The 69,279-nt window shown below is 37.1% G+C and overlaps 11 protein-coding genes across 15 annotated transcripts in view; 6 read left to right on the top strand and 5 right to left on the bottom strand.

Moving 5' to 3' along the window:
- The first annotated feature begins 506 nt into the window (after positions 1–506).
- LOC126910827 (uncharacterized) lies at positions 507–8,945 on the top strand. Its single transcript, XM_050694643.1, has 3 exons — positions 507–901; positions 2,241–2,433; positions 7,732–8,945. The coding sequence occupies exons 1-3, from the start codon at positions 602–604 to the stop codon at positions 8,028–8,030; spliced, it is 792 nt and encodes a 263-aa protein (XP_050550600.1). The 5' UTR covers positions 507–601; the 3' UTR covers positions 8,031–8,945.
- A 1,141-nt stretch (positions 8,946–10,086) lies between these two features.
- LOC126910828 (proteasome subunit alpha type-4) lies at positions 10,087–12,358 on the top strand. The gene is made up of 6 exons (XM_050694644.1): positions 10,087–10,241; positions 10,354–10,396; positions 10,471–10,800; positions 11,062–11,192; positions 11,628–11,751; positions 12,155–12,358. Exons 1-6 carry the CDS (start codon positions 10,239–10,241, stop codon positions 12,295–12,297), a joined length of 774 nt encoding a protein of 257 aa, XP_050550601.1. The 5' UTR covers positions 10,087–10,238; the 3' UTR covers positions 12,298–12,358.
- Positions 12,359–13,926: 1,568 nt separating this feature from the next.
- LOC118266336 (vesicle transport protein USE1) lies at positions 13,927–18,227 on the top strand. Its single transcript, XM_050694641.1, has 6 exons — positions 13,927–14,254; positions 14,692–14,788; positions 15,261–15,387; positions 15,980–16,185; positions 17,213–17,354; positions 17,993–18,227. The coding sequence occupies exons 1-6, from the start codon at positions 14,058–14,060 to the stop codon at positions 18,037–18,039; spliced, it is 816 nt and encodes a 271-aa protein (XP_050550598.1). The 5' UTR covers positions 13,927–14,057; the 3' UTR covers positions 18,040–18,227.
- Positions 18,037–21,842, bottom strand: LOC118266334 (peptidyl-alpha-hydroxyglycine alpha-amidating lyase 2-like). Its single transcript, XM_035579741.2, has 5 exons — positions 21,600–21,842; positions 21,330–21,475; positions 20,647–20,845; positions 19,848–20,375; positions 18,037–19,497 (listed from the first exon to the last, which is right to left on the bottom strand). The coding sequence occupies exons 1-5, from the start codon at positions 21,693–21,695 to the stop codon at positions 19,378–19,380; spliced, it is 1,089 nt and encodes a 362-aa protein (XP_035435634.2). The 5' UTR covers positions 21,696–21,842; the 3' UTR covers positions 18,037–19,377.
- Positions 21,843–21,871: 29 nt separating this feature from the next.
- LOC118266337 (uncharacterized) lies at positions 21,872–22,881 on the bottom strand. The gene is made up of 3 exons (XM_035579747.2): positions 22,670–22,881; positions 22,478–22,588; positions 21,872–22,403 (listed from the first exon to the last, which is right to left on the bottom strand). The coding sequence occupies exons 1-3, from the start codon at positions 22,676–22,678 to the stop codon at positions 22,230–22,232; spliced, it is 294 nt and encodes a 97-aa protein (XP_035435640.1). The 5' UTR covers positions 22,679–22,881; the 3' UTR covers positions 21,872–22,229.
- A 245-nt stretch (positions 22,882–23,126) lies between these two features.
- Positions 23,127–33,111, bottom strand: LOC118266335 (uncharacterized). 3 transcript variants are annotated; one of them, XM_035579744.2, is made up of 7 exons: positions 32,369–33,111; positions 27,227–27,494; positions 26,753–26,782; positions 25,531–25,744; positions 24,797–24,943; positions 24,180–24,314; positions 23,127–23,704 (listed from the first exon to the last, which is right to left on the bottom strand). In XM_035579744.2, exons 2-7 carry the CDS (start codon positions 27,489–27,491, stop codon positions 23,623–23,625), a joined length of 873 nt encoding a protein of 290 aa, XP_035435637.2. In that variant the 5' UTR covers positions 27,492–27,494; positions 32,369–33,111; the 3' UTR covers positions 23,127–23,622. The 3 variants fall into 3 exon arrangements, with proteins under 3 accessions (XP_035435637.2, XP_035435636.2, XP_035435638.2); XM_035579743.2 differs by having other exon boundaries at positions 27,227–27,498; positions 32,369–33,090; XM_035579745.2 differs by lacking the exon at positions 26,753–26,782 and having other exon boundaries at positions 27,227–27,498; positions 32,369–33,044.
- On the top strand, positions 27,848–30,990 carry LOC118266333 (uncharacterized). The gene is made up of 2 exons (XM_050694629.1): positions 27,848–28,056; positions 28,320–30,990. Exons 1-2 carry the CDS (start codon positions 27,992–27,994, stop codon positions 29,749–29,751), a joined length of 1,497 nt encoding a protein of 498 aa, XP_050550586.1. The 5' UTR covers positions 27,848–27,991; the 3' UTR covers positions 29,752–30,990.
- Positions 33,112–42,443: 9,332 nt separating the features above from the next.
- LOC118266338 (tripartite motif-containing protein 2) lies at positions 42,444–54,021 on the top strand. The gene is made up of 9 exons (XM_035579748.2): positions 42,444–42,690; positions 43,040–43,164; positions 43,252–43,526; positions 43,604–43,723; positions 44,616–44,831; positions 46,956–47,170; positions 49,526–49,752; positions 51,707–51,873; positions 53,411–54,021. The coding sequence occupies exons 1-9, from the start codon at positions 42,500–42,502 to the stop codon at positions 53,885–53,887; spliced, it is 2,013 nt and encodes a 670-aa protein (XP_035435641.2). The 5' UTR covers positions 42,444–42,499; the 3' UTR covers positions 53,888–54,021.
- Positions 54,022–57,359: 3,338 nt separating this feature from the next.
- On the bottom strand, positions 57,360–63,345 carry LOC118266342 (ras-related protein Rab-43). Its single transcript, XM_035579753.2, has 4 exons — positions 63,018–63,345; positions 62,855–62,939; positions 61,612–61,868; positions 57,360–58,657 (listed from the first exon to the last, which is right to left on the bottom strand). The coding sequence occupies exons 1-4, from the start codon at positions 63,225–63,227 to the stop codon at positions 58,556–58,558; spliced, it is 654 nt and encodes a 217-aa protein (XP_035435646.1). The 5' UTR covers positions 63,228–63,345; the 3' UTR covers positions 57,360–58,555.
- A 98-nt stretch (positions 63,346–63,443) lies between these two features.
- LOC118266341 (putative GPI-anchor transamidase) lies at positions 63,444–66,437 on the top strand. Its single transcript, XM_035579752.2, has 7 exons — positions 63,444–63,620; positions 63,708–63,986; positions 64,393–64,601; positions 64,994–65,111; positions 65,194–65,304; positions 65,668–65,843; positions 66,300–66,437. The coding sequence occupies exons 1-7, from the start codon at positions 63,546–63,548 to the stop codon at positions 66,379–66,381; spliced, it is 1,050 nt and encodes a 349-aa protein (XP_035435645.2). The 5' UTR covers positions 63,444–63,545; the 3' UTR covers positions 66,382–66,437.
- Positions 66,438–66,785: 348 nt separating this feature from the next.
- LOC118266339 (carbohydrate sulfotransferase 11) overlaps positions 66,786–69,279 on the bottom strand; it is a 63,963-nt gene continuing 61,469 nt past the window's right edge. For all 3 annotated transcript variants that reach the window (XM_035579750.2, XM_035579749.2, XM_035579751.2), the window contains one exon: positions 66,786–69,277. In XM_035579750.2, coding sequence (XP_035435643.1) covers positions 69,196–69,277 — 82 coding nt within the window. In that variant the 3' untranslated portion in view covers positions 66,786–69,195. The remainder of the gene's footprint in view (positions 69,278–69,279) is intronic.

Below are 69,279 nucleotides of genomic sequence, written 5' to 3' on the forward strand. Positions count from 1 at the left end.
GGTGTAAAATTATCCAATAGGTGGTAGTCACAGATCTTATTTGCCGGGTTACCTTAAAGCACAGTATAACATTTTTTTTATGATATACATCGGTAAACGAGCAGACGCAGAACCAAAGGCGTTAAGAATTTGAGGGTGGTTGTGGATTTGAGGATTGGGGAGATTGTAGAAGAGGATAATTGTCCCGTTGTATCCATAGTATATTGCATTTTTCCCGATTTCAATAATAGATACGGTAATTTAGTAACGTACAAATAATGGACATGAAACTAGGTCAAGTCATTACACTGTTACCAATATCACCACTCTTAGTAGTAGACTACAAAAATTTCAACATTCCTAAAAGAATGGCCGAGATAAAGCCATAATCTAGGGAATAACTCTCATCTTAACTTATCATTGCGTTACGCAAGATCTCGAAGCTGTCAATTCCTCAACGATAACTGAACTATCAGTCGAATTTTCTCCGGTTATCGCCAAGAGACAAGGCTTATCTTCAAAAGAATACTTTTGCAATTTAGTTCCCAAGTGGACGGGACTCCACGAGACCGCGTCTTTGTGCGGGGCAATTCAAGTTTAAGTTGTTGGTGTTGGTTTCAAGATGGATAGGCCTAGCACTAGTCGGCAGTCTATTGAGAAGGTGGAAATGTTTGAGGTTCGGGAGCATGTGCCGTACCAAGCCGAGCTGACGCGAGCTCCCGCGGCCTACGACGAGGAGAGTGGGGATGTGTATGACTCCTCGTGGACGTCCGCCTTCCGTGCCATGTGTCAGCTCATCAACCTCCTCCATCACATGCAGGTGGCCATAGTAGTGTTCTGTTTGTGGCACTTCGCTCTCACTGCAGAAGCTAATGGAACCATCAGTAACTTGGAACTGCACATCATTTTTGCTGGAACAGGCGTACGTACCTTTTTATTGTATGACAGAAATGTGCTTCTCATGTGTCGTTACTTATGTAAATGAATTAATCTCTAAGTGTGATGTGAATTTTAATTATCAGTGGTAAAAAAGCGATGAAGTAAGCGAACAAGGAGGTTTAAATCCACAATTAATCTTGTTAAGGTTCTAGTATGTAAATATTACCCATACTTAGGTACCTACTCTTGTGAGACAACCAGCATTAGTATTAGGACTTCCTTAATTAACCGTTGAGGAATAAATCTACTAAGTATACCTCTTTTTGATGACGGGGGGAAACCTTCAAAAAGCGCCTAGCTTTTTGGGGAGAAAGACTAGGTAGTGTGGGACTTTTACCTCACTAAAACCACCCGGTGGCCACCTTCAGCACCGATAAGGGGCACCGATACCTCTAACTAGACCGCTTTGGAGCCCCTATATATACCTACCTATGGGAAATCTTAAGACTTTGAACACCTAACTATAAACAAATCGTTGTGGAACTTTCTCGTAGTTGTTGTGATTTGCATGAATATTGACGTTTACGCGTATCAGTAGTAAACTCAATATCTACGTTCCTTGATAAGCTAAGGCGTAAGAGCAATGTAAAAATTAACTATCTCAAGTGGTAAGAAACAGGCTTTACAAATTATTACAGGAATGTACCCTAAGTATCACATATTACAGGAATGTACCCTAAGTATCACCTATTTTGTGGAAATCAATCGGATTATTATGACACCTGAAGAAACACATATAATTGTGTTTAAATCACTATCTCCCCATGCAACCTAAAATACCACATTTTTATGAGGAAATGGCATAAGCACTTTCAAACATAAGTTCAGGTAAATACTAGTTGGAGGTGGAACCTAGGTTTCTAGGCGTAATGTTTTGGAATTTCAATATTGACCAGCTTATGTGGACTTCAAGTTGTTTATGCCTAATATAAAACCACTTAGTTCCTAATATCGTAATAGTGAAGTTTAGATACCTTTTGCCTTTTTTTATGGAAGACGGGTAAACGAACAGACGTATTAATGATGGTAAGCAATCGCCGCCGCCCATGGACACTTGAAACACCAGAAGCGTTACGTTAATTAAGGGTTGTTAAGGAATCGGGGATTGAGAAGGGGGGAATAGGGCCTCCAGTAATCTGCATATGCACTCACACAACGAAACACGACGTAAGAGTTGTTTCACGTCGGTTTTCGGTGAGGCCGTGGTATCACTCCGGTTGAGTCGGCCCATTCGTGCCGAAGCATGGCTCTTCCACGCTCTAGACTTTACCTTTCCACCATCGAGAAAATAACAGTTAGTAACATTATGTTTTCAATTTCAGTACCAATTCTTCCTGGTAGAAGCTATATTGACCCTGCACAGACACAATTCCTGGTCGTTCCAACTGTCGAAGGATGGCAAACGGATCGTGCACGGATGCTTGCAGCTGATCGGATCGCTATTTGTGATCGCTGGCACTTTCCTTGGACTGGCTAGAGTCGATATGGTTATATCGACAGCTCATGGGATTTGTGGTAAGTTTTTTGCCTGTAACAAGCCTTATTATATCGATTAAGTGAGCAACTGTACAGTCAATAGTAGACATATAAGAAATAAAGATTAATTTAGTAACCTTTGGTTGGCTACATAGTCAACGCCAATGGCATAAGTGCAATTTTGTATAACAATCGTTAGGTACTCTCACTGTATTAAAATGAATCTTTATTTACTTCTTGCATATAGTGTTGCCCAAATTCAGTCTTGGTCTTGCAGTCTTGGTCTTGTTCTTGCGTTTTTGCAAGACCAAGACCAAGAACAAGACCGCGTATTTTTATTAAGACCAAGACCAAGACTGACCGTGCAAGACTTGAGCAAGAACAAGACATAGCCTGCAAGACTCTTGCGTCTTGCAGCTAGGACTTCGCGCTATTTCACTGAGTAGTTAGGTGTAACAGTTCGGTGTATAGGTAGGTACGCTTAGGAATTCTATGAGACGCAAAAAACTGTATCAAAGAATATGAAAAACTGGACCTATGCGCATTACGACTAATACTATAAACAGCGAATAAAAAACCCCTTGCGGTGCCCAATGTGGGCCACAGTGACGACGACGACGATATCGTGCCGGAGGTGACCGAGGCAGAAATGAGAGCGGCGGTGCGCCGGATGGGCGCCAAGAACACCGCCCCAGGACCCGATGGCCTACATGGCAAGGCGTGGGTCCTGGCCTCGGAGGCTCTCGGGCCTCGATTATTAGGTCTCTACAGCGCATGCTTGGAGAGGGGCCAGTTCCCGCTTCAGTGGAAGACGGGAAAACTGGTCCTCGTGAAGAAGCCGGGGCGCCCTGCGGACTCTCCGTCCGCGTACCGGCCCATTGTGCTGCTCGACGAGGTGGGAAAATGACGACGAGGGCGCTCCATGGTGGACGCCATCATGCGCGTAAGAGACCTCACGACGGGGACTGCAGTGTCCAGGGGTGGGGTCGTCGTGGCGGTGTCTCTGGACATCGCCAACGCATTCAATTCCCTACCCTGGAGCTGCATACTGGAGGCACTCCGGTACCACCGGGTGCCTACCTATCTCCGTCGTGTCATCGAGGCCTACCTGACGGATAGGTTCGTCAGGTACCCCGGTCACCAAGGTGAGTGGAATCGGCGAGAGATGTCGCGCGGTGTTCCACAGGGTTCGGTTTTAGGGCCGCTCCTGTGGAACATCGGTTACGACTGGGCACCGACCTTCCAAACGGCGTCAGTGTAGTCTGCTACGCCGACGACACGCTGGTGCTAGCGCACGGGAGGTCGCACCAGGCGGCGGCCAATTTAATGGCGAGAGCGGTTGCGACGGTCGTTGCAAGGATCCGGCAATTGGGACTCGAGGTGGCACTCCACAAATCCGAGGCCATGTGCTTTCATGGCCGCGGGAACGCGCCACCTCCGGATGGGTCCCAAATAACGGCAGGAGGGGTTACCATCGGCGTCGAGACGACGATGAAGTACCTAGGACTCGTCCTCGACAGTCGATGGAACTTCGTGGAGCACTTCCGACGTTTGGCTCCTAAGTTGGAACGGACGGGGGCTGCGCTTAAGCGGCTCCTGCCCAACCTCGGGGGGCCAAATGCCTCCTGCCGGAGGTTGTACGCGGGGATCGTGCGGTCCATGGCCCTCTACGGCGCCCCTGTGTGGGCGCCGAACCTGAGCGGCGGCCATCTCGGGCGCTGTTCACGTCCCAGAGGGTCATGGCCATCCGGGTGATCCGCGGATATCGCACGATCTCCGGGGAGGCGGCTAACCTCCTTGCCGGATTACCGCCGTGGGATTTGGAGGCGAAGGTGCTTGCGCACGTCTTCTGTTTGCGCGCCGACGCGCGTCGCCGGGGCGAAACTCCGCTGCCGCGCCAGATTAGTGCTTGGCGGGACGAGCTCCGGCGCGATCTCATGGCGGAATGGCAGCAACGACTGTCGCAACCGAGGGCTGGGCTCGCTGTCATTGCAGCGATAAGTCCCCTCTTTGAGGAGTGGCTTGAGAGACGCCACGGCGTCCTCACCTACCGCCTGACGCAGGTGCTTACCGGACATGGAAGTTTCGGTAGGTTCCTGTTTCTGATTGGGCGGGAGGAAACGCCCGGGTGTCATCACTGCGAGGACCGTCCGGAGGACACAGTGGAACATACGGTGGCGCTGTGCCCTGCATGGGCTGAGCACCGCCGTGTCCTCAGGGATGTAGTCGGCGACGGCGACCTCTCGCGTCCGGCATTGGTACAAGCCATGGTGCGGAGCGAGGGGGACTGGGATGCCGTCTCCTTCTTCTGCGAAGCAGTCATGCTAGCTAAGGAGGAGGCGGGGCGCGTGAGAGAACGAACCTCCTCACGCCCCAGCCGTCGCGAGAGACACTCCGGGCGTCGGGGATCGCGCGACGATCTCCGGCCACCGTAAGTGCGGGCCTGCGGACGGCGAGCAAGGGTAGTTCGCCGCCCGACCAGAACCAGACCCGTGCGTGCGGCGCGTCGCGTTCCGCGCGCGCCTCAAAGAGCCATCAGACCACCACAGATGGGGCCCTAGGGCTGATGCCTGATCCGGAGCTGCGGACTACCTAGCGGGTTTACCGGGGCTCCGGCTCGAAAGGCAGGAAAAGGAACGGGGTGGTTTTTAGTCAGTAAGAGTCTGACACTCCCTCTCGCCTCGCCCAAGGCGAGAAAAGTCATTGGATGATTTTCCCCCCTCAAAAAAAAAAGCGAATAAAAAAAATATCTATTAAAATCAAACTGAGTGCATGCATAGTTATGTTTTAACCATCGGCACTTTGATAATGCGGCATCAAAGGTTTTGTACTTACTTCTCAAAGAAATTTGCCGCTTTTCGGAAGTACATGGTTATGATTCACGCTTCTTTTGAAATCTAGAACAATCGTTGCCGCCACGCCGAAATCATAACATTTGACACTATTTGATTGCCGCCATAGGGCGTAGGTATACTCATGCAAAATAATTTCGAATTTTAAGAGTACCTACAGGTGTTCCAAAGAATAAATAAGTTTCAGAGTGCTTAGAATGAAAAGGAATACATTATACTGATCACGCAAGTAGTATTATGATTAGGATAAAATGGTAAGAGGATAGGTAGTAGATGTCATATTAATTCATTCTAGTAAGTATATATTATAATATTAATTACTTATATGCTTTTTTTACATGTTTTAGCAAATGTAAGCTTATAAATCATAAATGTTTATTAAGAAACAGTTACTTCCAAGGAAAACGACATATAGGTCAGATGATTTTTCGAATTTCTTATCAAATCTTCAGTTATTTATTAATCTGCTTGATCTTTACTATGGCAATGTTAATTCAAGCTCACAATGTTCCAATCCTAATACGTTTTTCTAAGATTTAAAGTGAACTTTAATAAATAGTAATAGACTAATAGATAATTGCAAGACTTGCAAGACTCTTGCTGCAAGACCAAGACCAAAACCAAGACTGGGAGCGCAAGACCAAGACCAAGACCAAGACCAGATGTATTGGCGCAAGACCAAGACCAAGACTGGCTAAGTCTCGTCTTGTTCTTGCATTTGGGCAACACTACTTGCATACCAAAACTTTCGGCTGACTATTCATAGTATCTAAGATTCTGTAGGTATCTAATAGATATTTGTGTATTGCTTGCAACGTTCGGAAACTGAATCCAATTCACGATATTACTATTTGGTAGTTTAGTGTTTGAAATAAATAATATTATTAGTAGCAAGCATAAATATGGTGAGTGATAAAATATTATATGATTGTTAGAGACTGCTCTAGATCCATCACTTTAATACACTAATAAATTATACATTTGTATGTACCTAGAAAACGCTTGATTTTAAATCCTAGTTACCAATCATAAAAACCTTAGGCATACTTCTTCTCATCTTTACTCATTTTCTGTTAGTTGTTTATCAATAACCACACTCGAACCTGCGACATCTGTAGACGTATCTCGAATTATTATCAACTGTTATCATCTACCTATTGGGACAAACCAAATCAAACTATGTTAAGGTTATGTGTAACTGCAAATTCCAATGAAATGAGTAGAATTAGTAGGGAATAGGATTTGACACAAAACCTAGCCTGCCTGTATAATCTACAGGCAGGCTAGCTTTAGCTTTTAGACAGATAGAGACTTTATTACCTACTAGGTAGGTACAATTTCTTTAATTTAGTAGCTAACTCCAGTGAAATGACTAATAGATTATTGAGACGGGTCATTAATCCAAAGATAAGAAATTAATAGGTAGTTCCCTATATTAGTTTATCCAGTACTTGGCTGTTTAACACCACGAATGATTTCAATAACAATAATGCTTAAAAAATAGTTTTTCGCTCGTCATCTTCACAGTGATGATAATAAAATGATATCTTGACAGATCACTTCATAGTTTAACGTCGATAGCCACGCTTACAGTATTTGTGTATAGAGTAGGTACACAAAACACCTAAATGAAAAGACTACAATACCTACTTTAACGTGGCGGTTTAGCTGGATCTCTATTGAAGTAAGACAACGTACCTAAATCTCAGGAACGTTAAAATAAGAAATTATTTAATTACCTAGCTCATGTCTAACTCTCACTCTCTAATTACCTGTAGTTAATAATTAGCCTTTAGTTTGAGTTTCAATAAGTTTACTGCGTTTGACGCCTTTAATATAAATAGAGCAAATGACAACATTGCGTTACAAAAGCTTGCTAAAAACTTTTGATAAGGCGCAGGCAGGCTCAATACTTGTAAGCACTCTTAGGCCGGCTCCACATGTTGGTCCCAACGCTCGTACCAACGTTGGACTGCAAACTCGGTGAGGCGTACACACGTTGGCTAATAAACTAGTTCTATCCCGTCAACGCCAATGTGAAGATGTCCAACAGAAATCGAAACTGCTCTGAGCGCGTTTATAGTAATGATGAGTGCACATTTATATTTGTTTGAGACGATTGGTGACGATTTTGTGGATGAGAAAGCCATTCTCGCTCGACGTATGCACTCGCTGCGTGTTGTAACAGAACTGAGCAAAGCGCCAACGTGTTACAGATCGCGAGCGTTGGCGCAGATTCCTTTGATGAAACCGACACGAGCCGGCCAACTGCGTTAAAATGCCATTTTCTAGATCCACACGTTGGATGAGGCGCAGGCAGGCTTAATACTTGCAAGCACTCTTAATCTAAGCTGATCTAGTGTTTCTATGTCAAGTAACCAGTATTTAATTAGTCCTAACCTATTCCATCGAATTTACAAAAAACACCTACATAATATTTTAGACTGAGATAAATAAGTATGATTTATTATTTTCTCTGTTACAGGTGTCATCGCGTTAGCATTCACACTATTGAGTTTCATCTCGGGCATCATAGCACTATTTTCAGCTAAAGTCCGGATGATGGTTAAAAGTGGACCCGTCAAAATCATCCATTTAGCAGTGGGACTCTTCGCTGTATCCATGGGCCTGATAACTATGATTTTGGGATTCCATATGGACTTCTACGCAGCCTCCCGAGAAGGACTATCATCAGCCCTCATAGTATTTTCCGTGTTAATATTATTGTACATTATGATCCAGCCTATTTACGACTTGATATCAACTACAAAAAAATCTATGTGACTAATGAAAATACAGGGCTCTCCAGATGGTCATAGTAATGCGTAGTGTAAAGATATAAGATAAGCCAAAATGACGAGTCTATAGTGCTGCCATATTATCTCTTTCGGTGGGCAAAATTGGAACTAGGAACTAAAACTTTAACAGTAATTTATTCCACTATAAAAGCGATACTACTTAAAAAACTGATCAGATAAATTGGCAGGGCTATAGGAATTTTATTTTTAAGTTAGTTTTAAGCATTAATTCATAAATCCACAGATCCACGAAACATATAGATATCACAATCATAAACATTTTCATACACTTCATAAATTCAAAAACGTATCCACATTCCATATTCATGTGTATGTGAGGAAAGTGTGAGTTTGAAGAAAACCGGTTTTTATACGTAATTTCAATGTTACGCATAAATAATCCCCGATTAACTTTTTATTAATTTATTACAATGACAATAACTTATTATTAGTTAAGTATCTAATTATTTTTATTTTCTATAAATTAATAAGTACCTCTACCATGAGTTTGAAGCAATAGTATTTGTCGATAGTCGTTAGCGACGACGTAAATTTTTTGTATGGCAAATTTTACAACGCCTCTACCGGTCACCTGTGGAACTAAAATTTGCTATACAAAAAAATTACGTCGTCGCTCGCGATTATCGACAAATAGATACTATTATTGCTTCAAACTCATGGTAGAGACTAGAGATACAGATTATGAATTAATATTTAAGTCCCTACTTACATCGCGTCGGTAGGTCCTGTATTATTATTTTTATATTCTTTTAATTTTAAGAATTATTCTTATTTTCTTTTTAGGTGCTTATATTGTTATTTTCTTATAATAATAGTAAGTTTAACCTAATACATGCATGTATGAGTGTTATTAATTTAATAAACGTTTATAATAATCCAAGTAATAATTCATTTTTTACCTGATAAGAAACTGATTTCTTTTTTGTGTCTAAACACACTATGCCGAGGCAAAGTTCGACATAATAATTAAGCCTGCAATGCTATTTGAATTACTGGCAACACATTACGTTGCGTTATAGCCTACAGTTAAACTTTGGTCGGGCGTAAGTTCAGCGGCAATTCGGGGGCAACGTATTCTGTAGAACACACATTATACGTGACCGAAGTTCGGTTCAATTGCCAACGAAGATCGGAAGCGGGGAGCCGTAGTCACAGAATTACTACAGAATAGGAATTGCAATCTCGCAAAAACGGGATCCAGCATTCCCGCGGGATCCCGCACCACTCTCAGTATATATTGTATAGTCTATGCGCACCACTTATCAATGTACTGGATCCCGCAACTTTAAAACGCGGATCCGCGGATTACGCTAATTACAATGTTTCGCTAAAACTACCTATTTCCGATTAGAATGATTTCCGAATTTGTTTGTCATTACTAAGATTAGTAAAACTACCAGTACCTACGTAGTACTCTACGCTTGTACGCGTACGTACAAAGAGCCATCAGACCACCACAGATGGGGTCCAGTAGGGCAGATGCCTGATGCCTGGAGCTGCGGACTGCCTAACGGGTTTACCGAAATCATTGCAAAAACGGATTCGTAAAACTTATTACTTAATTATACAATTTAATTGTTATTTTTTTCGAAAACTTGCATATTTCAATAAAATTGAATTGAGACTTCAATTCAATTTTATAACATTATATTTAAGATGCGGGATCCCACGGGTTGGAAAATAGACATAACATGAAATAAATACATAGACTAAATAATAATTAAAATTAAGACTGAAATATTTACAACTTAAAAATTAAAATTATAGGCATACATAAGAAACATAAAAAAATGGAAAATAAATAAAAACTAATATTAATCTTGGCAAAATATATTTTCTTGTAATATAAAGCTTTTTTGTAACTGGTATGGTTTACGGACGCTAAAATCAAAACTTTGTTGTCATCGCTGATGTTCCAAGTAAATTAATACCTTTAGCAATCAAAATATTGCTGTTTCATGTTTCCATGTAACGACAGAAAGAGACCAAGAGTGCTACTAAGAAATGCTATGAAGCAGTAAAATAGTGTATCTGTAACGCACAAACTTGTAAACGTCAATGTCATCTTTGAATCGTCCGGCGAAGTTGCATTTTCATGAAACATTAGAAATTATTACAGTAACCAAGTTATTTAAGTGATTTTTACAGAATATAATACTTAAATAGTATAAACATGGTAAGTTATGTTCATATTTCATTACTTCATCAACGAAAAATTGGATTATACATAGGTTAGTAATCTTGCTTGGTCATTCAATCATTTTGATTCAAAACATTATTTTTTACAGGCTCGGCGTTATGATACTCGAACAACCATTTTCTCGCCGGAAGGTAAATATTGGGGCATATTTCGTATTATATGTACTTAATACTCGTATGCGAACTAAAATTAACTTTTTTTATAGGTCGGCTTTACCAAGTTGAGTACGCTATGGAAGCCATCAGTCATGCGGGAACCTGTCTAGGTATTTTGGCTACGGATGGTATCTTGTTAGCTGCAGAACGCAGGAATACAAACAAACTTCTTGATGAAGTATTCTTTTCTGAGAAGATCTACAAACTGAATGATGATATGGTGTGCTCAGTGGCTGGTATCACGTCAGACGCCAATGTTCTGACCAACGAACTCAGACTGATTGCCCAGAGATACCTTCTGCAGTATGGAGAATCTATTCCTTGTGAACAACTCGTTTCTTGGCTGTGTGATGTCAAGCAAGCCTACACACAGTATGGAGGTAATTTGAATGAGTTATTTGTCATTCCACAAATTTCTTAGACTAGATATTTCTTTCTAACACTTTATATGGCTCCTATACTTCTTAACTTCCTCTTACAATGAAGAGACAAAATCAGTGTAGACCACAAGCACTAATACAACCAGGTCTTCTCTTTAACAAACAGACCAATAACATAAACAGTCATAATTTACAACACTAAGTTTTGTTGTTTTGTCTTTTCCAATTAGACATGATGTTTAAAGTTATTGTTATTTCCAGGTAAGAGACCTTTCGGTGTGTCAATCCTGTACATGGGCTGGGACAAGCACTACGGCTACCAACTCTACCAATCAGACCCCAGTGGTAACTACGGTGGATGGAAAGCCACTTGCATCGGAAACAACAGCGCTGTAAGTTAAAAAATGATCTAATGAACGTTTTCAAAGTTTTGTGTGTAAGTAATTAACCAAACTGGCACATCAATTGTGTGTAGGAACCTTCTATAAAACAACTTCTAGAAAAATTATGAGTAAATTGAGACTAGTTTTGAGACTAGCCAAGAGTTTTATTTCTCTACTAACTTCTGCTTGCGGGTTTGCTTGTGTTCCCCTAGGATAAAAAGCCTGTGGCCTATGTGTTATTCCAGACCATAATCCATCCCTGTTACTAATTCCTATCTTTTCAGCTGTTTTAACATTCATACACACAATCTCACCAACTTTGGCATTTTATAATTCTAGTAAAATATCGTAACATTTAATCTCTAATATTCAAAGCAGACATTGACAAACTCTTTCTGCATTTATAAAAGTAGACCAGAGTGCATCAACCTTTTTTTTCTTCAGGCTGCTGTATCAAGTCTGAAACAGGAATACAAGGAGAATGAGACCACTCTTGCTGAAGCCCAGGCTTTGGCCATCAAGGTGCTCAGCAAGACCCTGGACATGACCAAGCTGACTCCAGAGAAAGGTATATCTTTTGTTCTAAAGATAATAAATAATTTCAAATAAAGTTTAAATATTGTAAAAAAATATACAGCGAGCACGGGTAGCTCGCTACCTGACCAGAACCGTGTTTCGGTACGTCGCGTTCCGCGGTCGCCTCAAAGACCCGTCAGACCACCACAGATGGGGCCCAGTAGGGCTGATGCCGAGAGGCGCCATGCTTAGGGATTACCGGGGCAGGAGTAAGTAATAGTCTGGCACTCCTTGCCGCACCCGAGCCGATAAAAGTCACTGAATAATTTATTTAATTATTTATTTATTTTCTCCCATGAAAAAATGTGGCTTAATTAGACAACTCTGTAGTTCAATCTATAGTTTTAGTTTATAGTTCAATAAAAGAAAGTCACAACTTATCATTTTCTTTACAGTTGAAATGGCAACATTAACTCGCAAAGACAACAAGACTATCATCCGAGTTCTAACCAGCACTGAGGTAGAGAAGCTTATTGCTGACTTCGAGAAGAGTGAGGCTGAAGCTGAAGCCGCCAAGAAGCAGCCCCCCAAGTCGTAATAATTTTTTTGTTTGAAATAAGTGTTCTCATATTGGTACATTAAATATTTTGCAAAAAATACCTAGTTTCAATTTTTTATACCTTAAATCGCTACTCCCGCACTAGACTACTAGAATCACTCTACTAGGTTCCTATGTATCTCAGTCTATATCTAAAGCCTCCTTCAACGAATGCGACTATCCAACAACAAAATAATTTTCAAATATCGAACTACTTAGTACTTAATAAAATATTCAAACAAACAAGTTTTGCAGCTATAAACCTAGTTTTAGAATCCTTAGGGCCTTCCTGTCTACATTTCCGACGTTTGGCTCCCAAGTTGGAACGAACGGGGGCTGCTCTAAAGCGGCTCCTACCCAACCTCGGGGGACCAAACGCCTCCTGCCGGAGGTTGTACGCGGGGATCGTGCGGTCCATGGCCCTCTATGGGGCCCCGGTGTGGGCTCCAAATTTAAGGCGACGACCAGCTCGCGCGCTGGTTTCATCCCAGAGGGTCATGGCCATTCGGATGATCCGTGGGTACCGCACGATCTCCGGGGAGGCGGCTAACCTCCTTGCCGGATTACCGCCGTGGGATCTGGAGGCGAAAGTGCTCGCGGACGTAAGCTATATAGCTTACGTGCGGAGGCGCATCGCCGGGACGAAACTCCGCTGCCGCGTCAGATCAGTGCGTGGCGGGATGAGCTCCGGCGGGATCTCATGGCGGAATGGAAGCAACGACTGTCGCAACCGAGGGCCTGGCTCGCTGTTATAGCAGCGGTAATTCCCCTCTTTGTGGAGTGGCTAGAGAGGCGTCACGGCGTCCTCACCTACCGCCTGACGCAGGTGCTTACCGGACACGGAAGTTTCGGTAGGTACCTGTTTCGGATTCGGCGGGAGGAAACGCCCGGGTGTCGGCATTGCGTGGATCACCCGGAGGACACGGTGGAGCATACAGTAGCGGTGTGCCCTGCATGGGCTGAGCACCGCCGTGTCCTCAGGGATGTGATCAGCGACGGTGACCTCTCGCGTCCGGCTTTGGTTCAGGCCATGGTGCGGAGCGAGGGGGAATGGGATGCCGTCTCCTCCTTCTGCAAAGCAGTCATGCTAGCTAAGGAGGAGGCGGAGCACGTGAGGGACCGATCCTCCTCACGCCCCAGCCGCCGCAGAAGACCCTCCGGGCGTCGGGGATCGCGTGACGATCTCCGGTCACAGTAAGTGCGGGTCTGCGGACGGCAAGTAAGGGTAGCTCGCCGCCCGACCACAACCAGACCCGTGCGTACGGCGCGTCGCGTTCCGCGCGCGCCTCAAAGAGCCAGACCACCACAGATGGGGCTCAGTAGGGCTGATGCCCGATCCGGAAGTCATTGGATGATTTTCTCCCCTCAAAAAAAAAAGGGCCTTCCTGTCTGCTTGTCTGTTTCCCCATAAAAAATACTTGAAATTGTTAGTAGGGAAAAATTAAGGTACCTAATTTTTTTAAATATATTCAAACTAGAAACGCCTTACTCTTCTTTCATTCATACTAAAAAGTTTAGTGAATGTGAGTTGAATATCGAATAGATTCAACCGATTCATGTGATCAAATAATCGGGCAGTCACATCACTAGGTACACGTCAACATTGACAACGTCAAATAATTTCAATGTCAAAACTCAAAACACGTATTGATCAATAATCTTGTCAACAAATTCAAAATAAGTGAAATATTTTACGAGAACATACATTTTCTGTATGCTAAGTAAATCTATTTCTGTGTAATAAATATACAAAAGGCAAAATGGCTGTGGAAAGGCCCGAAAAGCCGAAGCCTTGTGTGACCGTTGCAAAGAGATCTCGACTAGAAATGAATGTGAGGCAGCTATTGAACAAATGCGAACTGATGGCGAAACAGGAGCCTATTGACAACAATTGTAGGCTCAAGCAGTACGTGGAGGCTTTGACTGAAATGATAGCAGAACTTAAAACTAGTAAAGAGTAAGTGTGTATTCTTATTGGATTTAAACATTTGCCCGACAAAAATTTGCTCATTTCTGGGTTAAATTACGTGTGTTATCCATGTTTATATCATAACTTTCATGAGATATACCAAATTAATTAATGTTTTTCGGCTTGCTCGCTATTTGACGAGGAACTCGACTAGTTTCAAGCCTAGCCTAGCCAAACATGCTAGAGTCTCATATCCAGGAGCAGCATTTCGTAAAGCACGATGTGGCGACAGTCGCGCTGCTACTCTCTATTATACTAAACTAAACTTGTCGAGTTCTTCATCAAATAGTTATGCAAGTTAGACGAAAAATATAATAATTAAGTGTTACAGTCAGTTAAAAACCCTTTATTTATTTTAAAATGATGGTAAAAGTTACAGAATTAATTAGAAATTAAAGTTACAATCTGTACTCTTAACATTTCAGTAAGCCATCAAAGGAGCAGCTAGCGGAATATGTGAAAAGAGCTTCTTTCTTGAAGGGAGTTGTTCAAACAGCTTCGTTAAATACTCCCAGTGAAAAGGTTGGTAGCTTCCTAGCATTAAATAATGATGAAAATATTAGACTCATTTAGATATTTACCATTACAGCTGACACTGTTACATTATGTAGTTGATTAATGTGTATTCACTATAAAACCATTGGGGTAAGAAGACCTGCAGACTACCTAGTGGGTTTACCGGGGCTCAGGTTCAAAAAGCAGGAGTAGGAACAGGGTGGTTTTTAGTCAGTAAGAGTCTGACACTCCCTCGCAACTCGCCCAAGGCAGGAGAAGCCATTTTAAGATTGCCCCTCTCAAAAAAAGGGTTTAAAGTCCTAACAGTATTTGTACAGTGGAGAAATTATTGGATGGTTTATCCCCCCTAAAATAAAGGGATAACAAGACTTTATGTACAACAATTTAGATATTGTAAAGAAGGGCTAAATGACTGACATCTTTCAACTACCTAGTCAAGATGTATATTACTAAATACCTACCAAAACTTGGTTTACAGTTGGAAGCAGTTCAGTTACTGTCACATGGAGCAGCCACCATGTCTGCCGATGCATCAGCTCAAGAGATACACCAGAAAACTAGAGTCAAATATGGAGTGGAACTTAGATCTGAATTATTTGGACTAGGTTAGTATACTGTCTGCTTGAATATTTTCTCTCTTTTTTTCAGGTTCCACAAACACCTTGTAAGAATTATATTTTTTATCGTTCAAAATATCAACAGTTGATGTTACTTCTGAAATTAAAATATAATAGGAGTACAAAAATAATGTTTGTGTTTGTCTAGCTTTACCTAGGAGAAAATCCTAATGTGGGACAACGTTTTAAAAAAAAAACAAAAAAAAAAACAAAGCTTTATGTTTATACCAGTTTAACACTTACCTATACTTCCATCATAAATAGTACAGATATTATTTCAAATGTAATAAAAATACTCCTTTCTTTTCTTAGCGTAATGTTGCCCATCTCTAGGATTTTCTCCTGTGTCGTGTGTGCATTTACAAACATATAAGTTCACATACACTTAACACTCAGACACGAAACAACAATTTTTGGATCACACAAAGAGTTGCTCCTTGCGGGAATCGAACCCGCTACAAGTCTCATGGCAATTAGCCAGGTGCCCAGCCACTGTTCCGTGCAGTCAAAACTTAGTTTTTTACTCTCTGTTCCAATATTATACAAACTTTTCTTAAATCTTGTCTCCTCATAATTCCAGAAGACAGTGATGACACGCTACGAAAGAGGAATATAATCAAAGCACCAAACTTCACAAGCAACAGCAGTGGCCAGGAAGACTTGGACTCCTTGCTGAAATACCATCAGAATATGCAGGAGAAAGTAGCGGAGAACATGGTGCTGCTCACAAAGAGCTTGAAAGAACAGTCTCAAATTGCCAGCACTATTATTAAAGGGGATACTGAGGTAAGATGTTATTTCACTAGATTTTTATTATGTGGGGTTAAAGTATATTCATTAATTTGAATTTTGTTCTATGAGTTATGTTGTTTTAATGAGATGGCTCCATTCCATTATCCCATTTATGGTCTCAGCACACATATGGGATCGGAAAGGGATCGTAACCGTAACGCCTTTCGCCTCGCTGTCAACCAGGCGTCAACCTACCGTATGCACGTAACGAAAGCGTATCAGCAGCGCCTGTACGTCAACTCGGCTACGGCTAGACGACACCGACTAGACTAACACGATAGTTAGTCGGTACGGAGAGACGTATGCGCGGGGACGGAGAAACGTAAGCGCGGGGACGATGAGCCGTAAGCGCGGGAATTCAAGTTCGGAGCCTGTTCCGAGGCGAGGCGATTACGTTATTATTCCGATTAGTGTGCGTTGCAGTAGGGAGTTTAATACAAACCATTCTGAACGGCTCGAGGCGATACGGTGACGATCCCTTTCCGATCCCATATGTGTGCTGAGACCCTTAAAATGCTAACATCTATGTTAAATCTGACTTATAAGACTGAAGATGTTATAGGACTTATGAGGAAAGGCTAAAAAAGTGCTAGCAAATTTTCTTTGTGAGAGCATTTAATTTTTGAATGTTTTTTCAAAGAGAAATGAACTCAAGTTCAGTTCCACTGCTCTTTAACTTGCTTCAAAAAGAGGAGGTTATCAGTTTGATCTGTATGTATGTAAGTACATATGTTTATGCGTGATTATCTCGCGTTTGGCTGAACCACTTTTGACGCAGTATTCAGCATAGTATTTTTCAGATTTAAAAGAAAGTTTTAGTTAGGTATATTATCTGTATAAAAAAATGTTCCTACTTCAACACGTGTTTTACGTAATGTCGTTTCAGTCGGATGTTAAACATAGTTTTATTAATTATTTAAGAACTGTACTCATTAAACTATTCAGCTGTTGTTGGGGTAAATATAGGTAGTAAATCTTAATATAGTAAGAAAGCTAACATTTTCATTTATCAAATTTTCAGGCTTTGAAGAAATCCTCAGAGCTGACAGACCGTAATATCTCCTCATTGAAAGTGGAGTCAGATAGACTGCAGGAGCACAGTAAGAGTGCTTGGAAGTGCTGGCTGTGGATCATGTTGGCTATTGTCATGGCTATCTTTATAAGTAAGTTAGATTACATAGTTCTTTTAATTAAATCATAATAATTATTCTTGACAATAGTAAATAACTACATCAGAGTCCACTGTTGTGAATGTGTGCCTCCTTTACAAAAAATGCTTTGCCATAGTCTCTATGCTTGACGACCGGGTTGAAGATCGTAGCTTATAAGAACCTATCTTAGCTGCCTGGTTTGTCCCAAATGAGTAGTCTCTCGAATTTTACGATAGAATAGACTACGCTTAGTACGAGTTTCCTTTGCGTTAGCGCGTTCGGCGCAGTGATTGGTTGGTTTTCAGAGCCAGCCAATCACAGTGTCGAAATCGATATTGATTCGATCTCGTTAATCGTAAACTCGCACTAAAGCCCCAGAGCTCTGATGGTAACAAGTATATTTTCATATAAGTTTTTAAACTGACATGGTCACCAACACTATCATTGGAACTTGATATTTACCATGTTTATTTATGTCTTTGAGTTTGCGATATTTCGGAACTGTTGCAAGCATGACCACGGAGGGTGCATAGACATAAATAACCTGGTGAATATCTCGTCTCAAGTTCTAATGATAAGTATATTGTCCTGTGCTATGACCACAAAGTTCATACATTTATATTATTTCATGTGTTATATTTTTTCCCCAGATATGGTGCTCTTCATGAAGGTTATGAAAAAGAAAGTAGTCACATAAAGGTATGTATTGTAATTCCATGTGATAAGCAGAAAGTGACAAGGTCATGTCTAGTTCCATTCTTATAATATAGGTACTATAAATATAAGTATCTGTAATTATAAATTATAAGTTTTTTATATAATTGTAAATGTTATTTAATTTATCTGTAAGTTTGGATATAAAATAAACTTCTTTTCTATCTATAATATTTTTGTGTATCTATCTGTTATGAAACTTTAAATTATTCTGTAAATACTTAGTAAAATAAATAAATAAAATTATGAACTTCAAATTCCGTGTTTCGAATCTATATTTTATTTTTTCAACCAAATTTTTAATTTCTTTTTTGACGTGAACATGCCAATTTGGTCCTTTAGTTTAATACTATCAGAAGTTACTACCACATTCATTTAGACATAGTTTTCTAACTAGAAAGCCAAAATTTCCTCTACTTTTACTTTTATGAAAATATATTTCATACACTACCAGCTAAAGACGATTGTACACATATTAGTAGTGTTGCCATTAAAAATAAATGTGTGTACTGAATTTTAGGCCCATTGATTAAAAGAAAGGAGGTGAAATCAATTCAAATTGACCCAAATTAACATTTCAGACTGGTATGTTTAACTTAAACTATTTAAAAAATGTTACCTTGTCTTACTTTAAACTTTCTAAGTTTCTACGCATTTGATTTTTATTCTGTGCTCTATAGAAACTTAAACTGACTTTAAATTAGTTGATGAAATGTAAATCAGAGAGTAAAAAATTATTATTATTACGGGAAGTAAATTAGTACCTTATTTCCAAGTAGGAAGACATAAAATCCTTTAATGATACCCGCGTGTACAATCGCTTAGCTTTTTAGGTCTTAAAGGTTCAATCAATTAATTTTCTGTGCGTGTTTTTTTGGCCCTTTAATTACACCAACATTAAACATTTCTCTTCATTACCATACATTATATTTCTCATTAAATAAATTAGCCAATATGGCAGGAACATTTACGTACATAAATATGTATTAAGTTCAAATCTATACGGCAATTTGACTTGGTTAATTGAAAATGAACTTTATTCCCATTACATGTAGAAGCAAATTTAAATCCTCTACGGTATATTGAAGTGAGTTCTTACGTAGAAGCGTTAAAGAACACTAATATAGTATTACTAGAACTACTAAGTCTGGTTATATTGTAGTATTTTAATTAGGAGCGTATAGTAATATCAATATATTCCTAGAATCATCATATACATGCATATCTTTCCTATGTTCGGTGAATTTTATTCACCGCCAAGCGAACTAATATACTCTGAAGTTAGTTAAACATTGTTCTATATAGTTTTCTTCTAATACATTTACTTTTTATCATAAACGTCTGTTAGTTCGAACTTCCATATCTTGTTCGGTCCTATTTCTGTGACGTAGAGGTGGGAGCCGTTTCTTGTGACAGCCACTGAGTGGGGGTTGGTGAAGCCCTGGAAATATTTATTATCAAATATTAATATATTGATGATTTTAATGTAAGTCAAAGTTTAAAATTCACCTTTAATGTAGGTGAGAAAAAGTTCAAAATTCTCTCGTATGTTCAGTCCATTGTATCTAGCGGCTAGTAAGACTTAATTTCTTAGTTTGTTTGATCATTGAATTACTTTTGAACAAAGTCAAATAACACAGTCCCTTTAAAACCCCCAAATGTTAGTCTTTTTAATAAACCAGTCTTATGGGAGTTTCTCATAAACAATGGGTGTTTTATTAGGCTCAAATAAATATCGCAAGTACGCAAAAGTAAAAATCATCATCAAAGGTACAAAATAAATATACTTACAGTGGTCGGTTCCCAGGTATCCAAAATATTCTCATAGAACGCATTCACAGTAAAACCTCGCACAGCAATATTCTGAGACGTCGGTCCGTTCACAGCGTATATCGTGTCACCGTGAGACGCAACGGCGAAAACCCTGCCGAGTGTAGGATCCTCAATAACAGTGGTCGGTTCATCAAACCTATCCACGTAGCTCTTCAAACCAGCCTTAGGGCAGACAATCCTCATGTTCTCTCTATCAGCGACGCAGACCAGGTCCAAATGCTCCAATAAGGTCACGCTATGAGGGACATTTAAGGTCCAAGATTCAGAAACGGATGGTATAGCCAGTAACAGCTTTCCAGCTGCGTTGAACTTCAAGATCTGGTTGTTGCAATAGCCATCAGCGACGAATATTTCTCCCGTGGTGGCGACAGCGACAGAAGTTGGCATGCAAAGGTAGTGGACTGGTGAACGACGTCTGAATGGGAAGCCGGCGGTGAACGCTTCTCCGATCGTCAATGTTGGGTATTTGTGATTGTTTGGAATGTACTGGAAAGAAAAATAAAAAATGTTTAAAGTTTTGAGGAAGTCTTCAACCAAAGAAGTCAATTTCTGAACAATAATCCTGAAACTGAGTCACGAATTAAAAGAAAAATAATTGTCCTTTTGCGTATCGAAGCCAGAACCAAAAGAAACCAATCAAAGTCAAATGACCTTGAGACTTATCGTGTCCTTGAATTCATTGCTTCAGTCCTCATATTCAATCAATACTAATTTCATCGTTAGATAAATAATACGTAGCACGGATTGGTAATCTTACCTTAAAAACTTGATGCTTAGCAACGTCTGTGACCCAAACGTTGTCATGGTGATCCACAGTCAGCCCATGTGGCATGTAGAAAGCGTAAGCTCCCCAGCTATGCAGCACAGATCCAGTGTGAGGGTCCAAGACTAGGATAGTATCCTCTATGATCGGACCCTTGTCCAGGTCTTGGTAGACGTTGGATTCGTTGAAAGTGCTGTAAACAAAATGAAGAAAATATTGTAATCCCTAAAAAGGTTCATCCCTCAACGATAAAGCCCATAAAACAATTTAGAAAGATAAGATCCTTAATAAAAAGAGTTCTTTTGAGGGATTAAGCCCTAAAAAAAAACATATACAGGAGTAGAAAAATACTGATACAGTCTGCAATGATAGGATTAATAAGAAAATATAATTTGGGTAGATGACTGTATTTTTTACTAAAATTTAAAAACTATATGAGTAGTAGAATCTCCAGTCTTAAAATTTATCATCAGCTATTATTCGGGTACTTGATTGAAATAAATAGGCCCAACTGACCACGGACTTGTTGGAGCGGGCATTTGAGAAAGTTGCTGAGATAAATCTCTGTCTTTATTTCAGACTTCACTTACGGTACAGAAACTATTGTTACACACAAGTTCTTGAATTTATCAGAGAATCTTTGAGAGAATGGGATATTGGAATGGTTTACTACTGACCTTTCGTCCCATACTCGCTCAGCCCTGTGGAATATCACAGGTTGTCCCAAAGAATTAATGGACACTGCAGTTATCTGGCCCACGTTCAGCGACGTTTGGGGCCAATCCTTCACTTCTTGGGGCCGTAAAACGATTTCATCCTTCGGCTGGAAGATTTTAGGAACACACTTGAGCACTGCTTTATGTAACTTTATACTTATGTAGACAAAGGTTACGTTACGTGCGTATTACCTAATTACGGATAATGGATATTGTGGGAAAGTTACTTACCAAATTATAACTGAAATAGTCGAAATTATCCCTCACTGTCTCTGGCTCACAATAGATTCCCGTTAAAGACAGAAGGAACACGAATGTCGGTAACATTTTGTTGGATCCCGATATTTGTTGTGGTCCACGTATTGTTAGGGTCGGATTGCTGTCTGCTTCAGATATTGATTATACACTCTCGGACTAAACCCGATACGCATGCGCGTGCCTCCAATGGCTTCTCATACATTCTCAAGGTCAAAATTGGGGAAACGAGAAATGAAATTCATAAATATCGAATGAACATAGATTTATTTTTCACATTACTTGAAACATGTGTATTGAACGTAATTGGCAGTGTAAACGATATACGCGTGCTACATTTTCTTGGTTTAATATTATTATTTGTGATCTAAAATGTGGTGAATAAAGAAATCGAGGTGCATTATCTTAGGCTAAATATGAAAATAGAAGGCGAAATTTAATTTCATTTTATACTGAATCAGTCTCAAATTAGAATCGTTGTGAGAATTTGGCACATTAGCAAGTTTTTTTTGAGAATTTTGTTGAGACTTTCCTATATCTAGGTAACAAGCTAGAATGTTTTGTGTTACAATAAGATTTTGGAAATACGTTTTAGATGTTTGTTTACTACTGAGGGCGCCATTCGGAGTGGGGTTGATCCCAGATGTATCCGGTCTCTGTCATGGAGCATATTGCGTTGTAATAGCGTCCTGGGCTTCTGCAGTAGGACCATGAGGGGCATTTACATCGGAACAGCGTTTGGAACTCCTCCTTGCAAACCTCGTTCCACCAACATGTTCGCTACAACATTATGTTAAGTTAGAATATACTTGGTATCACGAATATATGGTTTATACAGTTTTAAAGCACAGTACCTCAGTGATGTATCCTCTCACGGACTGGTCTGAATAGCTTCTTTTGGTTATCGATGCAGTTTCGAGCATTGCACTCAACATAAGGGTTAGAACGAACATCACATATTGCGCCTGAAACGTTTAATACACGAACACTATACACACTAACACATGTTTTAAACACTCGTATAAGATTCTTCATAGTCGTCTTACCTTAATCATAGCAGAGTTTTGGTCCAAAAATAGAATATTATCGGGCGGCGTTGCCTTTCATTTCCACGCCCCCTGACGGAACTTTCGGTGTTCCGACTAGGGTTGTCTATTCTCACGTGCTTTATCGGTATGTATTATTAAACGCGCGGGGTTTTTATTGATTCGTCTCTTTACAGGTCAACGTAATTGGGTCTAGTTTGTTATGCTAGTGTTTAAACTGAAGGATGTTTTTGATAGTTTGGTTCTTTGGGTTTTAGTTGTCCTTATGTTGGTTTTTAATTAGAGTAGGAGAATAATAATTGTATTTATAGCTATTTGCTGTGATTTTATGCATAAAGCTACTTTTTTGGAACTGCTGATTAAAATTTAAAATCTGACGTATAAACGTACGACGTACGTTTGTGAAAGTAACAAAACAAATTCAAAACAAACATTGGTTTTAATACAAAATGCAAAATAGGATAAAAAGGTATATTACTTAAAAACTATAAATAGAATAAAAATTTACAAAATCACTAGCTACTTTAGACTCACTTCGTGTTTCCTAACTTACAGTAAAAGTGACAACAAAGATGAGCAGAATAACATTAACACGTAAAAAATAAAATTAATTAAACAATTAGAATAAATAACGAACGATAAGGATTTTCAAAAGAAAATAAAAATAATTCAACTAAACAAACAAAGGCGCGCGTAGATGATGACGTTCAAATAGTGGCATATACAAAAAAAAAAGAAATTTATGCAAGCGTTTGTTTGCGCAATGCTGTTGTATAACACTATTTGCTCGTCACCGTCTTCACGTGGCTCAATGGAATGGCACTTAGATGTAAAAATAAATAATTTTAGTACAAGTCTAATTACAAAGAGCTTTGGTCGGAACTACCACTACATTTTGGAATTCTGTCGACGGCTGTATGAGCCGTAGTTTCAATGACATCACTAAAATTGGTCTACATTGCTTGCACATCTTCTATTTTGTTCTCTTCGTCGTCCTCGTGTTCTTGTCGCCTGTGCATGTCCTCTGCATCTTTCCTGTAAACAATATAATCAGCATCGTAAAGTACCAGTCACTTAATGAGATCCCAATTTCTTCGCTGTGTTTTATAAGAGTCTTTTTTTATGGAATAAGCTGGTAAACGAACAGACGGATCATCTGATGGTAAGCAATCGCCGTCGCCCATGGAGACTTGAAACACCTGAGGCGTCACAAGTGCATTGCCGGTTTTTGGGGGTTAAGAATTTATGAGTTGTTGGGGTATCGTGGATTGCGAAGGGGGTAATTGGGCCTCCGGTAACCCCATTCACACAATAAAACATAACGCAAGCGTTGTTTCACGTCGGTTTTCTGTGAGGCCGTGGTATCACTCCGATCGAGCCGGCCCATTCGTGCCGAAGTATGGCTCTCCTACACTTGTAATATTCTCCAAATAACTGGATATGTTAACGTCGAACATCAGCCAATCTTATATGGCAAACCTAATAATGCTCATATCAAAACCATACTCACGAATATTTGTTAGAAGATTGGAAGATACTCTTGGGACATAATCGGTAATACGGCCAGCATTCGCCACCAGATTCCCCAGCCTTTTGGGCTTCTACGTATTCATCTAATAGGCTGGCGTACGGTGACTTGCTAGGTCTGAAATATGAACAAAAAGATAAGCACATTTATTGGGAAATTTAAGTATTCAAGTATTTATTGCATCCATAATGTACACAGGTGTTGGCTTAATACTACAGTATTATGGACCCTGTCGGGATAAAATCGTAGGAGAGATTTGGTTGCAGTCAACGACGAAAGTTCATAGTGTGTTGTGTTATAAATGATTTACATGTATTTTATATTGATGGTGAACTCTGTACTGATCGTTAAGGAAATTAGTAGTCAAACTTTAATCAATTTCATGAACACTTAAAATCTCGTAAATGCTAGAATGCAAGTCCAACACCAGTTTATCCACGACTCTTTAGACGTCAGTTAGTCTGTCCCCGATAATGTAGCATCCGGTTACACTGGAAGCTGGCCATATCTTAGGAAATAAGCTGATAATGCATTCTATTTTAAACTCAATCAAGAAGGAAACAGGATTTACTTTTTACTGATCAATAAAAAATACGTACGTAAAGAATAGCTTCATGATTTCTCCCAGAAACCCAAAGTTTTTGAGAGGATGTGATTGTATTTCACATATAGCTCGCAGGAGACATTCCTTTCCTGATAAACCGAAGTTTGCGAATATGTCCTCTGCTATCCCGTATAATATTGCTCTGAAACACATGAAAATAGGTAAAAACTATCTTTAAAGTAACGTAGTCATTGGTCAGACTTTGTGTTATTTTGTTTCTTAGACTGAGGAACAAAGCTTGCTTGTTACAAATAATGTTTTGTAATCAAGAACAATCTACATTTGTATCTATTTAGGATGCTATTGGTTAAAGATAGCTATCAGAAAGTACCACGATCTATTGTTATTCAATTTAACTTTTAGTTTTTGCTCCAATTCATGAATTAAAATATCTTATGTAATTGAAATTAGTTTTCGAATCACATAAAGAATTTGAAACACATTTTCGTTGTAACTTCCTGCGTTCGTCGCCAGCTGTCCTTCGTGGGTTGAATTCCTGATTCAACGTGAAGGTGAAAGTGACGACCAATAACTTAACCGCTACTGTCTGACCTCCACGTGGTCTGACCAATAGGCATACGTGCTAACGGCTCTCCTGTGTGGTCCCTTCAGTACCTTGTTCCTTTATCACTTAGTAGTCAAGCTTAAACTTGTCACTGTTTACTGAGATTTCCTTAACAAACTTAAACTAATTTATCAATAGCATAAAATACTTAGTTAGAACCTTACCTCTCTCCTCCATGTAATCTATCGAGTATCGCCTTTTCAACATCTGGTGTGACATTTTCACTGGTAGACCGCTTGCCTCGTCTACGGTCCAAATATTGTCCCACATAATCCGCCATCATGGAAACCGCCGCTCTTCCCATAGATCGGGCCAAGATTGGCGGAAATGCTCCGTAAGGATTCTCATTGTCCGTCAAACCAAGTTTGTCAAAGTCGACTGGAATTTGTAAAACAATAATCATTAGGGTCTTTAATATGGAAGAAATGGACATTAGTAGAATTCTAGATATACATATTTTATACAAATTCATCTACATTACGGTAAAGGGGACTGACAGCACATATTTCGGCATTGATAGGATAACACGCACAACGTGCATAGCTCATGTGACGTGCACATTTTTTTTATTGTGAGTCCTATGTATCAGTAGGTAATCTGATTGCCATGCGCCGGGCACATTTCCAGATTATGTTCTCCATACTGAAAATTTGGACATCGAAATCCAAAAACCTGTCTATCATATCAAACTGAAAATCAAATCTGAAATATCTTCCTCGGTAACCACACTTATAACTAGCACGGCAGTTAAATATTTTACACACGTCTTTAGAAATTTATTATTTTATTCTTTATTTTAAAGAAATGTATGAGAATGAAAATGTATATTACAATACTAGGTATCTACGTTTACGCCGCTAATTAATTTAACTGTTTCTCTAACACTACTGTCTACGCCAAGTAAGACATCACTAACTAGTCTAAACTCTAATTTATCATCTACGAATACTTAATTTACTTCATTTATATCTAGTTCTACGAAAATATCTAAAATACTATTTATTTCTAGATATTCTATTATTCTACTTTCTCAGATTTGTATCGTATTTGGAATATTCTAAATCGGATCCCTTGCTATTTCAATTTTTCAAATGATTATAATGGATTTAAAGGATCCTAGTATTATAATGAAAGGATTATGAAATCTGAGGAAGAAGAAATAGACTAATACTAATTACTACTAAAACTAATTACTAAAATAAAATACAAACCATATTACTCTAGTCCTGTGTGGCCGAAAAAAAGAAGATTAATACTAAAATTAATATCAATATCAAAATATTCTACTTTTACATCAGTTTCGATTGTAAATACTTATTACATCTTTACTAAGTATTATGGAATTACACTACAACAGCTACTCTACTAAAAGTTGAAATTACTGACTTTTGAACTTCACTTCGTATGTCAGGTCAGCTGCAAATCATCGAAAGAAAATTCTTCAATAACATGTTGAAAAAATATCATTAAATCCTACACAGGTGTGGCGATGACATAAAAATGTTAACAGGAACGAATTTTACAAAATAATAAATAAGTAATAGCACGTGATCACAATGGTTGATCAGAACTACTCTACTGCTGTAGTGGATTTGTCTAAAGTAGGTACATTATCTCAGCTGCAAATCGTAGAAGAGAACTTGAATTTATTTAAACTAGTTTGTACTACAGACATATTGATAATAGTGTACGACAAAATCTAAGTAAAAAATGCCGATAGGTATTATATGACACAGATAGTACAAAATATTGCACTTTTTATGAAAAAAGACGAGTCGTCTACTCGTCGTTTGTAACGAATATGATTTTTTTTTTAATATAAATATCAAAATAAAGATAAAATTTTTCAAAATGACTTACTTGTAAAAGGGAAACTGACTGTCATATTAGACAAGAATCCTTTCGGTGGATGCCTGACAAATGGCATCGACAGCGATGGCGTGATGGTCATTGTAGTGCCAGGTGGTAGTGCCAACCTGCCATCGTTCGTGATCCAGAGTATCCTCTTCTGTCGCGAATGTGGGATGTTCTCTTTGGCCACGCCATCATGGCTGTTTAGCGAAGCCATTGGCAGCAAAGCTGCTAATGCTATGCTTAATATTACACGGGGAACTGATGCATCCATCGCCTACCTAAGAAAAATCACTCATTAGTTCACAACTTTTGCAAGTCATAAATTGGTCATAAATAAAATAATCAAATACCTATATAAAACCTCACATGTCATTACGTCATGCGCAACAAAAACGTATCATAAGATTAGACAATGTCATTCTGACAATAAGATAGATACTGCTATATAATCACAACTGCTAATATTTGTATATTAATTATTCACAACAATTAATTATCACATCTTTATAATGCTACCACAAAAGTGTACTCATATTAGAATCAGAGATACTAACGACTATCATCTCGATATTGAACGTTTTATAAAATCGTTAGAAAAAGAATATAAGATCGATTTTCGGACTTTGCCGGGATGGGAATACTTGGTACAACGTTTACACGTTTCAGCCACCGATTGCAAACGTAGAATTCAAGATGCTTATCGACGAAAGGCTTTGATAGTAGAGAAGTTATATATGCAATCAACTAGAGTATCTCCTTTTGAGTTAACTGATGGTTTATGTAGAACAGCCGACAAGTGGAGTAAGATGGAATTGGATTGGAAGAGAACAAAAAAGGTTAGTATATCAGAAATCCAAACAAACGATGACTCGTTACTATCAGAACCAATAATTGAAGAAATGTCGGAAACTATTCATCCAAATACTGAAAACATTTCTTCGGAATCTGAAAAGAATGCTGAGGTTGTAGAATCGAAAACTAACGTTGCAGTTCAAGCGGAACCATCAGCGGAATCAATTCACTTGCCTGATGTCATAATTACTAATCCTCACAAACTAATTTCTCCTATGGGGTCACAATACTGTGGTTTAAGTTACAGGTCCCTTTTTTCTGAAGAAGGATTGACAGGTAAAACAGAAAGTGATAAAGAAGAGTGGCAATGTCTAAAACCGACATCAGCAGTTAGGTGTAATCCAACACCAATTTGTCTGACTGACGATTCTTTAAGTCAACAAGTTATTAAATTCACATTGATAAATTGTACGTGTGACTCTGTGTTCGTTCGATTTAAATACGTTATGGATAAGTCTTATTTTCGAAACATCAAGGTCTCGCCAATATTGCCAAAGAAGCTGTGCCCTGGGTTACCTGAAGTGTTTACATTGATATTTAAACTTGTAAACCAAGAAGAATTTAGATCAGGCATATATTTTAAAATTGGCTTCGATGTTTACGATAATGTTCCTGCGGAATCATTATGTGTGCCAATAGTCACTGAATTCAAAAAGCAACGATGTGTGATAGTATCGGAGAGCGTAAATATACCGCCTATTTATCCTTGGCATCTAAAAAGAAATGATCAGCATTCTTCTGATTATATTCATATAACTCTACATGATCCTTTTCCTTATCACTTACATATTTATAAAAGAGTGATGGATTTAAGTAAAGATCCAATTGTTACTTTACATGCAGACGGGATAAACACAGAGTTAGTTATGCATGATGTAGAACAACAGGTATCAACAGAAGCAGTGGTAAACACTGAGATAGTTACACATAAAACAGAACATAAGTTACTCGAACATAAGCCACTCGAAACTCATAAAGCCGAGTCTAAAACGAAAGCATCGGCTATGCGAATTGCAGAAAGAATAATGGTACACGAAGCCATGGCTTCTATTGTTAAGGTTATTATTGAACTTGCTTTGGATACTTTTATGCTTGAATCCACATATTTGCATTTACAACCCCACGAATCAACAAAGATTCCGGTATATTTGACAAAAGTTGAACGTACCGGTTATCATCAATGTTACTATGATTTACTATTCATTGATACAATAACAGAAGAAGTTGCAATGAAGAAAACTGTAAAAATCTACGCAGAAGTACTGCCACATCCAATAAAAGTGGATCCTATTATATTAGATATGTCTAAATCGTCGGTTAAACATGGTTATTGTGAAGATGTTTTCGTAATTACCAATACCCACAAACTATACTCTGCTATGATTAAAATCAAACTAACTACGAAGATGAAAAAGATGTTTTACGTGGAACCTATGGAAACTACAATCCCTGGATTATGTTCTGTACCATTTTTTGTGAAATTTTGTTCTAGAGATTTTCTATCAGTCAAACCAAGCGAAGATTTAGTTCATTTCACGTTCAAAATAATTATCCGTGGATATAAAGCAGTTTACGAAAACGTACCACCGTACTTCTATGAAATAATTGCACCATGTGCAGTTGAATTTAAAAAGGTTTATGACGAAAAATACTTTAAAGAAACTGATGACGAAAATTAGGTTGATTGATTTCTTATTTTTTTATTTGTTAGATCTGATATACATATATTGTTTACCAGTAAATTATAATTCTTTTAAAATAGTAGATATATTTTCCATATTTCTGTTTTTTCTTTTTTGTCACTTAAATAGTAAGGACCACTTTGACTCTCTAATGGTTCTGGCTTAGAAAACTTGTTAAGAATCCCGGGAATACAGAGTAATGTTTGACAAGGATCAAACCTGCTATCGCGTCCGACTTGTTGTATGTAATACAGGTCAAGTGAGTTGATTGCCTGAACCCGCATAATATCCCAGACCAGATCTACAGGTCGTACAACCGGTTCAATGTGACAATCGATTATAAATCAACGACAGTTTTGATAGAATCGATTGTGCTATAACACCTTTATTATGATTCGATACCACAGTACCTGTCGACCTGCGAATCGTAAACTTCAAGTTAATCACATTACCCAATCTCATATATTATTCTTTGATTAATATGAATTCATGAAAATCTTCTGTAGCCATAAATCATCTTGACAAAGTTTAGGGAAATAAACAAAACTTGGCACTGCATTTGAATTAAGGCTATCAGCACTGTTTATCACATTTTCTAATCGATCACCTTTTTTATCGATGTTAGTATTGTAAACACATTTGCAATTCACATCACGTGTGTCACTTCAAACGATTGTATGCTTAAGTCCTACGTTCAATCGAATTGATTATGTATCGAATTGTCATCAGGAATTCGTTTAGCATTCACTCGATACTTTCACATTAAAATTGGTTCCTAATCTGATACATGGATTCTAAAAATAATGAGTTTAATGGGTATACATGCTTCGTTTGCTGCGCTCATAAATAAATGTTTTATTTTTACATTGAAAGCTGATTTTGAATAATTAACCTCTTTATTGCTATGTAACATTCATACTTGTTTATTTAGATTACTTTTTTGATGTTTGTCTCCTGAGTTGTTTTTGCTATTGATGTCTTTAATTCTATCTACATTTAAACTTCTGTTTACATTTTATTTCGAAATGGCATTTCTGTAGTTGAAACAGACTATAAAGACTAACGACTTAGCTAAATGATTTAATATCAAGACACCGCTATTGAGAATGTACCATTCGTAATAACTTGATGGATGTGTGCAAGCTTACTGTTATGTTACGTTAGATTATATCATAATTGACTTAGGAATGGCTGCAATTTCTTAGATAAAGGAAATCTTATTACTTTGTCTTGTACAACTGACGAACTAGCAAGCAAACGATCAAACTGAACCTTGGTATAAATGTGCAATGTTTTTCCAAAATTAAAAACTGAAAGTAATGTTACCTACAAAGAATACCAATTTATAATATTTTCGGGTCATGCCTCATAAGATTTGCAAGTACGAAGAGAGCGCAATTTAAAAATTATGTCTGTTTTTGCATGTTCGCTAATTTACATGAGCACTTTCACATAGAGTTGTCATCAACAATCCTGATTAATTAGAACTAGCGAATTTAAATTCTGGTTGCTTATTGTAGTATTTAGTTTTTACACTTTTTACCTTGAAGTTCCAACCTCAATGTTTACTTATTAACAAACCACACTGGTTAAACACAGGTGTTTTTCGTCATACAGAATCTAGGCTGGGGTTAACATCTAGTTCGACAGTAGCAATTCCAAGATGTGCAGAGTTAAAAGCTTGTTGTGGTCCAAATCACCACATTTCATCTCTAACAAATGTGTTATTGTTTTAAGTCGTGCGACGTTTTATAGCACCGGCATGACTCTTATAACATACGGCCCGACCTTATTTAGTGCCGCTGTGGTTTGGCAGAACTACAGATGAACTGATGCCCCACTTCAGATTATCGATTCTATGGGAAAATTACTATGTAATGTTATGTTAAATAATAGTTACTTTTTCATATCCTTTTGCATCTATATTATCAGGTACTTCATTTAATCAAACTTATCAATCAACTCAAATTCCATTTAATTATTACATATTTCCTTGATTGCGCTAAAATCTAATTGCACAGTGAATCACTCGATGAGTTTCAGGTTAACAAACTTAATTCTGCATAGTCTATGTAGATGAAGTTGAATGAACTGTTATTATTTCTAGAAGCGCGCTGTCTTGGCACGCGTTCATTTTCAACAAATTAGATTACTTATTAAAAAAGTTGCAGTAAAAAATCCTAACTAGGCAACAGTTTGCACACCCAATTATATCTCATATTTTAAAGGAATATAAATAATTCATATTTTTGGTAGCTCGTTAAATAAAGACATGCGTATGGCTATAAATCTAATTCGTCCATTAACACAGTTATAAATCGTTAATATTCATTATTCGCAGTGCGTGTGCTAAACACTTATTGCCATGTAATGTGTTAATGAATCTGTAGCAATTTGATGAATGGCTCGGACATGCCAATTTAAATGGAATTAAAACACTGACAGATTATTATAAACCAGGACGAATCGAAGTGCGCACTTCGTGTGACACTTGAAACAGGATTTAATTGAGGCCGCATTTAAATCACTCCTAGGAATGTGATAAGGTGATAACCTATGTGAGCAATGTATGATTAAGGAAATATTGTAACGGACACTAATCAAATTCACTTACCTCAATATCACAACTGTTTTCAAGGAATAAATGTTCATCAAAGCACCTTTTGCGTCCTTGTGGAACTATCGTACACTATCAATCACACTGTACAAATAAATGTCCTTTTCCTGCGATCATCGCAAGATGTGTTAGCTGATTGCGGGTCAGCTGCGCGGGCGTCGGTCTTGCTGTGCCGTTGCCAAAATTTCGCTGACTTTCGGGCACAGTTGTGCATAACAAACACTTTTCCACGAAAATGCGTCCTCCTTCGACATAAACCGCGTCGGATTTCTTTTTGGTATCGACTGAAGCGTGTTGGTGCGTCACGTTCGTCCTCGAGCCCTGGGACGTCTGTAATTTCTTCGAGTGCCACAATATCGACGACGACTTTGTATTCACATGTCGCCGAAACTCTCTTCGCTAATTGTGATGCGCGGCGCGTCCTTCGCTTTCCGCATTGTCGAACAATGGAGCGTAGCACCCCGGGGTGACAGGTGGGTCCACATCGCTTATGGTTGGCCCGTCATAAGGTCGGTTGTTTAGTGGCGATGTGTTTAGTAATGAGAGTCAGTTAAGTATCTGGTTGCGAGCGCTGGCGCGGCGATACCGGTACGGAATGGAGGCTCGGGCGGGTGTAATCGTTCGACGTCGCCTCGCCAGTTGGCCACTGGGTTAGCGGTGTTCCTTTTCCTGCTTCGTTTCTTAATGGGTAGCACACATAAGTGAATCTGATGCGAACCAGCCCTTCGCACCCGCGCCGCAATGAAGGTCGCTCTCGCCGATTTATTTTTGTAAACAAACATGTAAAGACCATTCAAGATTTATTTGTACAATTTTATTGCCGTACAACCAGTTTTGTAAATGCATTTTCCTTCTTACAGATTTACTTGTACCTAATAATAATTAAACAGTATATTGAGTACACCTAGTTAGAAGAAAATTTATCTTATGGGAGCATTAGGTAATCTACTTATTTTTTGGAACTTCATTAGCCTACATAAAATAAAATAATTATTATTATGATAATTGTGTTTGTGTTAAATGATTAATAGCTGATTAGAATTAGGACTAGATTGGGTCGATCAGATTACAATCTTGCACATATTTATCACCATTCATGATTTCCTGTTTCCAAACTTACAGCAATAATGTGTCTTTTATTTCTCACTGCATTTCCTCCAATCAGTCATCACGGTATTATGACTTTAATAAAAATCTGATGGTATCATGATCAGATGATATGAAGAGTCGTAAACGCATAGGTATATAATTATTAGAAACTTCGAACCCGGCGAACTCCGACTTTCGCCACCAATGTTAAATTTTCCTGAATTTTCTTTGCTATAATCCTCACGGAGCCCGAGTTACCTACGAATGCAAAACCGTAGAAATCGGTTCGTGCGTTCTGGAGTTATAGCGTCAGTCGACTTGGTATTACATGGATCTCACAACTTTTGACGGTAGAAAGACTGAGCTGCGAGACTTTTTTTTTACAGGATGTTTTTGATGGGATTTATAAATCTAGATGTAGACAAGGTTTGTAAAGGGTACGTTCATTTAGACGTGGAACAGCCCATGAAAGTCCAATGTTGAAGTATGGACCTCCTTTGCATAAGAGGGTTTCTCATAATCTCAATGCTTGGCATGGGTTGGAGATAAAGGTTTAAACGGTACTCTGATTTATGATGCTTTCCATACCCGCGGGAAACGTAGAGATGTTTTGGAACAAGATAATAAACGAGCAGATGGATCTATTGGCAATAGGTGCTGTCCTTGGACGCCGTCACTGCACCATCAGGTGAGTTACAAGAGCATTGACCTTTTGAATGTATTGAATTTGAGGATTGGTAAGGTTGTATAAACCGCTAAACCGATTTTGAGGAGTTTTGTTATGAGATAGATAGGACGATCCTGGCCAGAGACAACCGTACTTTTAATGAAACTCAAGAAGTAGTTACTTTGCTACTTAATTGAATAATACATTGTCAACTTCAACGGAAATAGGTATTATAACACTTGGAACAAAATTAATAATACATTACCAAACAGATTTAAAAAATCAAGGTCATATCGGTAAACAACAAAATTATTTTTCACTTATATACTTAAGAGATATAATATCAATAGCATATCAGTTGCACTTCAAATTGTCCAATTACATTATCAAATCATACACCGATTACATATAAAGAGAAGAAGATTGCGTAGAAAAACAACAATGAAAGTAAAAACAAAAGAAAATGATACGTATTACAATACAAGTTTAATTGTTATACACAATCAAAGTGTTGCCATAATATTGTAGCACAGAATCGGGCCGGAACATTCGTGCGGGTCCAATTACGTAAATTACATAAAGTTACTCAAATGCGGTAAGAACAAAACGGTTTTAGGTCTGCGATTCCTTTCGTGGACCGAACCTCATTTATCAGAGTTGCTGCGGTGTCGAACAATGGAACGAAATCTTCGACAAACGTTTCAAATGATGTAAACTATTGTTTGTTTTAGATGTTCAACCACAAACTTATAAGTGTATGCATGTACTATGTAGGCAAATTACCTCTACACTGTCTTATTGCGTAAAACAAAGCATTTGGGTCCTATTCTATCAGAGATGTGCTATGCTACGTATTCATACATATTCATTGGTACACATAACTTAGCATTGGTAGAAACGGACTCAGTTAAGCTGATTTTAATATGGAAAGATACGTGCTATGGATGGTTTCTCTAATATCGATACATCACATAGTAGAGCTGCACATCTGCTCTGCTACTCGCACATCTTCCTCGCACAGCTACATAGCTTAGTTTCAGTGGAAACGGTCACATAGTTTCACAGCTTACCTATTACATCTTCGTAGCATAGCTACATAGCACATCACTAGTGGAAAAGAACCCTTAAGTCATTATAGACGATCCAAATACAATCCTATTATATTTAAAAAAACGTTATTCAAATAAATCAAAGTCATTAATTATTTCGGATTAAGATAAAAATACAAAACGTCCCAGAACTTCTTTTTTTATGACACTCGTTACAATATCAATGTTAAATAATAAAATAGGTGTAAATATCACAAAGATTTACGTATTGACATGACGTTAATGTACACAAATGTAAGTAGAAACTCGAGTTGTAGCGCCCTCTATATAAATAATACATTTAACTACTTCATTGTCATGGTAATTAATTTGGCCTGCATTCTTCCAGGGTGAAACTCGGAAAGCTGACTTAGTATGCAAGACTAGGGCTCTTGTTCATGACCTAGATTTTCTAGGAAGTAATTTTCATGAAATATGAACATTTTAATAACAACGAGAAAGAGTTGGGATTCCATTGCATTGTGTTGTCAGCCCATCCGTGTCAATGAACGTGCCAAAGTAATAATTTTGTTGTTAGAAATTTAACAATGTTTCAAATTATAAATTTAGTGTTTCTGTCACATATTTTCTGGTTATGTATCTCTGTTAAATGGATAAAATCTGTGCCGATGTAATTAAGTTGAGGAGTTAGAGAATAAGTGTGATTTTGTTATCCCCTGGAGTTACATGTGAAAAATCTTTAGTTCTCTCTAATGTTTGTATAGCTGTGAAATACGACGTTGGGATAATACTGTACACTTTATGTCGATAAAATGTGGTAAGTACGTAAAGTTAAGTCTATTTGCAAAATGGCAAATTATTACAAAATTTCTTTTTGGGCCCTAAAAAATATTTAAGTTTAATTTATTCGGTTGTAGAAACCTGCTTTAATTTAATAAGTAACTAAATGTAAGGAAGTTTGTAATCTTCGATTTATTAACGTATGCTACGAATGCACCAAACGGCTATGCTTGAAGATTAACAAAAGACATATTTCCTTTCCTCAATACAGTGGTTCGCAACCGGTGGTCCGTGGACCACTAGAGGTCTGCAGAAGACAAAAAATGGTCTGCGAAAATTAAAAAAGAACATACACAACATCTTTGTCCTATAAAAATCACGGTCAAAGATCGAATTAAAGTTATATCAAAGGATACAGCTGAAAGGAATGCAGCAACTGATTTCAATAATCCAAAAGTAACTATTATCATAAGTGAATGAGAAAATCCACTACCACATGAAAAAAGGAGTAGCAGCAGTGGTTCCTAAATAATAATAATAGTGGAAGAAGAGTAGGGAAAGGGCAAAGGACCTGCGTGAGACGACCATGGCAAATAAGAAAAAAGTTGTCCCAAAATTAACAAGAATTATAAAAGTGGTCCTTGACAGGAAAAAGGTTTGGAACCTCTGGCTTAATACAATACCTATGTAACAAGTCCGTCATCCAAATGCAGTATCTTAGTAAGCTTTGTTTCAAATTCTACTCATGGCTAAAGGGAAAGAGAGTGATGACAATGCTTTTTTAAACGATACTCGGCAATGACATGGCGCCTACAGGTGATTGTTAAGCCAAGTTAGTCTGTAAGTGTTCTGCATAAACAAACCGACCAATGAATGATTTATGTTTGGTTAAATGAAAGCTTCTCCGATATTGTTTAAGGTCTTATATTGTGTAAATGCTGAAAGTATTGGCGTTTTCTTTTTTCGAATCCGGGATAGGATATCGCTTGAATGTGAATGAATTTACATGATTATGTTATTATGACTAAATTCTTCTTGAAATTGGTATGTGGAAATATAGGATAATAAGTGTGGAAGAGACATGCTTTTAGCACGACCGGAGTGATACAACAGCCTCACAGAAAATTGGCGTGAAACAACGCTTGTGTTTTGTTTCGTTCCGTGAGTGAGATTACCGGAAGTCCAATTACCAATTTAATTCCCGATTCCCTAACAACCCTTAAATTTGTAAACCGGCCCCTAAAAAGGCCGGCAACGAATTTGTAATGGAGTCTCACTGACAACTTCTTCAATAACAACATAATAACAGTGTTTTAAAAATAGTAACAGAAATGAAATAACAAATGTTTAAAAAATAAAGAAGCTTCTGCCGGTATACAACAATCCTAAGTACCTTTTAACGCAGTAATCTTGAATAAACACGAATAAGGAAAACATAATATTATTTCTCAGAACCTTAGTTGGTGTGATTCTTTGAGCTCAGAATATATCTACTACTGTTTACATGTTCACATATTTTTACCTATAACCCTAGTCATATCACGTTTGTCCGTCACAGATGAAACTAAGAGATTTGGTGGATAGCCAATTTAAAGTAAATATGTATTTATGTATTACTAGTTTGCTGCCGGTTTCACCCCTGACGAATGTAGAAGATTTCTCTTAAGTAGTTCCAGATTAGATTAGGAATTGGACTGTAGACCCGAAGCCATTTAATACTGATGATGACCACGGCGATAGAGATCGTGAAGTGGGAATCTCACCCTCCTTAGTCTTCTCCCCAAAAACTAGGTGCTTTTTAATGTTCCGGGTCTGATGTGTATGTATGCCACAACTTGTTAGTTAGTAGGTATAAATGCGCTCACGAAACAGGATCAATAGAATCTTAGTATGGGGCAATGTTTAAAATAAACTTCCCCAGACCCTATAGAGATCCGGAGCTGCGGAGAGCGGGCTCCGATTCGAAAAGCAGACGTAGGAACGGGGTAGTTTTCATCAGTAAGAGTCTGACACTCGTTCTCACTTTGCCCAAAGCGGGAGAAGACATTGAATGATCATTCCTCTCTTAAAAGATACCAAGATAAAACCTTAACATAATTATGTAAGCTTAAGTTTCAATGTCAACAGTTGTTCAATTGGTACATTAGTTTCGGAGACAAACTATCAAATATTTTCCTCTTTTTATTCATATTAGTAAAGACGCACTTCAAGAGCAGTGCAAAAAGACCTGCCTACTTATTTCCTGTTCAGATGTAGTCACACAAGGACTTTCTAGATATACCTACTTAAAAATTAATGTACCTTACGGTGCACACAAGTTAAGAGCTACTTGTTAACCATCTTCATGCGAGAACATCGCTGTATTTTTTATTTTATTTTTATGATGTAAACTTTCTTTGGATATTTTTGTTCGGTTTTTTTTGTGTTTTTCTCTCTAAGATATTTCTTATTGTCTTTTCAAATCTCGGGATTAAACTGAATCTTAGGATTAAACATTGTAATTTTATTTATGGTAAGTAATGATTATTAATGATGTAGTCTAGAAAATGTTTGGTCCTTTAGGCTCTAAAGGACCAAACATTCCATCTAACTTGTGTGGGAGAGCCAGAGCTTTAAGTGTGGGAGAGCCATGCTTCGGCACGAATGGGCCGGCTCGACCGGAGTAATACCACGGCCTTACAGAAAACCGACGTGAAACAACGCTTGCGTTGTGTTTCGTTGTGTGAGTAAGGTTACCGGAGGCCCAATTCCCCCTTCCCAATCTTCCCCATCCCCATTCCCGAACAACAACCCTTAAATTCCTAACTCCCAAAAAGCCGGTAACGCACTTGTAAAGCCTCTGGTGTTTCAAGTGTCCATGGGCGGCGGCGATTGCTTACCATCAGGTAATACGTCTGCTCGATTACCGGCAAGTCCCATAAAAAAAAATACTTATTACCCGACTGTACTATGACTAAACTAAATATTTTGTTTAAAAAAAAGTTACTCAAAATATTGATTCTAAACTAGGTGATAAAAACAGCGTTAATAAACAAGCAGATTATTTTAATTAATAAGCCCAAATTAAGTAAGCCGAAAATTCAAATTCGCGATAAAATCAGAGTCCGCGGTACTTCTGTATGTGCTTTATATAACTCGTTAATATCTATGTGATTCGTAGAAATTATTGATAAGTGACGTCACACGACATTGACATCCGTTTGCAATAAATAAGGCATTAAAAGTATCATTATTATATCAGTAAGAATTACTTATACACGGTGTAACAAAAAGACGGTATACATATCAAGTGCACGGTGTCTCGATAACATAACAAACGATACGGGAAGGGTTTTTTAAACTTATGTTTTTATGGAATGAAGTTATGAATTTTCCAATTTTTTTTTTAATTTTACATGCGAATTAAAATTAGTTACATAGGTACTAGGCGACAGATTTACAGAACAAATGTTTCGTAATATTAGCGAGTGATCCCTGTAGTGTTGTAACACGTTTGTATGATTTGAAATCAAGTATTTGGTACAAATTTTTTTAAAACGTATTTTAAGCTGAAACTTTGTGTAGAGATTCTATTCAACCTGTATTCTTCAGTGCTTCTTGATGTATATGGGTATTTTGTTACACGCTGTATATTATCTGTGTTGTATGATTCAGGGCCTTTATGTCTTCCTTCTGTTTATTTTGTTGAAGTTTTCCCAGGGTTTGCATTTATATTATTTGTTAGTCACTTTACTACTATCTACCAGTGTCTGCATATACCACGTCTAGCTATATTTATCAGTAGATGTTTTAATGGATTTTCCACTTTATCTATTTGCAGTAAGTCCATTGTAGTAGGCAGAGACAATGGAACGCCAATTGCTACGAATCTTACATACTTCTTTCGCTTCATCAACAGTTATCAGTCTTTTCTTGCATGCAATTTGGCCCTTCTTTAATATACCGCCAATCTCGTCGATATATGTGCGTCTAGGGCGCCCTCTACTGACGATCCCATTCATATCCGCTTTGTATACTTCTTTCGTAAATCTGCTTTCAACATGTCCAAACCATCGAACATTGGCGTTCCTTTGTCTCAACCCAACCAAATGGAGACAAGCGTGGGGTTATGTATGTATACTGTAGTTGAAAACCTAATAGGTAAATGATTTGTAATCCGATCCGTAGGTACCTAAAGTCTGTAATTGTATTTACTTTTACATTATGTTAGTAGTATATTAGTGTATACTAAATAGCACCCATTAAAATAACGAGCTTTAAAATAGAACAAAAATATGTGTATCTTATTTATTTTTATAAATAAGTATGTTTTATTACCCTTTTTTATCATTCCACATTACCTTCGGCCAGTTTTAATTTATTTCCTGAATTTTCAACTTTGAGACATAAGACATTTATTACATTGCATTATGGAAAATAATCCTTAAGATTAGTTACGAAAATCACGTACATTAATGGAGAAGGCAGCGCGACGTCGCCGCGTCTGCGCACACTGCTCATGATGAAGAGTCCTTCTGTGACTCGAAACTAGTAGAGCTTTTCTCCATTAATGTACGAGAGCAAAAAGGTGATTTTTATTTAATTTAGTATATCTCACGATAGTTAATATAAAAATTCTTAAGATACTATATAATCACCTTTAAGGGTTAACGACCTCGATTTTATATTTTTTATGAAACAAAACAGTCTCATTGAAAACATTGAAATAATATGAACAGCTCAAAATGTCTGTTTTTCATTAATAGGTACCATGATATAATTTGTGAAAGGAAACGATAAATAATAAATATACGTAAGCAGATAACTTGCAATTAATGATTATCAGTTACTAGCTTAAAATTACTTATAGATGGAACGAAATTGATTACAATATTGAATATTTTATTATAATCTTGATTGATGAAACTATGACATAGGTACTTATACCTACGTAAAACAATAATGTTTTCGTAAAACCGGAACTTTTAGTTTACGACGGAGCATAAAAAAGAATTACCTCAGACACGGTGCGAATGCAGATGTTTTTATAAAAAAAAAGAAATATGTGATAAGTGGTAATCCGTACTTTACCTCCAATGTTGGTGCATGTTTTTGGCACAAAAATTCTTTTTTATAAATTACCCGACCTAGATGATTGGTTATTTGCATTCGTTCGTCAAGTAAATATTTCGGCTCGAACTGATTACTATCAACTGTATCAATGATGCATTGCCTAAAGAAGAAGCAACACTTCTAGCCTTTTACCTCAGGTGCTTGGAGTTGAGGGTCTGCACAGTATGACTCCATTCCCCATTCTAGTCAATCTTAATGGGCCTATATGCTTTACGGGAATAAGTCATCGTATATCAACTCAATGGACGTACTTATACACTATTTGGGAATAAGTCTTCCTATGTTACAGAGATCGCACTCTAAGTTTGCGTATGCACTAAACAAACGTACCTGCATTCGTTTATAATTGACAGAATGGCTGCGCAGACGCAAAGCCGCTCACCCTGATCTGTCGGATAGACTTTATAGTAACACGGTTATTTCACACATCCCTAATAGGTACTATTGGATCATTTGCATACACTATGAATTCTATGATATTTAATTCTGGAAGGTGGATATGATAAAAACTTTATTATTATTATAACTTTAAAGAAGATTATGCCTCCAAAATAAAATAACATTTTTGTGGTTCATACTATATCCTAAAAATGCAAGTGAGTCTATAAAGGTTACCCAAGAATTTAATGTTGTCCACGATACTAACCTTATAATACGGTTTAGAATCCAACTTTAACCATCTTAGGAATTTCACTTAGCTATTTCGTCTCTAGTGAGTTTTTAGTCCATTTAAAAATAATTGTACATCTAGAAAAGTTGCTAAATTGGTTTAGTTTTGCCTGAATACATTTCTTCTTAGTAATTGGACTGGTAGTGCGACTTTTTCAAGTTGGCAAAAAATGTATCAACCGGTCGCTTACTCGCTCGCGGGAGTACTATAACGACAGAAGATTAACACAATAATAAAATAGTAAAACATTAAGCTGATAAAAGAAGACCCGACTGGTTTGCAGATGTGCCCAAATTCGGCAAGGAGCCTCAGGCATTTACTTCACCTGTTTTCACCGTTATAATGCATCGGCCTCCCCCTAAAATATATGGCAACCTAAAAGCCTACATTTATTTTGATAACTTTCTCATACATAAAGTACAATGTGGCTGAAGACGATCAATGGTATTTATGTTCCGTTTTATTACGAGACAAAACGAAGTAAAGCCTTGTATACCTACGTAGGTACGTCCCACTGGTTTCGATTTCACGCCAACATTTATGCAGGACAGCGCTGTTTTTATTCAAAGCGATAAGCGAAATACATAAATAAGTTTTTTGAAAATACCTAACGTAATCTTATCTTGCGAATCGATGTTTTAATCAAATTCAAATCTTTAATAAATAAGATTGTCATATAATTATGTGTTATCTGATAATGGTCGATAGAACTGCCGGGGTATTCAGTCTATAATTGAATTTTGGAGTGTGAAGTGATTAAAATGGCTGAGAAGGTAAAAAGGCCACCGTTTTTTACTTTAAAGCGTTGGCAAAGTACTAAGGAGAGTGGGCTGAAGACTCTATTGACGCCCATGACGCCCACAGGCTCACAGCCCCAGGACAGTCCTCCACAGTTCAGGACAAATACACCATCCTCACCGAGGAAAGTTAATTTCGAGCTAAAGCCTAGAAAGTGAGTACTACTTATATCGTAGACATTAATTACATTGATCGATCTTATTACGTCTTGTTCTAGTCGACTGTTTAGCTAAGAATGCCGTTGGCGTGTGCTAGATAAGTAGGTAGCTAGATTAGACTTCCACACGAGTGTCCATTTAATATTTGAAAGGTTGTACTGAACACTAGATCTGATGCAATAACCTGACCGACAAAATTCTGAAAACAACAGTTCCACTGTAAATTATCTTATTAACTCTCGAAAGCCGAAGACGGGTCCATAAAAATAATAAGTTCAATCGTTTCATTTACCCTTGAATCCATGTTTATCGTGCGAAATAATGCAATCCAATCATCACAAACAGGTTATCTGCGGGCGGTATCTCAGAGTTGATACAATGCGCTCTGTGCCTCGAAGTACTGCACAATCCAAAGATGTTACCGTGTCAACACACTTTCTGCACGGCCTGCCTGTCTGTCTACATCGCTGGTTTGTAACTAATTACAGTAATTGCTTACCATATTGCCAATGACCACCATGATACATGTGACAGGGAGTTATTATGTTTGTTTACAGATTTAGTCATATTTGAGTGCCCATTGTGTCGGACGAGAGTCCAAGTACTTGGACCAAAGTTTATAGAGAACCTTCCGTCCAATCTGTACATAGATTCGTTGCTACAGCTGGTAGGCATTAACACCAATGGGTTACCAAAGACTTTGGAAACTCCTCCACCATCAGCTACAAATAACACACAGAACAATGAGTTCTTCAATCCTGGGACGAGATGTGCCCATTGCAAAAGCATATGCGAAAACTTCGATATCACACAATGCGATCACTGCAAACTGGTAAGGGGAAACATGTTTGTTTCTTATACATTTTTTTTTTATTTTCTTACTATTTACTGAGGTACATGTCTTTTTAGAAATTCTGCCGCATATGTTGGTCACAGCATTTGGAAGATATGCGGATCCAACTAAAATCTATTGTGAAACAACTGGACACGGCCGCCAGTCATCTTGAGCACAAAATTGAACATTATAAGGTACGTGACTCGAATGTTTCGTCGGACAAACATCCTTTGTCAAGATTTTGCGAAACGAGGATAACACAAGTACAAATATTTGTATGTAGTTGTGACCAACAAACACATACAAATATAAATTGAGTAATCTACTTTAATTATGTTGATAAGGGAATTTTATCGAGCAATGCCCATTATTGTTTGCATGTTATTCATAATTGAATAGTTTTTCCAAGTATTGGCTATCTTTCGATATTAAAGTTGGCATTGGCTGAAGTCATTGTTAGTAAATTATCGTATAAATCGGTTTATGGCATTATTAGGAAAGGCTTTGACTTTGACTGCACGTTTGGTGCGATGACACCTGTGCAACATGATGCGAGTAGAAGAACCAGACAGAACAATTCTTTGTGTGATCCACAAATTGTTGTTCCGAATCTGGTGATGTGTATGTAAAATTGTATGCTTATTAACACGCAGAAGAAAGTCCTAATGGTGACAAAACAAATATCAAATGACACATCAATACGAATCTAGAAGATATTGTTGAAAAACCACCAATATTAGGAAAAAAGTATAGATAGCAAGAACATGAGTAGATAGTATTCAAGCTTAACCTAAGTCTAGTCAGCCTAAGCCAGTCATAATACATACAGTTATCACATAATGATATTAGCCACATGCATCATCCAATGGCGAACATAGGCCGCACTCATTGCCCTGCCCTTTATCAGGTCGTCTATCGTGTCCACCTTGTTAGCACAGACATACATACGAGCAGACGAATCACCTGATGGTAAGCAATCACCGCCGTCCATGGACACCCGAAACACCAGAGACGTTACAAGTGTCGGTAGTACAAAAGTTACTGACAAATATGAAGTATCCTTAATCATCAAGTTTTATACTCCAGGACCGCTGTGATCGAATAGCCGAACAAATAACGATAGCTGCAGACGAGAAAATAGCAGCAATATTCGAAGAGAAAGATAAAATGTTGAAGGAAGCAGCTAGTATGCAGAAGTCTTCTGAAATGTCAGCATTGGCTCTGCAGACTTCGTTGCAGGAGGCGAAGTCTGTGGCAAATAGAGCTATGGACTCCTGTATTTCTGACGATGATAACGATCGGGTAAGTGTATTTTAAAGTAAAGCTATAGGAATACCTAAGCAACGGCACAATTTGTTGCCCCTTGTCTAAGTGTGTGGCAGTAAAACTGTGTCTCTTTACCTATCTAAATGCACGTCTACGGAAAATCCCAGATTGTAGCAATATTTTTACGTATCGTAATTTTAGATACTCTCCTCATATTCCAGTAAATGATCAATCAAATGTAGAAAATAACGTTATTACAATTATTGAGTTTCCTTTAAATTGTACTAGCTTATCTTCCTAATTAAATCACGGCGAATGACTTCATTTCTGTGATTATAATGTACAGCGAAAAAAAATCGTGATAAAAAATTAATTATCTGTACTTTACGAAAACTATTATAGGTAGGTACGTTTTATTATTAGCCCTATGATTGGGAAATTGTAATAGGCAGAAGTTATGTCTACGGTGGCGCGCGTTTGTTCACACACACCTCCAAATCGTAGTACGGAAGAGATCGTTTTTTAACACACTCTGTGCATCTTACCCCATGTTTTCGGGGCTGCGGAAGAATTGCGTTTCTCGCACCCTGGGTTCTAGTCAGTAAGAGTCTGACAGTCCCTTTCGTCCTCCCAGGTGAGGGGCCTTCATGAGGAGTTTCCCACCTTGGGGTCAAAAAAGGCAGAGGTTATATAGGCATGAACTTCTAGAATCTGGACTGGATTAAGTTCTTACTAGATTAGTGTGATTGATGCTAATCATCGTCATCGTCAAATCATAGTCATCATTAATGAATCAAGATTAATCCATAGGGTTTACCTAAGTTAAATTAAAGTTATGACTAGTCCGTAAAGTATGACTGTTAATATCGGGTAAAGGTATTTTCTTATACGGATAATGAGTATTAATCACTAATAATCACCATACATGCTGAAAGTGGATTATTGACTGCAAGTGATTTCAGATTTACTAAAACTGTAGGTAATTATTTAAAGTCTAACCCCTGTAGATAGAAATCCCGTAAATGAATGACATATAAACGCTAGTGACCAATTAAATAGAAAAGGCAATGAACTAGACGTGATCTAAGTTTTGACATAATTTATAGAATGTCATTGTCCATCGAATACATTGATTTTCTTTTATAGTGTTCTTTTATTCCCTTGCATTTCTTTTTGAGGGGGTAAAATCATCCAATTACTTCTTTCATCCTGAGCGCGGCGAGAGGGAGTATCAGACTCTTACTGACTAAAAATCACCTTGTTCCTACTCCTGCTTTTCGAGCCGAAGCCACGGTAACCCGCTAGGCAGTCCACAGCTACGGGGCATTATTTCCTTGTCTAGGGTTTTTTTAGGATCAAACACGAAATTAATTTAATTTCAGTCATCCTTTTCTTTCTTTCTTAATTTGTTTAAACAAACACACCTCTCGAAAACCATTGACACTTGTAGATTAATGGATTCAAAACAGAAATTATTTTGCACATAAATAATTGTGTCAAAATCACTAACGACTAATTTACTTTATCTCTGATCAAACATTAATTTAGTGCTCATTTGGCGTGTTTTTGTGACGTAGATATTTTAAAGTGACCTAGATTGTAATTACTAGTTTTGGTGTAACCGCTTTAGTTGTACGAGTATCACGGTTTTTTATTTATATCTAGCCTCGGTTTGTCGTCAATGATGGCAGATGGTCAGTCCTGATAGCTAATTATCGACAAAGATAAATGATGCATTTCAAATATTTTATCTATTTTAGGCACATTAGCCGTGATCTGAAATGCTTCTTGAGTAATTAATCGAAAGTAAAAAAGTGTTAGTATTGAAGGTTTTGACCAACTCTTTTGAGGGGTGATCATCCAATGACTTCTCTCTCCTTGGGCGAGTCGAGAAGGAGTGTCAGACTCTTACTGACTAAAAACCACCCCGTTTCTACTCCTACTCTTCGAGCCGGAGCTCTGGTGACCCGCTAAGCCCCAGTAACCCAACACTAATGCAATACCGTTGTTACTAAAAACTGAAAATTAATTGACATCATTTACCGAGATACGTTCACTTCTGAACGAATATGTTCTACATGGTGAAGTTAAGTAAATCACCGAAATTTTGACCGCAGTTTTTAGACATATGGATATTTTAGCTATATTTTTTATTCACAGGTAAAAACCTTCATAAATCTACACCAGAATGCAGTAACCTTGCTATCAGAGGTTTCCAAGTGGGACACAGAACGGGTCGTCTTTGACAAAGAGAACTTTTCTCTGGAGAAGGACTCGGGCACTCCTTTGGATTCGGAGTCTGAAGACCCTGTTGTTGATGGGCCAAAGCAAAATAACCCTTTGGAGAGCGAGGAAAGTCTCATTATGCATTACAGGTAAGTGATAGGTTCAACTTTTTTTTTTCTTTATTATTGGGTTGTTCTGTAGGTGTGTAATGGATAGGTACCTATAGGTACGCGGTTCTGAAGTTTCGAAAAAGGTTATTTATTTATTATCATTTATGGATGAACGGAAATCCAATCGTAAGTCTTACCGTGAAAGTTATTTTTGGTTTTATTTGCACTCTTCGAGTTTCGAATTGTAAATATAAAAGTCCTATTACAAAATACTCGAATTATTCAAAACGGATAGCGAGACCAGCCGTTTTCGCGCTCCCAAGATGGCGCTTCGAGCGTATAAGATCCAGCCATTTAAAACGTTGTCGCTATCAGATAGATACTTATTTATTAATAGCACATATTAAACAATGATCTATTTATGTTTAGATTCAACTATTCACTAACCCTCTCTGTCGTGGATGATTAACATTATGACTTTTTCTTTAAAATAATTAACTTATAGTTTTTTGATATTTTATTGGCAATTTTTGAACGTTATTGTCTTTTTTAAGTAATGTGACCTCTTCATACGTTTTAAAGAGCTTTGTTTCCTTTGCACTTATTGCTAAGGAGTTAAGAATTAATGCCTTACTTTCATGAATGGGAACCTTAATGAATTCACAGCTGTTTGATAGTCGTAGTGCATGTGTCAACTTGAATGTTTCATGTCCATCGACTGTCCCTCATTTGAATAAAACAGTAGCAGTCACCTTTGGGACACCGAAGTACCTTTCTAATGGGTGGTCTTAGTTAGTAAAATACATAGGTATTAAGAGAATCGTAGATAGAGCTACATTATTTGGTAACCTATAAGTACATATAATATGTATCTAATATTTATATCGGTAGGTGTAAAGTATTATTTTTGTAAAAAAAATATCTACAGTTAAAAATGGTCTGTGTGAAGTTATGTATGAATACCCATTCACGAATAGTTTCACACAAATAAGTATCTATAAATACTACGGATAACTTCGTTCCGTTAAGAGGTCAATGACCTCTAATTATAACTTGAAAATAATTACAAATCATTGAAAATAAGGAAAATTGAGGTATTTTCCACTCAGCAAAAAATACTTCTTAGTAGGTAATTGGGTTATCGTAAAGAAATGACCACCACTGACGATAATAAATATTAATCCAAAGCATTGGATTAAAGTCTTACAAATCGGTAGTTAATCCATTGTATCATACTTATTTATAGAATCTAATTATAAAACTCAGCATATAGTACTTAAATAATAATAAAATCAATTCATTGACAATAACATGACGATAGAGCACGCGTTAACAAGTGACTACTTATTTCTAGTATTCAATCGAGAATCAAGAATGATAGATAGCAATAATATATCAAGTTTACGATGTCAATAAAGTCTACGTTTATGTACATTTTTTGCTCGAATACATAAACACCATTCAATAAAAAAATGCGTTGTGTTAATGGTATCTAACATTGTCAGAACCCGCTAACAATAGGTATATTAACATTGTCCCGCCATCAAACTGTCTTAACAGTTTGGTGGGTTTATGTATGTATTAATTTTTATAAAACAAATAAAAGATTTTATGATTAAAAAAAAAAGAATCCAAGGTTGCACAAAACCGAAAAGTATGGAAGAAAAAAGAGACCTACACTCGTATCAGCCCGGTGAACGTAGGCTGATGATGAAGGTCCCCCAACTTAGACGATAGAAATGCCGCGATACTCATGTAAAACTTAAAATTTCAGTTACTTATTTGGGCGTTTGTAAATAAACGTCTGGCATTGTACAAGACTATAGTAAAACTAAATATCAAACACTTACCGCTGCCGTTGTAAATCTCCTAATACGTAAATATGTGCATGCATTCATAGCACATTCGCGTGCGACGAGGAATGTTTCGGGCTCCGACTCGCTCAGCCGCAGTTTTTATTTATGAAAATTAATTAAACAAAAATTCCGACAAAATTCACTATGGACTTAATTATTGATTTATTTATGCTCTTGTTACCTATTCATAAATTCAGTGAGAATTATTGGATGTGCAGATACAATCGTTTATGTTAGATATTTTTTCAATAAGATTACAAGACCGATACTCCCAAGTGTGTCTATTGCCAGCCTGGATTACTGACAATTTTAGAAAACCAAAATCCCAATTATGCTTGCTCTAGAAATCGCGCCCATGAGACTCCTCGCGAATGAATCTTTAGTCAGGTATTAGATTATAGCTGCTTTTAACTTTGACAAAATTTTTGAGAATATATAATGTATCGACGTAATAAATATTAGTTAACTATTTCCTTGTGTCATCTTACAAAGACATCATTAATAACCAATTTATTAATCCACTTTCCTTACCCTCTAGATCCCGAAACTTCATCCCTCACTTCCAATGGCGCAAATCGGCCCGTCCATGCGGCATTGGAGTGAGTCCATGGAGCAATCACCTGTACGTGTGTGGCATGGACTGCCATAGTGTGCTGGTGATGGAACGGTCACAAGCCAAGATCATCACCAGGCTGTCTTCCGAAGAAATGTTGTGCCCAGTACAGATAGCGTTCATGAAGAGTCTTGGAGAGATCTATGTTACAGGTGAGAGGCTCAAACTAAACTTCATTGGTGTTAGCAAAAATATGGTTTATGTTATAGTAAGATTTTTGTTACTATACCCATAAAATCTGCCCCTATGATAACACACTGACCATGAGACTACTAGTTAGGTACTAAAGGATTACACAAACTATACATTTAACAGAGACTGGGTAAAAGCATTCTCTGGTAAACTGCCACTGCACGATTGGCTGGGCAACTGGCTGCCGTACAACGTGTAACAGTTTCGATTCCCGCACGGAGCAACTCTTTGTGTGACTCCGAAATTATTTTTACGGGTTGGGGTGTGATGTGTATTTGAAATTCTATGTTTGTAAACGCACTCATGACACAAGAGAAAAAATATATGGGGCAACGTCCTAAAAAAAGTTGTAGGCTTTTAATCTGCTATCTCCAGGCCATCTCCTAAGGAGATTAAAGCAAACTCCCTTATGACTCTTCTACAGTCAATAAAACCTTGGTTTAGGCCGTGGACTGTCCCTGGTTGTACCTATATGATATAATATAAGTAATGCAATGCCAAACATGATTGCACGAAGCATTTGAGGAAGGACCTTCATCGCATAATAAAGTCATTGTAGATAATAGTAGATACCTAGTCTTTCGTCATTGTCGGTGCCTTTCGAAAATTTAATCAATGATATGGTCATCGATAAGTAAAGTAAATTGGTAGTTTTATTGATCAAAAACCGCACGAGTGCTGTTTACTGATTTATATGTACCTATAGGTAGACTAGAGATACATTCCTATAGACAACAAGGTGGGGAAGTACCTTGGTATCTGGCTTGGTACCTCTTCCTTAACAATTGATGACGTTTTTTTGACACCCGAAACATCAGAAGCGTTACAAGTGCGTCGCCGACCTTTTGAGGGTTAGGTGTTTTAAAGGGTTGTTGGGGAATCGTGGATTGGGAGGATTGGGGATCCAGTTACCTCACTTACACAAACGTTGTTTCATGTCGGTTTTCTGTGAGGCCGAAGCATGGCTCTCCCACACTTAATTTCTTCTAAACCTACCTAATCAACTACATACTTAGGTTATTGGTTAATAAGGCTTCTATTCAACTATGCGGTAGTCACTGCAGAGGTCCGAGTACTCACCTATGTAGGAATATATATCCGTTCACTCACCTTTGACTCAGCCACGTAATGACAGAAACGTGAATTTGATTTTGACCCAAGATATGACTATTAAGTAGTAGCTAAGGACATAAAAAGCTTTGTAGGTACCTACTAGATGGAGTATAAAGTCTAGTAAGTAGGTACTTACCGCAAGAACGGAGTCGAGCTCTCCTTTGCCCTAGAATGTGGGATAAACGTGATAAATCTTCAGATTTGTGCAATCAGTACTCATATCGAATTGTGTTGTGTTTCCGTCTACCGACAGCGAATAAACTCCATGCAATTTGCGCAGCGACTGAGTAACAACATAAGTACATACTGTCTTATCGTACCAAATGGAAGACTTTTCCGAACAAAATATTGGTTTAGGATGATTTTGACTTACCGACAAGTTCTTGTTTCGGGTCTAGGTGCGGCGATTTTTTGTGGAGAAAGGAGAATAACGTGGTATTAAGTGTAAAAGAAAAAATGTGTGATAGATCAAGTTTATATCATAACTTTCGTGAGACATACTGAATTAATTATTACGTTTTTCTGATTATTTGAAGAGGAACTCGACTAGTTTCAAGCCATGCTAGAGCCTTTATTCATGAGCAGCATTCCGCGACACACGACGCGGCGACTATCGCGCTGCTACTAACACAGCTTGAAACTAGTCGAGTTCCTCGTCAAATAATTACACAAGTAAGCACAAAAACACACCAAATTCTAATTAAAAGGACCGAAGTCCCGATTTTTGTTCATTTTTAGAGCTCATAATAATGAACTTGAATCATGATCAACTTTATTTAAACATCCTCTTCTACCTTTCAGACAAATGGAAGCACTGCGTCCACGTGTTCTCGAAAGAAGGTGGATACCTCCGCAGCATTGGGCAGAAGGGCAGCAAGTTGGGCATGTTCCGGTCACCAGAGGGCATTGCTACGGACAATGCGAACCAACACATCTATGTGGTGGACACCGGCAACGATAGAGTGCAGGTCAATTTACTTATGTTCTTTGTTCTCCTTAAAGATAGATATTGTTAAATTGGTAACCGATCTTAATCTGTATGGAAAGAGAACAACAAATCTAAGAGTATAGTCTTCGGCACGTAACTTGGCATTTTTTTTTTAAATAATAAGAAAGTTCCGCCAATCGCACAGGGATTGATCCTCACAAGCATCGTGCGCAGACGCGGCGACGTTGCGCTGACTATTGAACGTCCGCGTCCGCGTATTTTTAGTTAATAAAGTAATTTTCTTGAAAAAAATTATAACAAAATCTTGCCAAGTTATCTGCCAACCTTTATACACCTCGTGTGCAGTCCCACACAAACCGAAGGAACTATTATATTAGTGTCTAGATTCTTCATGTGTTACACTAAAATGTCTGTACCAACTTATATCCAAATCCATCCAGTAGTTTGTAGTGAAAGTGTAACAAACATACGACATACATGTATGCATCCTCAAAAAAATCCGCATTTATAATAATATAAGTAGAATACCCTTGTCCTTGAAATTTTGATATACATACACACACACTTTGTAATGTTTATCTAATACCTGATTGGTACGTGTCTACATTAAACAAGGCACCTACGTATGTACCTACTAAAACATTCCTTATCAGTTAATTTGCGAAAAACCCATTTGACCGATTTGGAAACGAAATAAAAATTCATATCAACACTAGCTTTCCACCTGCAATTCCGCTGTGGTCATTGTGTTCAAATAAAAAGAAATAACGTTTAACTATGATAGTATCTGGCTTCGTAACTATCTTCAGTTTCAAATACAAAATTCTACCCTTGAACACTTTTCAGATACAACGGTTGTCGGTTGTATACACGATAACTTACCCAGTAATATAGATTAGTTATCGAGTCAATTGTTTAAAAAACAATTTCGTATCCATAATCCATTTTAATCCTAAGTTAGTATGTCAGCTTGCACCTGTCTTGATTCAAAACAACAAAGTTCATTGTACTTACCTCACACCTTTTATGGACTTTATACCCTATAATATCTTACTAGGTTTTACTCATAAAATAATCTTCTTACACTCCTCAAAATTTTGCCAAACTTCAGTTTTACTCGACATTAGCTAGACTATTTTGTAATTGTCAATTCGCGCGAATGCATTCTCGCTCGTCATTGGACGAGATAATTCTCATAACCAATGACATGGCGGACCGCGGTCGAGCTCACTTCGAAGCTTGTTTCAATTTGACAATATAGCCCATGTACGTAGTTTCGACCCTTATCTGTACTTTTAGTACGAATTTGCTTTACGTTGAACGAAAACGAAACGAAAATGTGTTCGGCGCTCTGATTGGCCGGCTCGAATAACCCAACCAATCAGTTTTAGTTCAACGTAAAGCAAACTCGTACTATGGTTACTGTTCGTTTCAGTCATTGAGTCTCACAGTAACGAAAAAGTATTATTATATTGATCGACTGATCTCTTTGAAAAACGAAATTGCCAAATTGGCATATTTATTTTATTGTTTATCCAATATTTCTCTAACTTCAGATCCTCCACCCCGATGGAAAATTCATCGACCAGATGGGCGTAGCGACGAAACAGCAAGTTCACTACTCTTCATCAGTTTGGGAAAGCAAGGAGCTATCGTGCACAGAACTAAACGCGCCTACCAGCGTCGCGGTAACCAACGACCGTGTTATCATATTAGACAGCGGCAATGGAAGGATCAAGGTATACAACAAACAGGATAAGGGCAAGATAATAGAATTTGGGTCTATGGGACAAAGGAAAGGACAGTTCAGACATCCTGAAGTCCTAACTGTAGACCCTATGGGATATATCCTCGTTGGGGACTCTGGCAACTGCAGGGTACAGGTTTTCAAACCCAATGGACAGGTGATCAGGGTCTTCGGGGGTCTCGGCAGCCAAGCCGGCAAGTTCGGCTGGATCTCAGGCATCCACGTCACCAAACAACTAGACATCATCATCAGCGACACGAAAAACCACACAGTTAACTTTTTTTAACAGATGTATTAAAATTATAACAATTTATTTCAATATCGAACATTGTGTATGTCAAAATCAAAATATGATTGAGATAATTATTATTATTATAGCACTGAGATAAGTTTACAAATAAAATTATTTTATTTTTTAGTATAATCTGTCGTTTTACTTTTACACCTTTTTAGTTCCATGTTATTTTATTTTTAATTTAATAATAATTGTTTTTATAAAATAATACGTTATACAAAATTAAATTAGAGATTCTTATGACACGACTAATAATTTGACGAAAATATAAATTTTTCTACCTAACTTATAATAATAAACCACAATAATTAAGGTGGCGAGGATATTTTCAATTCTAACCAATGGATAATAATATTATTCTCTCGTTTAAGTTATACTCCAATTAATATGAGATTAACAGAAATGTCAACTACATTATTATATGTTATTAAGTTATATTTATAGATAGATAGATACATTTATAAATACAGCGTTGTTTAAAAATGCGCCTTAAATGTAAGCGCCTGCATCGTACTGTACGCATCGCACGCAACGGATTTTAGTTTGTCGTGTATAGAAACTCATACAACTGCGTCCACTGATCCGCATCGTACGGACCGCATCATCAGCAATGCCTACATGCTATGCGTACCGATGACGTCATACGGAATGCGCACGTTGCTTGTGATGCATACTATGCGGACCTGTGGACGCTTACCTTAAACCAACAAGCACAAGTTTCAAATTCGAACACATTTTTAAAACAATCTGTATAAGTATTATTAAATTGCATAAAGCCAGAAACATACTTGAAACGAACACGTTGATTGGTCACTTTGTTAAAATGTTAATGGCTGAAATATAATATTGACCAATTAAATTAATGAGCGCGTGAACAGTATGTTTCTAACTTAATTGGACGTCAAATCTACAATTCCATTATACACAGATACACAAGAAATGTCAGTAGATGAATAAAAATATCACTACAATATTCCAAATTTAAAAATTAACGAATATTTTGACTTTCTTAAAGAAAGCAACAGATTTTTACGCCATTTCTATTGGTCATTGGACATTTTAATAAAATATTAACGATTTATAGAGACTATGGTCTTGGTATAACATTCAATACTTAGGTTATGGCTCAAATCAGTCTCGAGCAGGTGGTTTGATTATTACAATAATTATCTACAATTAATTATTTACAACTTCGAAACTGATTATTAATAAATTTCATAGCACTAAAAGGAAACCAATGATATCATTAATTTTTAACCTTAAATTACAACTTAAAGCCACATTTACATTATCTAAAACCGAATACATAATTACAATGTACATAAAATCGTTATGTATTCAGTGTTCGGTTAAATGAGAGATGTAATCAAACCAATTTCTAATATACACTAGAAACAAAAAATATACTTACACATATAAAAATATATCAGAATACAAAATTTTGTAAAAAGCTTACAAAAAAAGAGTCGAAAAAAAGATACAAAATAAAAACATCCCTTATTTGGGATTAAAAATCAAATACTAAAAGTAAAAATCCTTCAAAATGATCTCTCGTTTACTCAAACACTCTGTATAAGAATATAATACGAAACAATTTCGTAAGTTACTAATCTCTTTAGAAAAACTAAAAATAAAGATCTTTCAATAAGATGCCTGGTTTATGAGATACAAGAAAACAATGAGTTTTGAACATTACGTCACACTAAATAAGAGCTAGTTTACCTTGAAAATATTACTAGGCCATTAAGTAGTGAGGTGAATGAGTTATCTATTCTACATATCGATATAAATAACAGCAAATTATTATTAGATATGTTGCAAAAATTGAGGGGAACATTTAATGAGCATAGTTTACTATACCTACTAAACTTTAACACATTTTTTGTGGAATAGGAGGCAAAATAAATAGACGGATCACCTGATGATAAGCGATCAGCATCAACAATAAAATATGACCTTTATAGCTATTGTCACTTAACCTCTTTTTAAATTAAGGGAGCTGTGTACTGCCTAGCGGGTTACCAGGGCTTCGGCTCGTAAAGCAGGAGTAGGAACGAGGTGGTTTTTAGTCAGTAAGAGTTTGATACTCCCTCTCGCCTCGCCCCAGGCGGGAGAAGTCATTGGATGATTTTATTCCCTCAAAAAAAGGAACCCACATTTTAGTTCTCGCCAACCTATGTGTAAGTGACAACGCAAGTAAGGGGTTAGTTTACATGGTCCTTCTCTCCCCGACACTAAATATCTCTTAGTTAAGAGTGTAGTGGTTTAGGAGTGGTTGATGACAATAAGGCTGGGCAAATACTCAAACGTCACTCAATTTTAAGACGCTCTCAAGAATAGTTCTGTCACTATAAATTCTTTGTAAAAGACAAAGATGGAACGATATTTAAGTACAACTTAAAATTGAGGAGCGTTTCAGTATTCGTGCGTTAGCCCTTCAACGTAAATTTTAAATGTCATATTTTTGCCAATTATGTTAAGAGTCAGTTTACATTGCTAGACTCTGTGCTTATCACATAATGAGAATTTCGAATCGAAAATTCCAATAGTGTTTTACACGATTACAGAAACAAGACCCCTGCGTAGGCAAAAATGGATTAAATGTATTAAATTTGTTAATCCATATTAGGATTGACTCATGGTGATTTGGTTATAAACAGTAATAAGGATTATAGTAATCCCTTACGATTCAAGGTCAACATCAGCTGAGCAGATTTTACAATGACGTCATTGAATATTGCATTTTATTTTCAGTAAGACTAGGTACTGAATTGTACGGCCAGAGATTCTGATGGATTGCGAAAATCAGTCATACGATTTTTTTATCATTTGTTAAATCTGCAAAATGCCTCATAATAGGTACCTAATTTTGCAGATTTACACAATAGGATTACTGGCTAGCCATATTTGGTCTTATTCAATATGTGACATTGTAAAAACATGCTAATTTACATACGAATAGAGTTCATTATTCAATGTCTTGAGTAAATTCACTGCTGTATTATTTGACAGCATATTTCGACACGTCCTAAGTATAAGTAAGTAACTGAAAAAGTTAAATTTTACAGGAGAGCGAATTTAAGATTGCAAAAATTATAAATTGTCATATCTTTGTCATTTTAAGGATTTATGGTTTGAAATTTGGTAACTGAGTTTAAAATTAAGTACAGTTTATGTTTACAAGAAAATTTTGTTTGTAAAGGTTTATGGTTTTGTTTTATAACACATAGATAATTTTACTCCGGTCTTAGAATGTATCAAAATACTCTAACTGCCACATCCACACTTTTTCAACGGAATATTTATCGAATATTTTACGCGATATCCATGGAATAAGTAGTTAAGTGCCTAGATACATTTTACAATTAAAATTGAATCCAGTGTATAAATGTGTAACTACGTAGATACACACTTATGCACCGGGAATTGCTAAAATTCCATAATAATTATCATTAGGACTTACCTTGTCTAGGTGACGAATAAATCTCATTTGGTGGTGACATGGTGAGATTCTGTCGCCTTTTAATTGCATTTTGCTTTAAAGATACTAAGAATTTATAGCGTTCACTATATTAATAAAATATAACGCACCGCTCGCGCGTGCCGCTCGCTGTTACCGCGAAGAACTGAGCGAGCGGCAGATGCCTGCAACCCGCGACTCGATCCCCCCGCGTACTACTATTTAACTGGAACTTACATATTTGTACGTTGTATTTATTTCCTAGCTAATTCAGATAAATACTTATGCGTCTGAAAAAAAACCATGTTCGGCTGTTACAATTTTTTTGATATTTTTTTATTGGATAGATACAGGTACGTTGAAGCTAAAAATGCAATAAAAACCATTTCGTGTATCTGGCAGATACATACTTATACTTAGCGGGTGTCGATTTATACAGGTTACTTAGTAATAGCTGTTGTAGTATAGCATAATGTTTAGGGGACGAAATCTATAGCCTACAGCAGTAAAGGTTTTGTATAAAATTATAATATACCGATAGTTTTTATATCACTGGTAAATGTAGCACGATAATAAAGAAAAAAAAACATAAAATCCTATGTTTGTGACAAGAACTTCTAGTTAGAAGCGTAGTGAGTTACATGGCAAAAATAAAATGAACGAATAGGTAGTTATGCAAAGATGTTCCCACACATGGTGATAGAAGCGCTTATAACGGATCTTTATTTTAGGGGGCAAATGAAGAAGCGTACGGGTCACCTGATGGTAAGCGATCAACGCCACCCATTGACACCCGCAACACCGGAGGAGTCACAGGTGCGTTGTATACTCTTTTCTTAAAGTTTGAAGGTCGAATCAGTTCGGAAATACCGCCAAGACAGCTCATTCTAGTTTTTCTGTGCGAGGCAGATCTATGAGTTTATTTGAAAAAAGTATTTATGGTAGGCCAAGTAATGACACATGGCTTCTTTCTATATTGTAGTTACGAGATACCATGAATGAACATGATCCCTTGCACATTTAACTTTAAGATAACGATCTCAAAATATTTCTGATGAACAATAAACAACTAAAGCAACACTCAATAAGGAACATTTTCGCATAACCACCTCCTAATACATAGTCACCTCACATCTCACGCACCATGCAAGGGCCATGAACATTTGGTCTAGGGTTACTACTCGTAGCTTGCTATAGACCTAGGACGACCGGCAGGGTTGACACCGCGTTACCGAGTGACTCTCGCCAAGGACCACTGCGTCGGAGTCCGCTGGTGGACCCTCGCTGTTATCGTGTTGTCTCTGGAAATATAATTGTGAGCGTTTAATACAGTGATGCATTGAAGGTTACACACATACATTGAATTGGACGATGATAGCACAGTTGGTGCGATGACTGGGCAACCAGCTACCGTGCTAAGTGTAGTGTAGTGGACAAATCTTTGTGTGGTGTGATCCACAAATTATTGTTTCGGATCTGAGTTTCTTGTGTATGTGAACTTGTATGTTTATAAACGCACCCACAATACAGGAGAAAACCTAATGTGAGGCAAGTTTTATAAAAAGAAAAAAATATATAATTACAAGTGACATTATGTTTTGTTTTTTTTACCCTAAGGCGATAAATGAGCAGACGGATCTATCACCTATCGGTAATGCCCATACTAGAGAAGTTATAAATTTGCTACCGGCCTTTTAAGGAGAGGGACCAACAACATCAACAATTTGACTTAGGCCAATACATACCATAACTACCTAAAATGACTCTTATGGTTAACTCCAGTTTTAATGCTATTACTGAGAATTTTATTTAGTAGCCAAACAGCTCTTTTTCATCTAACATAATAATGTATGCACCTATCCTATATAGAGATATCCAGGTATATTTAGTGACTAGCTACTTCCGCGCGGTTTCACCCGCTCTGCTTGGCTCCTATTGGTCATAGCGTGATGTTTTATAGCCTATAGCCTTCCTCGATAAATGCACTATTCAACACAAAAATCATTATTCAAATCGGACCAGTAATTACGGAGATTAGCGCGTTCAAACAAACAAACTCTTCAGCTTTATAATACAAAAAATAAAAAAAATATTAGTAATATTAGTATAGATAGAAGGCTTTCATATATTTTTCGCTCGGTTCACGGCATTTAAGCTGAGTACTGGCCTTTTTGCACCGTGAATACTTTTATGTTTTTTTTTTCAATTAATTATTATGTTTGTTCTTTACATAATCTCGGGACCACAGGGTCCCGGACCTTTGGAAGGCGTACGAGGGGCCGAAGCCAACTCGCAGAGGCCCGTTGAACAATTTTGATCTAAATGTAATGGGACATCAGCCGGCGATTATCCCTGTATGCACTATGGAAGTACACCAAAGGACAATCCCCGGTTGATGCAGGACTATTGCGAGATATGGTAAAAGGAAATGATAGGGATATGGGTGTGGGTGGCTGTGGAATAGTTAACCGGTTAACTATGGGGACTATGGCCCCTGCCCCTGACCAATATTGAAAAATACGGATAAACAGGCAGGGGGTGACTCGCAAACTCAATAGTGGGCCCCCGGAAACGGCCGCTAGCATGTAGCAACAAGGGATTCAACATCCGTTTGTAGGAACAATGAAAGACAACACGAGAGTGAGTGACATAATTAAGTCACACACACCAGTCTACCCCGAGAGTAGAGAGACTAGGTAAGGCGCGTGCATATCTAGACAACACCCTACTTTTCATCAGTTATATAATCGGTCGGTCGATTCCAGACCCTGTGCTAATAGCTACTAAGAAATTTAAAGAAGCCCCACTATAGATCACTATAGACTATGTGACATAAGGCCCTACACACAACCAATGTGGTAATCTTTATTATTCTATAAAAAGGTATTGTCTTAAAAATATTTTTATTATTACATACTAGATGGCCCGACAAACTTCGTACCGCCTCAAACACATTTTATAAAGTCTTCCCTGGACTTCCACAAATACTTCGAGACCAAAATTTCACCAATCGAGACTAACGAACAGCAATTAATTTTTATATACATAATACACTTATATAGAAAGATTACAATTATGCGTGTCGTTCAACCTTGTAAGTATGATGCCACATCGTGTGACAAGTCACTTCAGTCCGTAGGGAGCATACATTGTTAGTGACAGCTATTAAATCCATTAATTAAGTAACTACACGCCTCACTCGAGTGACGAGACATGAGAGAGATAATAAAGCTATGAGCAAGGACGCAAGTTCGATGCACGGATCATGCAGATAGTAGTCTCAATATATGTAACTATGTATTTGTGTTCGATATATGCAACAGTTACTGGGTATCATTACCATGAAATTAATAAATTGACTATCGAAAAATATATCATAGCAACAAAGCTCATAAGAAGAAATACCGTAGCCTTTTTTAAGGGGGAAAATCATACTATGACTTCTCCCGCCTTGGGCGAGGCGAGAGGGAGTGTCAGACTCTTGACTAAAAACCATCCCGTTTCTACAGCTGCTTTTCGAGCCGAAGACCTGGTAAACCCGCTAGGTAGTCCGCAGCTCCGGAAGATACTCTAGCCTAAGAACACTTGCAACACTAAAGCTATAGGTAGGTACAAACGCGTTGCAAACCACCAACTTTGGCTGACATATTCAGACCCTAAGCGCGAGCGCATTCGGCGCTCTGATTGGCCGGCTCGAATGAACTAACCAATCAGAGGGCCGAACACGCTCTCGTTTCGATTTCATTCAACGTAGGTAACTCAGGGAATATAATCAAAATGTAACATTAAGTAAACATGATTGCTTAGTAAGTAATTTAAAATGCATTTCCTTTAACTCCTCAGCTACAATGTAGGCTGTAAGTCAAGCATGACATACAACAATAGTACCTAGTTTCAGTAACAAAAAGCATGAAACTACATTGAGACATGAAGGTGTTTCCTAAGTACTGGGCTAGCCATCCATGACTGAAATAACTGATTGAAGATTACAGTTATATTATGCTAATGTCCTATTTTAGTATTCTATTACTTAATCTAATCTACACTAATCTATAAAGCTGAAGTTTGTTTGTTTGTTGGTTGAATGTGCTAATCTCCGGAACTACTGGCCCGATTTGAATAATTATTTTTGTGTACATTTATTCTATTATTAATTTAGTGTTACAAGGTATTTCATTGGGACTATCAAAAGACACAAAAAGTAGGAACAATGAAGATTTCGTGTTTTTCGGGTGTTGTATTAAAAATATGTTACCTTTAATTCTGTAGCCAAACTGCGGAATGTGTCTTCAACATTAGTGTTGTCCTTTGCAGAGGTCTCCATCACAAACATAATCTCCGGTACGTAACGGCAAAATGACTGAGGCTCATCCGGTTCAACTTCCCGCTGATCAGTCAAGTCACACTTGTTACCGATCAGTGAAACTATCACATTGGATGATGTATACCTTCTCACTTCTTCAATCCATTTTTGTAGAGACAAAAATGTTGATCTTTTTGTGATGTCATATACTGGAAAGTGGATAAAAAATTATTATAATGCATCCATAAATCTTGATAATATTGTACCAGTCTTTGTCTTTATAAATTTCTCTCTTTAATGTTTTTTTTAATTCCCTGTAGTTACCTTATTTTTGCATACTTGTTCTTTGAAGCCTAAGGTTGTCTGGTAGAGAATGCCATATGGCATTAAGTTTGTCTATGTACCCCTATTGTATTGTGTACATTCAAGATTAAATACCTAAATATTTCGGTATAACAATATATAAATATGCTTTTATTTATTTGGAATTCAATAATAAAACTGTGAATACAAATGAAATTGTGATATTAACATCCAATAATGGTCAAATAACTACCTAATAACTATAAGGAAAAAAAATATGTTCGGTTTAAAACGAAATAATGACTTGGCTGTTTAATGACTCAGAAAAAAGGTTTTATTCTGTTGATTAGATATAAATAAAAATGTTTACAGCTGCAATAGATAACAATACATTATACACACCTATTGTGATTGTATTTATCTCAAGTACTAAATTAGGCAATATAATAATAAAAAATATATTATAATGCTGGTATGTTCTTATGTTGGATTTAGACTATGAAATAAATCATCAGATTTCGAAAAGATCTTTAAAAAATTCAGTAGTAATATTTTACAACATTTATTTAGTTTTTAAATCAAAAGTAATATATTCCTGAGGGATATTATCTTAAACACCAAGGGCGAAAATTAAATGGAGGTCAAAGCTTAATTTTTAAGTGATAAAATGTTATCACTTCATGCTCAAAGAGTTGCAATTACACATGAGTAATACAAAGTTACCATGAAAATATTGATTATTTAATAACTGCGTACGGAATTAGACACACCAGTCTATATTATTATCTATGCAGATGCGCCCATGTTACTTGCGTGAGTCATTGTACATACTGCCTAGTCAGTGTTTTAACCAGGAAATATGATATCGTGTGGGCGGACGTCGCATACCTACCAATTATTACACCGTTTGCAGAGCGGTAGTAGCTCTGTGTGATAGTTCGGAAGCGCTCCTGCCCCGCAGTGTCCCATATCTGAAGCTAAAAAACAATACGTTCAATCTCCCATGCACTATTTTGCGACGCACTTATGTTATTAGATTATATATATAGACTAACCTTGACTTTCTTCCCATCCACTATCAATGTTTTCATTGAAAAGTCTACGCCTATTGTATTTCCGTGCCTTTCTATGAAGTTACCAGATTTCAGCCGTTGCACAATGCATGTTTTTCCGGTTCCGCAATCACCAATGAGTACTATTTTGAACAAATAGTCAAATTGCTCGTCCGGCACACTCATTAAAGTATTAGGATTGCGGCTGCTCATGATTTAAATTTAATTAAATGCTCAATAAAGCTTTGTGTTTACCTTGTTTACTTGACTTTTAAATTGACAGCCATTTTCTATTTTGACATTTTATTTTTTAATGGTCGTTCCATCGATTACAGCTACTAGGCTTTTAATCACAAATTAAAATGTCAGTCTAATTTTGATCAGTCTATGGTAAAATTTTCATTGTGTCTATGGTTTCCAACAGAAATGTCATTAGAGTAATATGTCAACTTTGACATTAGATAAATAAAAATATTCCGAACTCATGTGAACACAAAATTCTTACTAAAACCTTTAATTAATGAGTTAAAAATGGATTTAATAAATAGAATATATTGTGTTCTGTTTACTATAGCGACAGTTTTATCGCTTACGTACAGTATTGAGGTAAAAACAGCCACCTACATAAAACAATTCGATTGTTTCAATTGTAATGAAACATCACGACTTTTATCATTGTTATCGTTATTACAGATACCTGAAGAGTTCCAGAAGTCGAATCACTCGAACAACTGGGCTGTACTAGTGGACACATCACGGTTTTGGTTTAATTACAGACATGTAGCGAATGTATTGTCCATTTACCGCAGTGTGAAACGGCTTGGTATCCCGGACAGTCAGATAATCCTGATGATATCCGACGACATGGCTTGTAATCCTCGGAATCCGCGTCCGGCTACAATATTCAATAACGCTCATGAACAAATCAATGTGTATGGAGATGATGTTGAAGTGGATTACAGGGGATATGAGGTTAGAACTAAGCTTGTTTTTATTGTTTAGGTATACATTTTTAATTTCTCTTCAATATCTAGTTCATTGGTTACAACAGGTTACTAAACCAATAAGATTCTTATTGGTAATATACTAATATAGAAGATTAATGGTTTTCTTAGTTTATTTTTTAATAATCTACATTCTATACTATAATTTTAATATAATTTATAATATAATTCTTTTCCATGTTATAATTTTATGACACTATAATTACCAGCTATGTACTAAGTATTTTTTCCATTTAAACAACACTGGGGTTTCTCTTGTGTTTTGCATGTATTTATGAGCTTAAAAGTTCCTGTTTACACATGACACCCAGTGTACTAAATGAGGAACAGTGTAGGTACTAAATATTAATTTCAATTAAAAATATTTTCATCAGGTGTCAGTGGAGAATTTCGTCCGTCTACTAACCGGCAGAGTGCCACCTGACACTCCTCGCTCCAAAAGGCTGCTGACTGATGAAGGGAGCAACATCCTAATCTACCTTACAGGCCATGGAGGTGATGGTTTCCTCAAGTTCCAAGATTCTGAAGAAATCACCAGCCAGGAGTTAGCTGATGCTTTAGAACAAATGTGGGAGAAGAGAAGGTGATAATTATTTTAACACTAGCTACTTCCGCGCGGTTTCACCCGCTCTGCCTGGCTCCTATTGGTCATAGCGTGATGTTTTATAGCCTATAGCCTTCCTCGATAAATGCACTACCCAACACAAAAAGAATTATTCAAATCGGACCAGTAGTACCGGAGATTAGTGCGTTCAAACAAACAAACTCTTCAGCTTTATAATATTACTAAAGATTAACTTATTAATTGATATAATGACTGCACAGTTGGCATGGTAGCTGGGCAACTGATACTCTCATAAGCCTATGACTATCTATCTACTGGCTAATAAGCATTTTCAGTACTCTTGATACTTTCTAATAAGAATTTTCTTGGCTTACTAGACTATAAATGCCTGTTTGTATTTTAATTTTCAGATACAATGAGATATTTTTCATTATCGACACTTGCCAAGCCTCTTCAATGTACGAGAAATTTTATTCTCCAAACATATTAGCTACTGCATCAAGTTTAGTGGGAGAAGATTCTCTTTCTGTAAGTTTCCATTTTTAAATTGACCAAAGACAATTTTTTCCATGGATAATCTAATCTAACCATTTGTTGCTTTTTATTTTAGCACCATGTGGATTCAGCTATTGGTGTGTACATCATTGATAGGTACACTTACTATGTGCTGGAATTCTTGGAGAATGTTCATCCTAACAGCAAAAGGACTATGTCAGAATTTGTAAGTATCCTACACTACCTGAATAATATTGAAGGAATATTAGAGATCTTCTTGTTTTTATTTTCTTTTTAAAAATCATTTCCCCACATGAGGAGTTTCTCCTGTGTTAGGTGTAAGTTTACAAACATACAAGTTCAAACACCCAGACTCGAAACTACAATTTGTGGCTCACACAAAGACTTGCTTCGTGCGGGAATCGAACCCGCTACATATTGTGTGGCAGCCGGTTGCCCAGCCACCACGCTAACTGTACAATCAATACAGACTGTTTGATCAATCAGCAAAACAATAGGGTGTTTTTAGGCTAAATTTGAGTAGTTAATTCACCAGAATTCCATTAAATTAATAATTATTATATTTCAGCTAGCAGTATGCCCAAAAAGCGCATGTTTATCAACTGTTGGAGTGAGACGTGACTTGTTCAAACGGGACCCTGATAAGGTGCCTATCACCGACTTCTTTGGATCAGTGAGACCTGTGATCATCACTACAGATCCTATTGATATATTGGATACTCCCAAAAGAAAGAAGAAGCCTGAGTAAGTTGGATAACTTTGTTTGATTAAGGGTCATTGAGTCATAGGGGCAGATTTTGGTTGAGATTGTCATTAAGATTTTTGGAATTCTCTGCAGTAATGTTTAATAGGTAATTCATAATTATAATACCTTTGCTCATCCTTCCAAGAAATTGAACATGTTATATGGCTGGAACTGCAAATCAGCATTATGGACAAGCACATTCGTGCCCGGGTCATGGCATTAAGCTGAACACCAGCGTTTTGCTCTGCGACTCACCTCTCATTTAATATTATTGTGTACCTGTATTCTCAGTCATTTGTGTGTCGTGGCGTAATAAACAGATTTTTCTTTTCTTTCTTTCTTTTATATGAAATCATTATTAATCTCACATTATCATTTTGGTAAACTTTTATCAGATTCAAACCTGGATAACTACAGAATTATTATCTTTAATACTTACATTTTTCTGGTTTCAGGAACAAAACCAAATCGCCTGTGAAACGAGAATATCTACCTCAATTTCCAGTGCATCTAGTCCCCAATACTAAAACCGGTTAATTAAGTCAGTATTGTTATTTTTAAATAATTATTTAACATTACACAAATATAGTACATGAGTTGTATATTTTATTCCTTTTAATTTTATTATCATTAAAGGCGCCACTGAACCGTTGGCTGACGAGAAACTGAGTTTGTCTTGCTCTTTTAATGGTGAGGAGCATAAGTGCTGCCATCTAGTTTGTGACTTCAAAGATTTTTTGCCATAAAAATATCAGTGAATTGAAACTTATTTTGAAATGTTGTATGTATTACGTGTGTTTGATATTATTTTAAGGTATAATGAAAACATCACATCTATAAGTTTAGTTTTAGGTTCATGCTATATAACTTACTTTTCAATTATTTTAAGCCTTTTATCTAGTAGAGTTCTCGATAGGGAATATAATAAATAAAACAACATATAATATTAAATAGTCAATTTTTATTTTTGTTGTCTAAGTACTAATAATAATTCTTTCAACATTATTATAAACACAACCGACTCAGTTACCGTTGGAATCTATAACGCATTACGTAATTAGCAACGATTGTGCATGCATTCGAGTCTCACATTCAGATATGAGATCAAAACTATAGGACTATAGCACCATTACAGTTACTTTCGTAGGCCATAACTTTTTGGTCTAATTTCATTCCGTATCAACTATTTGTATCACTAACTAAACCTCACTAGGAGCAAATTATTCATAGGAATACTAAGTTTGTGGGTATTTAAGATAGATGGCGTAAGTGGCGCTAAATAAATCTTAAGCTGAATTTTAGAGTAAGATAGATGTCGCTTAGCGCGTGTTATGGATCAAAGTATTCTTGTCTCTTTCACATAAATTGTAAGGTATAAGTGCAAGACAGAGATGGAAGATAGCTTAGACAAAAAATATACTAAGTGATGTTTATCAAACTTGCCCTTAAAGTTAGCTACGACTAGTGAATTTAGTTCTTCTAACTACGAGATTTATATCTAAATTACTTTATTTTATTTTTTTGTCTTTTTTATATATTTGGAAAACAACAAGGATGGAGATATTAGGGTAAAAATAACAAATATTTTCGTGCATAAAGGAGTCTAGTGCCAATTTTTCGTAGAAAAATCTATTTTTATTCCTCACACTTTATTTTAAACATTGGCATTTTGGCAGACTCCTTGATCCACGTTTAACATTTTCGTTAATAATTTATGAACAATTGGAATAAAATATTAAGGATAAAGGCAACTTCTCGATGTCACGATGTCCCAACCATGAACACGACTACATTACATAACCAGGTACAAACTATTTAATTATAAATACCTAGAATATAAGGACTGTGACCATTATTAAATCCATTTATTATAAAATTTTTAATATTGTTTGTGTATGTCAAAAATTAATAATGAACTTAGAATATGTTCTTTATACACATAACAATAACTGTATTTTTTACTAAAACAAAACTTCTGTTCACGGTACTTAGAAACTAAATGTAGTACCTATCATTATTAAATTTTGTACTTATTAACAGATTTAAATAAATCCTCTTTACTAGCCTACTATACGTCCAAAAAATCTACATAATCTGTGAAAGAAACCATAGACACAATGTGGTCTACTTGTCTATGGTTACATTTTGTAATTTTGAAAAAGGAATGTTATATTTTTTAGAGACGCAAATAACACATGCTATGGTCATTCTCAATCTTAATTTACTACAAAATTGGACAACGTCAAGGCGTTATAGCTACATAACATATTTATTTGTTATCTGTAGTTAAACTATTCATATTTATAACACTGTCTAAGTTATTGCTCAATGATAACAACAAATAAATTAGGTAATTACACTTAAAACGATATGGCATATTAAATACGATTATAAACTTAAGTCATAATTATTAATCATTCAAATAAATATAGGTACAAATAATAATTTAAAAATCTTGACAATGCTTTATATTTTTTTCAAATGTAACAAAAAAAAAATCTTTGAAAACTCTTTGATTCAAACTATCACATTCTCAATAAATCGTAGTTATAAAATGCAACGGTAACAATTATTCTGTTTTTAATATTTCAATATGGCAAACTTGGCTCTTTGCCACTTTTTACAACAAGCAAGCCTGGTTTCAAACTTAAATGCCAATACTAAAACTATAAAACCCTACTTAGTGACTTCGTTTCTTCATATAGGTACATACATTCGATAAATCTATAATGGAAGCACTAAGGAATTTTGTTTGCATTATAAAACTAAAACAATATTTACATTTCTTGTCCTATGCTCCAATAACAACTAAATTCAGCTATTAAGACTACGTATAATTTTGATTAGCTCAACAGTTTGTAATTTCTTTATCTTAACTCTTACATTAAAACTAACAAGGTGATTGATGAGGGGCCATAACTGAACACCAGTACAAATTGATACTTTAAACCGTTCAACCATACAAGTATGTTATCTGAAACATTTATCTTATTTTCACAACGTTCAACTGACGTAATGGTGTCAGAAAATAGAACAGCAAGTTTAAAACTTGACAGTTAATAAAAAAAACGGTATCCTTACTCTATGACTATTGTCTATAGTGCGGAAACGGAACTACGAGACGCCATATCACAAAATATATATTTGCAGCGATAACAAATTTGAAAATTGACGCAAGGGGCAAGTTTTCACTCGGCCGGTGGATCAATAGAATGTCCATCAATCATTAGTGTGTTACGATCAGTCTTTCCAGCCATTGATGAATAATTCATTGTTCATTCATCAGCCTTCGATGCTTTGCTGCGTTAATGATACATTATCTTGAAGCGTTCAAATCGAATGTCTGACGGTTCATCCGTGGCTGCTTACTTTTTCTTTGTCGATCATGTCGTAGTAGCTGTCTATGGAGTAACCGAACAGTCGGAAGTCGTCCCT

This window comes from Spodoptera frugiperda, chromosome 7 (genome assembly GCF_023101765.2).
Source record: "Spodoptera frugiperda isolate SF20-4 chromosome 7, AGI-APGP_CSIRO_Sfru_2.0, whole genome shotgun sequence".
Lineage (NCBI taxonomy): Eukaryota > Metazoa > Arthropoda > Insecta > Lepidoptera > Noctuidae > Spodoptera > Spodoptera frugiperda.

What these genes read in the sequence shown, in the direction of transcription:
- LOC118266341 (XM_035579752.2), top strand. Translation starts at nt 63,546, where the DNA reads ATGGATTTAATAAATAGAATATATTGTGTTCTGTTTACTATAGCGACA. An exon ending in TGGATTACAGGGGATATGAG is followed by an intron (nt 63,987 to 64,392) that starts GTTAGAACTAAG and finishes TATTTTCATCAG; the next exon opens with GTGTCAGTGGAGAATTTCGT. An exon ending in AAAAGAAAGAAGAAGCCTGA is followed by an intron (nt 65,844 to 66,299) that starts GTAAGTTGGATA and finishes TTCTGGTTTCAG; the next exon opens with GAACAAAACCAAATCGCCTG.
- LOC118266334 (XM_035579741.2), bottom strand. Translation starts at nt 21,695, where the DNA reads ATGTTACCGACATTCGTGTTCCTTCTGTCTTTAACGGGAATCTATTGT. An exon ending in ACTATTTCAGTTATAATTTG is followed by an intron (nt 21,476 to 21,599) that starts GTAAGTAACTTT and finishes AAAATCTTCCAG; the next exon opens with CCGAAGGATGAAATCGTTTT. An exon ending in GAGCGAGTATGGGACGAAAG is followed by an intron (nt 20,846 to 21,329) that starts GTCAGTAGTAAA and finishes TTTTGTTTACAG; the next exon opens with CACTTTCAACGAATCCAACG.
- LOC126910828 (XM_050694644.1), top strand. An exon ending in AACCATTTTCTCGCCGGAAG is followed by an intron (nt 10,397 to 10,470) that starts GTAAATATTGGG and finishes CTTTTTTTATAG; the next exon opens with GTCGGCTTTACCAAGTTGAG. An exon ending in AGCCTACACACAGTATGGAG is followed by an intron (nt 10,801 to 11,061) that starts GTAATTTGAATG and finishes TGTTATTTCCAG; the next exon opens with GTAAGAGACCTTTCGGTGTG.
- LOC118266336 (XM_050694641.1), top strand. Translation starts at nt 14,058, where the DNA reads ATGGCTGTGGAAAGGCCCGAAAAGCCGAAGCCTTGTGTGACCGTTGCA. An exon ending in TTATTAAAGGGGATACTGAG is followed by an intron (nt 16,186 to 17,212) that starts GTAAGATGTTAT and finishes TCAAATTTTCAG; the next exon opens with GCTTTGAAGAAATCCTCAGA. An exon ending in TGTCATGGCTATCTTTATAA is followed by an intron (nt 17,355 to 17,992) that starts GTAAGTTAGATT and finishes TTTTTTCCCCAG; the next exon opens with ATATGGTGCTCTTCATGAAG.
- LOC118266338 (XM_035579748.2), top strand. Translation starts at nt 42,500, where the DNA reads ATGGCTGAGAAGGTAAAAAGGCCACCGTTTTTTACTTTAAAGCGTTGG. An exon ending in CTGACGATGATAACGATCGG is followed by an intron (nt 44,832 to 46,955) that starts GTAAGTGTATTT and finishes TTTTATTCACAG; the next exon opens with GTAAAAACCTTCATAAATCT. An exon ending in TGGAGAGATCTATGTTACAG is followed by an intron (nt 49,753 to 51,706) that starts GTGAGAGGCTCA and finishes TCTACCTTTCAG; the next exon opens with ACAAATGGAAGCACTGCGTC.
- LOC126910827 (XM_050694643.1), top strand. Translation starts at nt 602, where the DNA reads ATGGATAGGCCTAGCACTAGTCGGCAGTCTATTGAGAAGGTGGAAATG. An exon ending in TCATTTTTGCTGGAACAGGC is followed by an intron (nt 902 to 2,240) that starts GTACGTACCTTT and finishes TTTCAATTTCAG; the next exon opens with TACCAATTCTTCCTGGTAGA. An exon ending in GACAGCTCATGGGATTTGTG is followed by an intron (nt 2,434 to 7,731) that starts GTAAGTTTTTTG and finishes TCTCTGTTACAG; the next exon opens with GTGTCATCGCGTTAGCATTC.
- LOC118266342 (XM_035579753.2), bottom strand. Translation starts at nt 63,227, where the DNA reads ATGAGCAGCCGCAATCCTAATACTTTAATGAGTGTGCCGGACGAGCAA. An exon ending in TGCAAACGGTGTAATAATTG is followed by an intron (nt 61,869 to 62,854) that starts GTAGGTATGCGA and finishes TCCACTTTCCAG; the next exon opens with TATATGACATCACAAAAAGA. An exon ending in GTTTGGCTACAGAATTAAAG is followed by an intron (nt 58,658 to 61,611) that starts GTAACATATTTT and finishes TTATATTTCCAG; the next exon opens with AGACAACACGATAACAGCGA.
- LOC118266333 (XM_050694629.1), top strand. Translation starts at nt 27,992, where the DNA reads ATGGTTTATGTAGAACAGCCGACAAGTGGAGTAAGATGGAATTGGATT. An exon ending in ATTGGAAGAGAACAAAAAAG is followed by an intron (nt 28,057 to 28,319) that starts GTTAGTATATCA and finishes TTTAAGTTACAG; the next exon opens with GTCCCTTTTTTCTGAAGAAG.
- LOC118266335 (XM_035579744.2), bottom strand. Translation starts at nt 27,491, where the DNA reads ATGGATGCATCAGTTCCCCGTGTAATATTAAGCATAGCATTAGCAGCT. An exon ending in AGTCAGTTTCCCTTTTACAA is followed by an intron (nt 26,783 to 27,226) that starts GTAAGTCATTTT and finishes GATGATTTGCAG; the next exon opens with CTGACCTGACATACGAAGTG. An exon ending in ATACGAAGTGAAGTTCAAAA is followed by an intron (nt 25,745 to 26,752) that starts GTCAGTAATTTC and finishes TACAAATTCCAG; the next exon opens with TCGACTTTGACAAACTTGGT.
- LOC118266337 (XM_035579747.2), bottom strand. An exon ending in TGAGAGGATACATCACTGAG is followed by an intron (nt 22,404 to 22,477) that starts GTACTGTGCTTT and finishes ATAATGTTGTAG; the next exon opens with CGAACATGTTGGTGGAACGA.